The sequence below is a fragment of the Juglans microcarpa x Juglans regia genome, chromosome 6D, assembly GCF_004785595.1.
Source record: "Juglans microcarpa x Juglans regia isolate MS1-56 chromosome 6D, Jm3101_v1.0, whole genome shotgun sequence".
NCBI lineage: Eukaryota > Viridiplantae > Streptophyta > Magnoliopsida > Fagales > Juglandaceae > Juglans > Juglans microcarpa x Juglans regia.
In genome coordinates, this window is record NC_054604.1 from 31,063,868 (window position 1) to 31,127,939 (window position 64,072).

The following is a 64,072-nucleotide window of genomic DNA, read 5'->3' on the forward strand; positions in this document are numbered from 1 at the left end:
GTGTGATTGTTTGCTCACAATAAATCCGTTTATAATTATGTCTGATCTAATTGACGATTTGATTCAAACATGATAAGATTAGACTCTAATTTCTTGACAAGTTCGGCTCCTTTAAGTACAACTAATTTTCTCAAGATTATCTTCCATATTCATTAAATGGAGGGAAAATCGTGAAGAGAAGATCATAATAATAATAATAATAATAATAATAATAATAATAATAATAATGATAATAATTCAGGTGCAAATTGTGATTTTCCCTTGTCAATGTGAACGAGAACAAGATTAAAGAATAATTGAAGAACATGCTCATAGTTGACGTGAGTAATTATCAAGTAATCTAGAGCGCAGTTGAGTCGGTATGTGGGCGCGTAATATCATTAGAATTTTAATGATAGTCTAATAAATTAGGTTACAATCTTTATGTACTATGAGACTACTTACTAATCACTCCTACTAATAATTAATTACTCTCATTAATTGCTCTGATCAGCTTAATTAAACTCTCCTGATCATCTATTTACTGCTAGCTTTAATTTACAGTAGGACTATTCTTTTTCTTAACTCTCTATTGGTGAAATGTAAGTAATAAAGTAAAAATTATAATGAAATTAAAATTGGAGATTTAAGTCCTTTGCAGTAGATAAAGTTTTAAATGAACGAGTACAATAGGCCTCATTTTGACTTGTCTTTTTCAAGATACAACAATTTAATTGAATAATTCGAACCTTCGAACCAACTCCACAAGTGATTGAGCCCAAAGCTCCATCAAGAAATCTGAAAATTTACCACTCTTCTTTATTCAATTAAATATATAGTGGACGTTTAAAACAAAAGAAATGGAAATTAACATTAAATAGAATTAAAGCCGCCACTAATAATGTTGATTAAAAAAAAAATGTTAACATACTGCAAGTTTTACTTTAAAAAATCTTACTAATTCCATGTAATTGGTGAGTCGATCGGTAACACATCATCACCAATATGATATATAATATGGTTTGACATTGATTTGAACTTTTGATTGGTGAGTAAAACTTGCAGTACATATAGCATTAATGCACTTGAAAAAACTGAATCAACTTTAATATTCACTGCAATTACCAACAATTTATCCGACTTAATTAATACCCAATCTTAATGACTAAATGAATTTCAAATCCATTATTAGAGATTAAAGAAAAAACGTTACAATGTAATATTTATTAAAAAATAATAACACTCACTATTAGAGAAATAAAATCAAAAAAGTTCAAAGAAACAATTAATGCAATTATGATTTTCGTCGTCAATGAGAATTCCTTACATATACAGTTGTTAGGCAATTATAACTGTGCATTCTCAAAGCTTATAAATACATATGTAGTGTGCTATGGTGATGAAACCAAGGAATAGATTCCTAACCAAGAAAGAAGAGAAGGAATAGATCATCAGGTCGTGTTTTTTTGTTGTGATAGAGGTTTGAGAATGACCCCATTTTTAATTTTGTTGTCCCTGTCTTTCATTGTTATAAGTAGTACTGAAGGAGCAAAGAGTGTAGAAGATCTTGAAATAGATAGACAACTCAAGATTCTGAACAGACCCTACATCAAAAGCATCAAGGTATTATTAGCTTTATTTTCTGGAAACGTATTGTTTTTTGTTTTGTTTTGGTGGTCAGCTAAGTATAAGTCGTGATGTTTGTCTTTACAGACTGTAGAAGGTGATATCTTTGATTGCATTGACATCTATAAACAACCGGCCTTTGATCATCCTTTGCTTAAAAACCATAGCATTCAGGTAAAACTCTCATCGATAGCCATTATTGACAGCAAAGAACAAAACTTGCTTGGTAAAAATGTACTATATTTTGCAGCTGAAACCTAGTGCTTTCCCAGAGGAAATGAGAGAACCAGATGAAACTTCACCACCTCTAGCCAAACTTTCTGCTGTTGGATTGAGTGAGGCCTGCCCATTTGGTACTGTTCCCATCAAGAGGACTCGAAAGGAAGACTTGATATGGGCGAAAATGTTCGTGAAAAACTCTCTGTCGAACTCTGGCTCTCCTCATCATGTTAGTCTTTTTTTTTTTTTATGTCCTGTAGTAATTGGCAAGTTGTGATCCTTTTCTGTTTATGGTTTATATGTTTGTTTATTGTGACTCAAGATCTACAGATTCTCTCGACATTCTACATTCAACAGTGAAATACGTAAATGACACGTATTCGTTTTGAAAAAAAATATGGTCTACTATTAACAAATTAATTTTTTTCATGTGAGTCTCATATTTTACTCATTTTTTTCAAAATGATTACGCGGCGGTTACACAATTTACGGTTGTAAATATTTTTTCTCTTATTAATAATGGTTTCATTTTTCTCCCTTTTGAACACCTTGGTTCATGTAGCATGCAACGGCAATATTACCAGGCATTCCAGGAAAGCTCTATCTGGGAGCTGGCGCACGAATTAATACACAAAACCCACAAGTTACAAATACCCAATTCAGTCAAGCATTTGTACAGATTCAAAGTGGCGTTAAAGTGATTGGTGCCATTCAAGCTGGATGGATGGTATATAATTAGTTTCAAATCCCAATTTTAATGCACATGATCTTAGGAGACATCTCTTGGTTCTGAAATGGTTGTTATATATAATTTCATTGCAATTATTTCAATTTTTCTTTTTCTAACAAAGTTGATTTTCTTGGCCAAAAAAAAAAAAAAAACAACCTTTTAGGTGAATCCAACATTATATGGCGATAATGCTACTCGAACTTTTGGTGCATGGACGGTACGTAAGCCTGAAAATTTATTTCTATTTCACCATTAATACATAATAAATACCAAACTATATATATATATATATGAAAAAATCTATTCATCATTTTTTTTTTATCATTCTCTCATCATCTCATGATGTGGTATTAGATGATAGGTTCACAAGTGAAATATAATAAATAGTCTCTAATAATCTAATATCATATCATAAGATATAAGATGATGAGAGGATGATGAGAAATAAGATGATGAGTTTTGTTACTCTAATGCATGTCAGTGTAGTACTTGGTTGCATTACTGACCAGTGTAGTACTTGGTATTTACTTGTATTTTTCAGGCAGGCAAAGGTACTGGTTGTGTCAATATGCTCTGCTCAGGTTTTATTCAAGTTAACTCGGAATTTCCTCTTGGTCATGTCATTAGTAAGATTTCCGAGTACGATGGTGAACAATATTATATCAACTTTAAAATATTCAAGGTAGTCTTGCATCTTTATTTATTTATTTATTTTTTTAATTTCATTACTTTGTTAAATGTGGAATTTATTTTTAGTAATTCTGTTCTCAAACACCCCGTGTCAATAAAAAATATACCAAAAAAAAAATTATTGGCTATCTTTTTAACAAGCAATTTTTGGGATCCGTTTGGATACAGAGGTTAGATGAAACTATCTCACATCATTTCCTCTAATTTCAACTAATAATCTCACTACTGTTTACAAATCATTTCAACTCATCTCATCTCACTATCTAAACGGACCATTATAATCATTTGATGCAAATCAAGATATCGTTAATGACAATTATCCCTAACCTTTGGTTTGCATCTTCATGTGTTTTTACTCTTTTGCATGCACATGATAGGATATCAAATCAGGAAATTGGTGGCTTGCACATGATGACTTGTATAAACCTGTTGGGTATTGGCCAAACTCCTTATTTTCAAGTCTATCCAGCTATGCAACTCAGATAACATGGGGAGGAGGAGTTTTGACAGACAACAATGCAGCTAGTCCCCCAATGGGAAGCGGCCACTTTGCAGATGAAGGCTACTCCAGGGCTGCTTATCAACGAGAACTTCAAATTGTAGATCAATCCAACAAATTGATATATGTTGACGACGATTTACTGCAATATGACGCAGATATCCAAAAATGTTACACCGTAGATAAACTACCTGGAAGTGACCATGGCTTCCTCTATGGCGGCCCTGGTGGTAATTGTGAAGGGTAATTTAGAATTTTTAACTCTCTCTCTCTCTAATAGAATATAAATAATTAAATCTATTTTTTTCATATATCCGTTTAAGTTTTCGAAACTACTAAGAACCGGTTTTGGATAAATAAGGCTCGAACAATCTCATCTCAGTTGTAATATTTATTTTTTAAAAAAATTTAATTATAAATAATTTTAAGCATTAATACATGTATTCATTTAATATAATTGATCAAAAAATAAATTTTATTAAAAATAATACTAATTTAAATTTAAAATATAAAAATAACAATATTAATATATAAATTAGCACATACATAACAAAACGCTTTATTTTATATGTATCCAAATGCATATTTAACCATGATTTAACTCAACTCTCATTATGTATACTGTGCATTGATGTGACAATTACTTTCCAGCTCATCTGACACAAGACTGTTCTCCTGCACCTCACATCTTAATAGTCAGCACAACAATGCTTGAACCTAACAATTGAAGGTGATTGCAAGTTTGAGATTTTAATACAAAATTCGAAACTAAAAATTTGGGAACAAAAATAACACTCACATTTTTAATATGTATAATTATCTATTAGAATTTTTTATTTTATTGTACTATATAATTAGGAAAACATTTCATTTAATAAAGAAATACTTTCATATTTGGAAATATTGAAATAATTACAGCCAACTACAAAAAATATATTTTAAAAAAGTCAAAATATTTATGGATTCTTAAATTAATAATAGATATTACTTATTTTTAATATATTCATAATATTTTCTATCTAATAATTAAATACTTTTTAATAATTGATGTGACTCACCACTTTATCAAATCTCAAAAAGTTAAAATCATTTCATCTCATCTCATTATCTAAATACATATTTTTTTACAAATCATCACATCTCATTTTAACTAAAAAATCTCAATACTATTCAAAATATCTCATTTCATCTCATTTGAATTACGAAACGAAAAAAAAGCCTAAGTAATGATTAAGAACACTGAATATATATCTGCAAGTAGCTTGTATAAACTATAATTCACGTACAATATTTGTGAAATTTCGGCAAAGACTTCGATCATAAGATGGATGGATTGGAATCATCTAAAATTTTTTAAAATCACTATTTTTCATCCTACATTTTAATATCCTCAACCATAAATGTAGAGTATTTTAAGCAATTTTTCATTTCAATAGATAAGATTAGAAGCAACTTAAATTGGGCCGCATCAATTAATAAAATAATAAATTTAAATTAGACAGCTTACCATTTTTAGAATCGAAAGCCTAAGGTCTTCAACAAAAATCATGATATTTGTCATCCTACACCACACAACAATATATAATTTATTTTTTTTATTTTTTATTTAAACACACATATTTATATATTAATATATATTTAAATAGAATGATAAAAATAATAAATTATATATTAATATGTGGTGTATAAAAAAATAACTAGAATTTCAATGCTCAAAAGATTGGTCAACGAGGATGGGCTTAAGTAAATTCCAAAGTCCAAGTCAATAAGACTCTTGTTTATAACTTTATATGTATTTCTTTTCTTTTCTTTTTTTGAGCTCTATCTTTTTAATTTTACCTACGCGTATTGTTACAGTAGTATTGAATAATTTGCATTTTAAATGGTAGAAAATATGTCAGATTTTCATTATATCCTTGAAGGGTTAGTCTTGAGAATGGTATTTTTGGGTTTATGGGTTGGGTTATTATAAACTTATTATATTGGATTGGCTCGAATATGAACTCATTTTAATTAGCTGCTTAATATAGATGGATTATATTGATCGAAATGATTGATCATTCAATTTGATTAAAAATATTTCTTATCTTATAAGTATAAATTATATCAATCAATTCATCTAATCTATGAAAACAAACGAAGGTGGTTGAGTTGCTAATGGAAAGTTTGGCCGGAAGTGACGGTTTGGGACGATTAACGGCAGTTTTTAGGAAGCTTCCAATCAGAGCACACGGAGTTTAGAACAGGAAAAGCATTTCCCATGAAGTCCGAATTTCTACGACTATTATTTTCCCCTTTGCACTTCTGCTAGCGTCATGTGATTGTTGTAGCTTAGGGAAGTTTCAAGCACTAGGTGCTCTAGTAGATTGTCCTTGTTGGTTGAGGTGTTATGCATTTCCATTTGAGTTGCTTGTGGAACTGATTCAAAAAAAAAAAAAAAGAGTTGCTTGTGGAACATTTGGTGTTGGACTTTCTGCAAGCAGCCATGGGCCGAAACAGAGATTGACGAGTGGGAACGTGAGAGAGCCCCCACCCGATTATTCTATATTCTCTTATTCTGTTGGCTTTATAGAAAATGCAGAGAAAAGAAAATGAATGGTACAAATGAAAATGACTTAAGAGATTAATATTTATACGTAATGTCTTGTCTTTTTATTTAATAGTTTTTATATTAAAAAATTTGATAAATATATATGTCAATGCTAGGTACAGTCTTCAAATAAAGACGGCATGTGTAAGTCTAATCAATTTAATTTTTAAAATTACAATAATAACCTTATCAAAATGGAATTTTTTTCTATTTAATTAAGGTTTTCATACAGTCTCCCACAGAATTTCTCTATAATAAATTGATTATATTGGATTGACTCAAACATGATCTGTTTAAACTCATTTTAACCTACTTAATATAGATGGATTATATTGATCCAAATTTTTGATTCCATCCAATTAATAATATTTCATATCTTACAAGTATAAATTAGATAAATTATACGCAATTCCATTGAATAGGAAACAATAAAAGGATTTTTAGATTTTAAGGTCAAATTTACAAAAGCATAATTTTGTTTTAAACATGTTATGATAGTTAATCGTACGTGGGTTTCTCAATCTCACACAAATTGACTCATTTATTAATTATGTTCATTCGTGTCAACACGTTTTGACCAAAACACGATAGTTGCATATCAAAAGCATTTCCCAAATTGACTCATTTATTAATTGTTGACAAGCTCTCAAGCTTGATATCCTCTAATTACATCTAATTTTCTTTCAGTTCTTTTTCTCATTCATTAAATGTAGAAGAAATAGAAAAAAAAAAAAAAAAGAAAGATCCAAAAATAATAATAATAATTCATGTGCAATAATGATTCTACGTTATCATTGTGAATAAGAACAAGAATAGAGAATAAGTAAATTAAGAACATGCTAATCACGCTTAAGCTAAGGACTAATTAATTACTACTTCATGAGTTGGTATGGTTATATCATTCTGAATGATATAAGTTAGGATTACAAAATAAATACATTGTAGGAATTCTTAATAATTACTCCTATTAATTGCTTTTACGTTAATGTGTACTCATTAATTAAATAGGGATTAAAAGCAAATAAGATACAATTAATGCAATCATCATTATGAGATTTGGGTTATCAATTTGAATTCATGACATGAAGAGCTTATATATACATATGGGCAGAAAGATGATGAAACCAAGGTAAAAAGTACATAAAAGAGAAGGAATAGGTCACAAGATTTGGTCAATCCACAGCAAACATAACAGGTTTCTGTTGAGATAGAGGTTTGAGAATGATCCCATTTTTAGTTTTGTTGTTTTTGTCTTCCATTGTTATAAACAGTACAACTGAAGGATTAAAAAGTGTTGAAGATCTTGAAATAGAGAGACAACTCAAGATTCTGAACAAACCCTACATCAAAAGCATCAAGGTATTAGCTTTGGTTTTTTGGAAATAGAATGTTTTTTGTTTTGTTTTGTTTTGGTGAGCTAATTATGAGTTTGTTGTTGTCTTTACACAGACTGCAGAAGGTGATATCTTTGATTGCATTGATATATATAAACAACCAGCCTTTGATCATCCTTTGCTTAAAAACCATAGCATTCAGGTAAAACTCTAGTGATCGATAGCTATTTGATAAACAACGAAACTTGCCGCTACAAGAAAAATGCTTATTTGTGACTAACTATTTCGAATGTTTTCATCGTAAATAGTTATTCTCGTTATAAATAATTCTTCATAAATACTCGTTTTTCTTATAATGTACGTAATAAATGGATAATACTTTTGCAGATGAAACCTAGCTTTTTTCCAGAAAGAGTGAAAGATAAAACTCTACCAGATGCAGCCAAGACGTTTGCAGTTGGATTGAGTGAAGGCTGCCCATTTGGAACTGTTCCTATCAAGAGGACTCGGAAGGAAGACTTATTATGGGCCAAAATGTTTGTGAAAAATTCTGGGTCAAACGCTGTCTCTCCTCCTACTCATGTTAGTGTTTTTTCCCTTCCTATTATTCTAAATCATTTGTGTTTGTTTATAAATAGTTTTCATGGTCTGTATTAATTGGCAATTTGGGAATTTTTTATTCTTTTTATGATTTAACTGATAATAATACTTTCATTTTTCTCCCATATATATATATATATAGTATGCAACAAGAAAATTACCAAGCAGTCCAGGCAAAAACTATAAGGGAGCTGCCGCAATAATTAATATACAAAACCCCCAAGTTCTAGACAATCAATTCAGCCAAGCATTTATACAGATCCGAAGTGGCGATGATGTGATTCAAGTTGGTTGGATGGTAATTAGTTTCAAATCCTCGTGTCAATGCATATATAATCTTAATTAATGGGTGTTTCGTAGCAATTATTTCCATTTTTTTTTTTTTCTGTTTAGTAATCCTGATTTTCTTGGTAAATATTTTAGGTAAATCCAAAATTATATGGCGATAATACTACGCGAGCCTTTGGTGCATGGACTGTAAGGCTGGAAATTTATTTATCCCTCTCTGCATTTACATATAAATTTTTCCAGTATTCATTGTACTTCGATCTTATTTTCTTTTTATTTTTTAGGCAGGTGAAAATGGTTGTTTCAATATGCTCTGCTCGGGTTTTGTGCAATTTAGTTCTAAATATCCTCTAGGCTATGTCCTTGATGAGGTTTCCCGTTACGAAGGAAAACAATTTAATGTAAAGTTCCACATAGTCAAGGTATTGTTTCATTATTTTTCTTATGAGAAATAATATTTGTAATCATAAAATATGTAAATGTTGCATATTCTTTTAAAAAAATAAATAAATACGAGATTTATATAAAAAATTAATTTTTTAATTGTAAACTTCACTCTTTTTTAAATAAAATACACGATATTTATACAACCTATAATTTTATCTAGTATTACTAAAAAAAATATAAATACTAATCATTATTATGTTTTGAACATCTCTTAACATACTAAATAATTTTTCAGTGTGCTTTTTACTCTTTGCATGCAAAATAGGATGTGAAGGAAGGAAATTGGTGGCTTGTACACGAGAAATTCGATATGCCACTTGGGTATTGGCCGAAGTCTTTATTTAGTAGTTTATCCAGCTCAGCAACAGAGATAAGATGGGGAGGGGGAGTTTACACAGACAACAATGCAGCTAGTCCTCCAATGGGAAGCGGCCATTTTGCAACCGAAGGCTACTCCAGGGCTGCTTTTATAGATGATATTGAATTTGCAGATGAATCCAACAATTGGATATATCCCGAGTACGATTCACTACAATACGAGGAAGATGTTCGAAAATGTTACACCATATGTGCTCTATCTGAATCTGACCATGGCTTCCTATTTGGTGGCCCTGGTGGGAATTGTCAACCCTAATTTAACTTTCATTTGTAGTCTTTGAATCCCGGTTAATTAATAGTGTATAAATTAAGCGGTGATTTAAGATATTATAATAAAAGTCTTAAATTTAAATTCGGCGTAACTTAATTTGATTTGATATATAATAAAGTTATTTTTATTAGAAAATAAATTTAACATATTACTATTAATTTATAAATTTATTTTTACTATATCTATTTATAAATGTAGCTTTTGAGATCGTGGATATGTCACTCACTTGTACAATAAAGCCACAAATTGCAAGCCTTTAGCCCTTAAAGCACCAGTGGTTTTATCAAAATTTGATGATTTAGGAGTTAAAATGTTGGCATTGGATTCAGTATACCATCAAAGCTTAAGCTTTGAGCTACAGTATATTCATTCACATCTCTATATTTGAAGACTTACTATTCATTCTCTATTCCTATTATTTTATTATTAAATGTATTTCTACATTTTTTATAATTCATGCAATGACCTTATGGTTAGTATAAATAATTTAAGTATCAAATTAAATTATTAATGTATATATGGTTAGTGTAATTGTAAAATATAAAAAAAAAAATTAAAAATATTATTATTAAAAAATAATATTATATTATTATTTTGATGAATCTAATGACTAATCCAATGTGAAATTATGGATAAGGAAGTTTTGAATTCATTAAATTTTAAAGATAAATTTAATGAAACCAATGCTAATACTCTTAAGACTTGAATATTTAGAGGGTAGTCTATAGTAGCAGGTGGCGCAGGGCGTCCCACAAGTTCACAACAACATTCAAGTGGGAACGTGAGAGTGCCCAACCCGATGATTCTATAATATTCTATTATTCTGATTAGCTTTAAAGAAAATGAATGGAACAAATGAAAATGAGCACTTAAGATTAATATTTATTCGTAACTTAATTTTTATATATTTTGTCTTTTATTTAATAATTTTGATATTAAAAAGTTTGATATATATGGTTATATTGATTTGATCCGATTAATAATATTTCATATCTTATAAGTCTAAATTATATCAATCATACACAATTTACATTGAATAGGAAACAATAAAAGGGTTTTTAAATTTTAAGGTCAAATTTACAAAAAGCATAATTTTGGTTTGGACATGTTATGCTAGTTAATTGCGGGTTTCTCAAGTTCATCCAAATTGACCTATTTTTTATTAATTGTGTTCATTTGTGTCGACTCGTTTAGACCCAAAAACAATAGTATTAAACTCTAAGATTCCGTTTGGATTGAGAAGTGATCTCAACTCATCTTATCATTACAACTTTTACAAATTCTCACACAAAATATAATAAATAATTTAACTTTTTAAAATCTTAAAGTAATAATAATATTAAAAAATAATATTCTAACAATATTTTATTCAACTTTCAATTCTCATCTCATCTCATCTCTCAATCCAAACAGGGCTTAATTCTTGTCAAGCTTTCAAGCTTTCTATCCCCTAATTACATCTAATTTCTCTAAATTATTCTTTTCCTTGTTCATTAAATATAGAAGAAATAAAAAAAGAAAGATCCAAAATTAATAACAATAATAATTCATGTGCAATTATGATTCTGCGTTGTCATTATGAATAAGCACAAGAATAAAGAATAAGTAAAGAACATGCTCACGCTCAAGGTAAGTACTAATTAAGTACTAGTTGAGTTGGTATTGTTGTATCATTTGAATTTGAATGATATTCTACGTTAGGATTACAAAATTAATGCATTTCTGGAATTCTTAATAATTACTCCTATTAATTGCTTTTACATTAATGTTCTTTTCTGTACTCATTAAATAGAGAAAAACTCCAAAGATACATTAATTAATGCAATCATCATTATGAGTTTTGGGTTATCAATTTGAATTCATGACATTAAGACCTTATATATACATATGGGCATAGAGGTGATGGAACAGGATTCGATCAATCTACAGCAAGCAAAACAGGTTTCTATTGTGATAGAAGTTTCAGAATGACTCCATTTTTAGTTTTGTTGTGTCTGTCTTTCATTCTTATAAGCAGTACTGAAGGAGCAAAAAGTGTTGAAGATCTTGAAATAGACAGACAACTCAAGATTCTGAACAAACCCTACATCAAAAGCATCAAGGTATTTGCTTAATTTTTAAGAAACATAATGTTCTTTTTTTGTTTTTTTGTTTTCTTTTTTTTTTTGTTCCAAGTGTATTGTTGTCTTTACAGACTACAGAAGGTGACATCTTTGATTGCATTGATATCTATAAACAACCGGCCTTTGATCATCCTTTGCTTAAAAACCATAGCATTCAGGTAAAAACTCTCATAGTCGAATCATAGCCATTTGATAAATAAAAGAATCAAAGGCCTCTGGCCTGATTGACATAACTCCCAGTTCTAAAATGGAGGTCTGAAGTTCAAAACTTCTCTCTCCCAATAAAAAAAAATTAAAAAATAAAAAATAAAACAAAAGAACTTGCTTAATAAATGGACAACACTTTTGCAGATGAAACCTAGTTCTTTCCCAGAAAGAGCGGAAGATAGAACTCTACCACATGCAGCAGGCAAGACTTCTGCAGTTGGATTGAGTGAAGGCTGCCCATTTGGAACCGTTCCCATCAAGAGGACTCGGAAGGAAGACTTAATCTGGGCAAAAATAGTCGTGAAAAAATCTGGGGCAGATGCTGCCTCTCCTCCTACTCATGTTAGCATTTTTTTTTTTTTTTTCCTGTTCTAATAACTTGTGCTGGTTTATATAAATAGTTTTAATTGATTTGGGGATTTTTTTTTTCTTTTTATGATTTAATTGATAATAATACTTTCATTTTTCTCCCATAGTATGCAAGAAGAAAATTACCAAGCAGTCCAGGCAAAAATTATATGGGAGCTGGCGCAATTCTCAATATACAAAACCCACAAGTTATAAATAATCAATTCAGCCAGGCATTTGTACAGATCCGAAATGGCGTTGATGTGATTCAAGTCGGGTGGATGGTAATTAGTTTCAAATCCTCGTGTCAATGCATATATATATATATATATATATATATATATATATATATATATATATATATCTTGGTTCTAAAAATGGTTGTTTAATTCGTTGCAATTATTTCCATCTTTCTTTATAATATTGTTGATATTCTTGGTGAAACTTTTTAGGTAAATCCAAAACTACATGGCGATAATACTACGCGAACCTTTGGTGCATGGACTGTAAGGCTGGGAATTTATTTATCTTTATGTATTTATATGTAAATTTCAAACACTCACTCATTATACTTGGATCGTATTTTCTTTTTATTTTTCAGGCAGGTGAAGATGGTTGTTTCAATATGCTCTGTTTGGGTTTTGTGCAAACAAACTCAAAATTTCCTCTCGGTTATGTCCTTGATTCGATTTCCCAATACGAAGGAGAACAGTTTTATGTAAGATGCAACATATTCAAGGTATTGTTTCATCCTCGATCTTATCTTATTGTTAGGTGTGGGATTCAAGTATCGTTTGGATTTAAAACGTATTTCATCTCATCATATCTCATTATTATAATTTTTTTAAATTTTACACAAAATATAATAAACAATTCAACTTTTTTTAAATTTTAAAATAATAATAATATTAAAAAATTATATTCTAATAATATTTTTTTCAATTTTCATCTTTTATCTAAAACTATCTCATCTCATATCTTAATATAAACCAGCTATCATTCTTTAGCTACAATAAGTAATTATTTAATATTCGTAAAAAAAAAAAGATAAATATTATTCAACATATTTTCTTAATTATCTCTTAATGTAGTATTAAATTATAAATAAGTAAATAATAAATAAGTTTTCAATCAATTAATAACACATAAAAAAAAATATGATTAAAAGACAATGAATAATCATTTTTCCCATCATATTTTTGGTTTGTATCTTCACGTGTATTTACTAATTTTTGCATGCAAATAGGATAGGAAATCAGGAAATTGGTGGCTTGCACATGATAGTTTATTTTCAGAAGAACCTGTTGGGTATTGGCCAAACTCCTTATTTTCAAGTCTATCCAGCTCAGCAGCTGAGATAACTTGGGGAGGGGGAGTTTACACAGACAACAATGCAACTAGTCCTCCAATGGGAAGCGGCCATTTTGCATACGAAGGCTACTCTAGGGCTGCTTACGTGGATGAACTTGAGTTTGCAGATGAATCCAACAAATGGATATATCCTGATTACAATTCACTGCAATATGATGCAGATATCCGAAAATGTTACACCATAAATGCTCTATTTGAATCTGACCATGGCTACCTATATGGTGGCCCTGGTGGTAATTGTCAAGCCTAATTTAACTTTCATTTTGTAGTTTTTGAATCTCAGTTAATTCGGTCGCTCTCTATTAGAATATAAATTAAGATCCAATTTAAACTCTAATTCCACCCTTTATCTCATTTATTAAAACTTGACATGACTTGATATGATATTTAGATTATAAAATTATTTTTATTATAAAATAAATATGACGTATCATATAAAACTAAGTTAGTTTATAATTTGTTTTATGAAATCTATTTATAAACGTAACAGTCAACTGGTTGTGTTTGGTTATTGAACCAAAATCAACACATCTCAAATCAATTATTGATGGGACCTACTACTTTTTCAGCTTCACATAAAAATAAAAAAAGTTAAATTCATCTCAACCTACTTCATACATTTCAGGCCCCGTTTGGAACTTGGATAGTCTTGTTTTAAGATGAGTTTAACATCCAAACATTAAACTCATCTCAACTCAAATCCACAATTTTTTTCAACTCAACATCTCTTTACACGCAAAACCCACAACATTTTTTTAACTTTTCATAAATACATTTAAATTCATCTTAATATCCAAATACATTTAAATTCATCTTAAGTGGACTCTACAAAACTCACTTCATCATCTCAACTCATTATTATTCATAAAGAACCCAACTCATCTCAACTCAATTAAACATCCAAACGGAGTTAAAAGTTAAACTCATCTTAACTGAAAAAATTAAACTTATTTTAATGAGATTCATAAAATACTACTATTCACACTTAACACAACTCAAATTATCTCACGTTCAAACGTGAATGTTTCATAACTCTCTCTCTCTCTCTCTCTCTCTCTCTCTCTCTCTCTCTCTCTCTCTCTCTCTCTCTCTCTCTCTCTCTCTCTCTCTCTCTCTCTCTCTCTCTCTCTCTCTCTCTCTCTCTCTCTCTCTGTGTTTCTCCAAAATTGTTTTCTCTCATCATTGCATCATTGCCGCCCAGGGGGTGGAGCTTTGTCTCCTTCCCCCTTCCGCTCACCCAGTCTTCGTTATTAGGTTTATTTCTAGTATTCTCTGTAATTTTTTCGAAGATGGTAACAAGTTGTTCCAATCTACTACTTGCTAGCAATATTGGACCGCCACGTGCCCCTTCAACGGTCTCCCCAGCCGTTGATCTGTCGGATGAAGGAAGAAATTTGTCCAAGTGGCGCGTGTGGCTCACGCACAGCTTACAGTATGCGTGGGCCTCACGCGCCGCCACACTAGAGAGGGTTTCTTGCCGCCATGTGCAGTACCATCGGAGCAAGCAGCTTAGGATCTTTTAGATCTGGGTACCCCTTTTTCACTTAGTGTGGCACGTGTCCACCACCGTCGGTGGTGGTCTTTCGCTGGTTTATCGAGTCATCTTCTAGTTGCTATTATCTTATGTTTCTATTTTTCCTAACCAACGATCAAGATGATGTGGTCATGATAATATTTTATAGTTGGACTAGATCAATAAAATGCAGTGCACCTCTCTCGACTATGGCATTTAGCTGTAGAATTATAATATGTTTATCAGACTATGTTAAAACTGCTTTTGAGCTGACTTCCCCTGTAGGATTGGATTTGAGTCAAGTTTTTGACTTATCCTGCTTTTTTATTTTTATTTTTGGTACTACTTTTGTTTGTTTTGAAAAGATTATCGAAAACTCTTCTTCCATTGTATCTTATATTCTTATAATTGTTTAGTTTATCGAAAAAAAAAAAAAAAAAGGAGGAGGTTGAATGCTTCACAAAAATTACATTAGTCTATTAGTAGCAGGTGGCGCAGGGTGTCCCACAACATTCAAGTAGGAACGTGAGAAAGCCCAACCCGATTCTTCCTTGGCTTTAAAGAAAATGCAGGAAAAAAAAAAATAATAAAATGAATGGAACAGATGAAAATGACTTTAGAAGTAAAAAAGGAAAATGAGCTTGAAACTACATTAAATTGGCAAAAGAAATTATTTATGCAAGTTTTAAATAGACAAATATTTTACAAGTTTTTTTAAAAAAGTAAACTCCATCTAAAAATAATTATTTTTTATTAGTAAAATCTACTTTTTTATAAAAAAAAATTTATATAAAACTTATCTATTTGATACTTTTACTTACTCAATTGACAATCTAAAATATTTATTCCTGTTCACTTCAGTTTCTCGGCAATAGAGAACATATTAGTGTTTTGTTGGCTATTGATTTTTATACATTTTGTCTTTTATTTAATAATTTTGGTACTTAAAAAGTTTGAACAGTTAACAAATAATTTATTGTGACATCTATTATAATTATTTTTAAAAAAATTAAAATAATATTTCTTTTATTATTGTCCGACCCATTTTAATGGTGTGTTAAATATATAAAAAAAAATAAGCTCATAAATTAAAATTCTTTTCTTTATTTAATAGATATGGCTACAAATACATTTTCTTACCTAAAATAAACTCGATCCAAAAACGACCATTAACGACATAATCCAGTGTCGGATCACGATTTGCTGTCCCCTCTTGTGACCACAAATAACCAGTTAATTAATGGGGTGGGTACATGAACAAAACATTAAAAAACAATATCAAAACAAAATAAATATGGTTTAAATGATAAATAAACCGAGAATAAGAATCTCCAATAAAAACCATGAGTTAAGGGAACATTTAGGATGGTGTCTGGCCATCCTCGAAAGATCGTGCCATGTTCAGTTCTATTTGTAGATGCCAGAGCAATAAGAGAGGCCATTTCCTGTCCTCATGGCTCTCTCCATCAATAAAAAGTAAGTAAATTGTTACTTTGCCTTTTCTTTTCTCTTTTTAAGCAATTCTTGCTTAGGACAAAAAAGTAATTAACAGTAAGCGTTTTAAAATAATATTGCATACTCTACGACTGTATGTAATATTACTTTATTTAATAATATTATTTTTTATCATTAATATTATTATTTTTATACTGATTAAAGAAATTTTATAAGTTAATTATATAAACGAAAGTTTACTTGAGATAGGATAGATTTACCAATATAATTAAAAATGATAAAATTAAATATGAAAAATATTATTTCCTTTTTATTTTTTCAATTATTACTCATGCTTCCAATTTTAATAAAAAAAAGTTTTGTGTTTAATCAAATAATGGGTATATGATTATCTTGATTAACTTGAATAAATTTTCTCCTTCCAATGATTAAAAAAATTAATCAGATTTCTCCTTCCTATTCAATTAATTTAATCCGACCAACCGACCTAATATTTCTTAATTTCATGTCTTGTTTTTTTTGTTCTCTCTCCTATTTTATTGTAAAATATTTATTTGTTTTCATAAAACTTCTTAACTTATTTTATATAATTATTATAATTTTTTTAAATTTTTATATAAAATAAAATAAGTAATTTAATTTTTTAAATTTTAAAATAAAAATAATATTAAAAAATATATTTTAATAATATTTTATTCAATTTTCAGTTCCATTCAAAACAAACTAAACTTGTCCAAGGAAAAGATCAACAGCTGAATAATTGCGTAAACCATGATGATATTATAACATTAAAAACTTGTAAGTTGCCGTTAAAAAACAAAAGGAAGAGACAAAAGAGCCTGTGCTCTTTGTTCCACTTTACTACCATGTACTTCAATACGATCGTTGGCCAAATGAGGGCACCAACATCATAGTTTTCCAAAATAACGGTCAGGATGAGCCAGTCCAACGTTGTTATCATACATCACGCGTCTCGGGCGCGTCTTTCCTGTTGATGACAATAATTAAGCACTTTAAACGCTTCAGACAAACTCAAAAACTTTAAAATAAAAATAAATAACTCTCTCTCTCTCTTTGTGAAAAGTGTTTTCTATCTGTGAATCTCTTTCCTCTCTCTTTCTCCGTGCCTTTTCGGCTTCTCTGCTTTCTTCTTCTTCGGCGTCTCTGACATCTGAGCTAGCTGCTGGAGCAAGAGAGAGCTCTTTCTGCGGGCCGTGCATACAATTTACTGTAAGCATTTGTTAGGGTTTTAGGTTTGGTTTTGCTGCTTTGAGCTGGACTCGAGCTACAAAAAATTTAGTGATTCTAGTCTAGTTTCTTTGCTAATAGTAATAGATGGTTCTGTTGGGGTCTTCAACTTGAAAAGTGTTTCTCACTGTCTTTGAAGGAATCTTTATGTGCTTTTGTTGCTTTAATTGTGAGTAATTTTGTTGTTGCCAAGCCGGATATTTTCCATTCTAGGTGAATTGGAATATTTTTTTTTTTAAATTATTGTTCGAGTTTTTTTATTTTTTAAGTTGTGTAAATGAGTATGTTTGCCTATGGTTTCTACCTTGATAATTCGTGGGATTAATTTTTGTTGAAATGAATGGCTGAATCGTTAGATCTGTGTTTAAAGAGCGTGCTTTGGGTTCTCGAGCTTGAGTATAATATAGCAATACTTCAGAATGGATCTGTTTCGATAATGATGTATGCTTGTCAAGATATGATGTTCTACAGAAAGTCACATTGTTGTGTATCTATGTAATTTTAATGTGCTATAGCTATTAAGGCAGTGATTGAGTTTTCAGGGGTGAGTTGTTTACGAGGGTTTCATTGGTTTGTGCTACTGAACGTTATTCGGTCAGAAAACGTGAATTTGTCTATACCCAAGCTAAGATCAAAGTTGCTAGCTGTATTTGTTTCCCAATAATTGTGCTACGGGATAAATATCTATGGATAAAAAGTAAAGCCAAGCTAGCAAGCTTCATCCCAAGAATATGGGCAGATTCTAATTGTAGTATGATCCACCTTGGGTTGAAATCATTCACTGTCATGTTAGCTTGATGCTCACCCCTCTCAAAATGGTGCGTGGATCCTAGCTGAGCAGTTGGTAGCTGCAGATGGCTTTTCATGACACATGGATCTTAGTCGAGATGGGTTATCATGTAAAGAAACACTAGATAAGTTAAGCTGTTTAAAGTCATGCAATCAAGGAGAGATTTTGGCGGTTTGCTTTTCATTAGGGGGGAGCCCTTGAAGTGAAATCCACCAAACTGACACCTTTAGATGGTTTTTTTTCCCAGGATCTTCCAAGCACATAGACATATAGCAGGGGTGTAAACAGAATTATATTCGAGACATAGCTCCAATGCTGCTCATTTGTTGAGTTTCCAAAGTATTGTTTATCTATTCATATAAATTTCAGATTTGTTTATGTAGTATTTGCTTCGTCATTAAACTTACCAATAAAAAAATATTTTTTTCTTCGTTAATTGTTCTGGTGATAACTGACAATAAATCCTTCTATACAGGTCCTTATAGAGCATTATATCTTCACTCTACCCTGGTTGAAACTCCGTAACAGATCTGGCCATCTATCTGTCCTCTGTTTTTGTGGAGATTTGTAGACAAGGCTATTGAATTAGATCTAAAAATTACTGCCATAAAATCAGGTCCGAATTTGGTTTTTGAGTTGGTGTCCATGTTATGGCTTATCTTTAACGAAGGAGTGGATTTTAACTCAGAATTTGGCCTTTATTTCTGTAATTATATTATATTTTCCTGTGCATTTCTGTGAGTTTGTCACATAAGCATGCCTTCATGGTGGGGAAAGTCTTCTTCCAAAGATGTAAAGAAGAAAGCAAACAAGGAAAGTTTCATTGATTCGATATTTAACCGAAATAAGGGTTCATCTGAAGAAAAGTGCAAAAGTAGATCAGGAGTCTCTCGGAGACGTTCTAGTGACACTGTTTCAGAAAGGGGATCTCTATCCAGGGTGCCTTCAAGGTCACCATCACCATCCACTCAGGTGTCACGCTGTCAAAGTTTTGCAGAAAGGCCTCATGCCCATCCTCTTCCACTTCCAGGGGTACAACTTGCTAGTGTTGGGCGTACTAACTCAGGGATCAGTGCATCATCAAAACAAATATGTGATAGAGTCTCAAAGCCACTTTTTTTGCCCCTTCCAAAACCTGGATGTACCCCAAACAGGGCAGATCCCACAGATGCCGAGGTTGATATTGCCACTGGCTCTGTTTCTAGTGATAGTAGCACCGATAGTGACGATCCATCTGACTCTCGTCTTCTTAGTCCCCTGACTTCTGACTATGAAAATGGAAACAAAACCACCATAAACAGCCCTTCCAGGTGAGTCTGCTATTATGTGATTAAAAGGCTTTTTTTTTTTTGCCTATTTCAGTATTAATATAATATCTTCTTATAAAAAATAAAAAATAAAAAATAAAAAGCTTTTTCTTTTCTATGATGATGGATAAATTGGCTATGGTGATAGGAAAAATCATACTTATGCATCAGCTCTCGATCTATCTCTTTCTCACAATTCTCTCTCTACCTTTGCTGAAGTGGAATGCAGAAAGATCACTTTCCAGCTGTCAGTCAAAAGAACTCAAGCGAGATTTTGAAACCGGCTAATGTTCTATTCAATAATCGGAGTCTCTCTACATCACCTAAACAGAGACCTTTAAGTACGCATGTACAAAATTTACAGATTCCTCCCCACGGTGCTTTCTGTAGTGCTCCTGACAGCTCGATGTCAAGTCCTTCTAGAAGTCCGATGAGAGTGTTTGGGCCTGAGCAATTTATGAACTTTGGCTACTGGGCAGGAAAATCTTATCCAGATATAGCTTCTGGTCAGTGCTCTAGTCCAGGCTCGGGTCATAATTCTGGGCATAATTCAATTGGGGGTGATTTTTCTGGACAGCTTTTTTGGCCACACAGCAGGTGCAGTCCTGAGTGTTCTCCAATTCCTAGTCCCAGAATGACAAGCCCTGGTCCCAGCTCCAGAATACACAGTGGTGCTGTCACCCCTCTGCATCCACGAGCTGGATCTGCCACAGATTTGTCTGCAACTCGACCTGATGATGGGAAACAGCAGAGTCACCGGTTGCCCCTTCCTCCCTTGACAATATCAAATTCTTGCCCCTTTTCTCCCACATATTCAGCAGCTACAACTCCTTCAGTTCCGCGTAGTCCTGGTAGAGCAGAAAATCCAATAAGCCCAGGTTCACGCTGGAAGAAGGGACGCATGCTAGGGAGGGGTACATGTGGACATGTATATTTTGGTTTTGACAGGTTTGTACCAAAGAGGGTGTATTCCTAACTCTTATTTTAATTTATATTCATTGATGGTACTGTGCTTTATCTCCCACAAGGGCATTATAATTTAATTACATGAGATTGAAATCAGTGGTTGTTCTTAAGTATGGTGAAATTGAGAATTACACCAACCCTTATTTGATTTTGATCTTAGATTGACAACGTCTTCAGTCTCAAAATTGATGTTATATGATTGTTCACCTGCTATTAAATTAAAGCCACATCACTTCTAAAATAGGATAAATGAATTGAAGTCACATTATTTATCTCGCACAATTTCTTTTCAAGATTTCTTGTTGTGTCTCATTCGTTCTGATTCCTGGGCCGCAGTGAAAGTGGTGAGATGTGCGCTATGAAAGAGGTAACTCTCTTTGCAGATGATGCAAAGTCAAAGGAAAGTGCACAGCAGCTGGGGCAAGTAAGTTTCCTTTGGTAGATTTTTCAAATTTCTTGTAGTAGAGCGAATGGAATATATACTTCTCTTTGAGGAGCTTGAGGTAGATTTCGTACAATTTATTGACTTGTGACAGGAAATTGCATTGCTAAGTCGCCTGCGACATCCAAATATAGTGCAGTATATTGGGTCTGATACTGTAAGTTCTGCCTCCATTCAAACAAAAGTATTCTTATATGCTTGCTGTGATACATGTCAGGGACTTGTTATTAGGAAAACATTGATATCGATACTTGCTTAATGCATCAATTTCATGTTTTAGGTTTTATCCACATGAAGTAATGTTAGACCACTAGAAGCAATCGCTGCTTCCGAATTATTATTATATATTTAAAATTTTAGGTTCCTCTTCATTTATTGTGCAGGTAGATGACAGACTATATATATATCTAGAATATGTATCTGGTGGTTCCATCTATAAACTGCTTCAAGAATATGGTCAGTTTGGTGAAATAGCTATTCGCAGTTACACTAAACAAATTCTGTCCGGGCTTGCATATCTGCATTCTAAAAACACTGTCCATAGGTGAGTTTTAGTAATAGGTTTCCAACTTCGATTGTTTTGGGAATATTACGGTTGGTTAATTCATTGGCCCTTTTGTTTTCATCGTCTTGGAACATCACTTATTCTTATCAGTAAGGTGTAATTCTGTTTAGGGACATCAAAGGAGCAAATATTCTGGTAGACCCCCATGGCTGGGTGAAATTGGCGGATTTTGGGATGGCAAAGCATGTAAGAGCTTTCTTCTGCTTTTTTTCTATTTTCTTTTGTAAGGTACTGTTCCATGCCCTAAAAGTCTTCGATCCTTAGCATCGCGGGTGCCATATCATACAAAATAATAATAACATGTGTCATGTTGGTCGTAGTGATTTCTTCTGTCCACTGAGTTTGTTGCAAACTAGATGGTGACATTGATCAAACTAGTTTGTTTACCGATCAAAAAAAAAGTAATTGCTAAGTAGAAATGCTGTAAAAGCTTAGTTGGGACTTTTCAAAGAACCAAAAGACTGGTCAAAGCAGGAGTTGCCAATTAGGCACTAAATAGCCTGCTGCTTTATGTGTGTGTGTGTGTGTGTGTGAGTGTGTGTGTAAAGGCTAATAACCTGCTGGTTTATGTCAGATGTGAATACTTAAACCATGACACCCAGGTTCAATCTAGTTTCTGGAAATTATTTTGCAGATCTCTGGGCAATCTTGTCCATTATCATTCAAGGGAAGCCCTTATTGGATGGCGCCTGAGGTCAGCATGATTTGTTGTCACACTCTTGAGTCAACATTCTTTATGACGCTTTCTAGTAATAGCTTTTTGTTGAGTCAATTGCTTAGGTTATCAAGAATTCAAATGGTTGCAATCTTGCTGTTGATATTTGGAGCCTTGGATGCACTGTGTTAGAGATGGCTACAACAAAACCACCATGGAGCCAGTATGAAGGGGTTAGTAAAAACTGGATAAGAATTGTTGAAGATGATACATTTTCTTGCCAATTATATTCATAGCATTAAATAAATATACTAATGGATCCACTAGTCAGTGAAAGCTGCATTCTAGATATAGATTGTTTGACATGTTTTCTCTCGTGTTCTGTGCCTCTTCACAGATTGCTGCTATGTTTAAGATTGGAAATAGCAAGGAACTTCCTGCAATTCCTGATCATCTTTCAGAGGATGGAAAGAATTTTGTGAGGTGGTGTTTGCAGCGTGATCCATTACATCGTCCTACAGCTGCTCAGCTTTTGGATCATCCTTTTGTTAAGAATGCTGCACCATCAGAAAGATCCCTTTTGAGTGATGATCCTTCAGATGCAGTTCCCATGGTTACAAATGCAGTGAGATCTCTGGTACAGGCATTTTATTCACCCTCAAACGTCCATGATCAATGTTTTTATTGTTGATGCCTTGGGCTGCAAGTCTGCAATGTTTTTATCCCAAAGCAGTCAAATTATGAGAACTTAGCTGAGCGGAGTTTGCCAGGGGTTATCTAATAGCTGCATCGTTTTTTTCTGATTAGTTACATAAATTTTGCATTGATGTTGTCTATTTCTATGTTTGCTTCACACAATCAATTTATAAGTTAAACACTTACAGTGTCTCCAATCTCTCCTTATAGTAGATGGCGACTGTATCCTGTGCAAATAGTCATTCTCATACTGTTGTTGAACATGGTTAGCTTCTGAACTTCCATAAGTTTGATGTGGAAACCCAATTACATCTGTGTTGAAACATGGATTCTAGATGTTTAGTCGTTGAACTCTGTATATATATGTATCTATATGGAGCCATTAGCTAGTGAGAAACTAATATTTTGATGCCTTTCAATTGTAGTTAATGCATATTGTTCCTCAAGTAAAGAATTGTCTAGATAAATTAATGCTTATGAACTTGTTGGTATCTTTAATGAGAGGAGAAATCTGTTGTGGTTTTTGCTGGTCTGCCTTCAGTTGACTGTTGGTTTTCTCCTCTTTCAGGGCATTGGACATGTACAGAGTACTTCATGCTTAGACTCGGAAGGAGTTGGCATCCATCAGTCTAGAGGCTCAAAAACCGGTTCAGGATCCAGGTCCTCCCAATCTCTCTGATCACGCATTCATACACTTGCATGAATGGAGCATACTCATGTATCATCAATGCATTTGTGCACATATGGTTAATGTGGTAACAAGTTGTTAAGAACTAAGAAAGTGATTTGTACAGGCTTAGGGTGTGCAAGCCCCACACAGGCCCTTTGAGAAAAAGTGGGACCCATATGAAAAAAATCCAAATTGAGAGCCACGTTTTTTCTAAGGGTTTGCATGGGACTTGCACACTCTAAGCTTGTATCTAGCATTGCTCCATGTAGAGCTGTCATATGTCATGGGCATTATATTAATAACCACTTAACAGTCATTTTTTCCTCTAAATTTTTCACTTGTTTTTCCAGTGAAGCCCAGCGACGGAATATATCATGCCCAGTTTCTCCCATTGGGAGCCCTCTTCTACATTCAAGGTCACCACAACATGTGAGCAGAAGGATGTCCCCCTCTCCAATTTCTAGCCCTCGTACGACATCTGGTTCATCTACTCCCCTTAACGGTGGTAGTGGTGCTACCGCATTTCATCACCCAAAGCAGCCAACTATGTACTTTCACGAAGGCGTAGGAATGATCCAAAAGGGCCAAAATAGTTTCTATACTAATGGCAGCACCCCTTATCATGAGCCAAAGTCTGACCTATTTCGAGGGATGCCACAAGCTTCTCATGCTTTCCGTGAGATAATTTCATCTGATAGTGGTGCTTCTGGAAACCAGATGGGACGTCCTATCCTTGGGGACACCAGGGAATTGTATGAGAAACAGTTGGTTTTGGCCGATCATGCGGCTCAGCAGCCCTTAAGGGAGCATCTGAAGCAAAGTTCATCGGCAGAACTTAAACCCAGCTCACCAGTGCTCGGTCGTAACTGATTTACATTTGAATCCTAGCCAGAGGAGGATTCCAGGCATACATACCAGATTCTTTATGATGCTTCAATGGCATCATATTCATCGCTGATAACACCATTTTGTACTTAGAAATTGAACTTGGGGAAGCAACTGAATAAGGTTGGATTCTGTTGCGAGCCTAAATGACAAGAGAGATGATTTTGAAGTGCCCTCCGTACATGATTAGTCGGTTCAAATGGTAAGCAATATTCATAATTGGCAAATTTTTCCCTTCCAGCATTAATTAAAGCATTTCTCCAATTCCCTGTATCTCTCCTTACATTCCCTGTATTGTGAATTTCATATATTTTCCCGTGGAAAATGATACACATACAACTTTTTCGTAATCCTGTTTTAAATGAGAGGTATTTTTGTAAAATAATTTATAAAGGTAATATCCTTTTTTAGAAAGACTCAATTTAAAATATGGTTGTAAAAGGAGTTGCACGTGTATCGTTACTCATTTTCCCGTATCAGCTTCAACCACTTCATAGGTCCTGCCAAATCATTGATTTTGCAGAAAAGATGGCTGCTGAAGATCCAGCAATCGGCAGTTCCTTACAATGGAGAGCATTCCCGCATGTGTAAAGAAGTGCATTTATACCACACCTGGAAAACCTAAAAGGTACAAGAGTTACTACGATGAGGACTCTTGATATTTTTCCTTTTTCTCTTTTGAAAGGGGGAAATGATGGGGCCGTGGCAAAGAATCTTTGTACAGTAAGGATGGGAATTAAATTAGGCGTTTTTAACAATCTATTGTATCAGTTAATTGTAACTCAGCCCCTCTCTTATAATGGGTTGTCATGACGATATCGTTGTATTGACGTCATACTTGCATCAGATTAAGGAAATCTAGTTCATCTTGTAGCTCTTGCTCTCGTGAGATCCTCTGGATAGTGATTTAAGCTGTACCCTCGTGATGTTTCTACCTTGGCTTTCAACTGAGGCATCCTTTTCCTGAGGGGGTTCAAACAATTTCAAGGAATGCGCTAACACAGCAAATGGCGGTTGATTGATTCAAAGCAAATGCTGTTTATAATTTCTATATGATAAAGGCCCCTCAAGAATTAGAATCAACATGCCCATTAAAAAGTTGCTGTCAACAACTTCCCCATGCCTAATACCAGCAGGAACGGCAAAGAAGGTCTCCCACAAATGGTTTCACAAGTCAAGAACGAATAAGAAAAGGACTGCTGTATATATAGCTCATCCATGCATGGCAATGAACATGGTTGTCAGATGTGACCTTCTTCTAGTAAGGAACACAAAGCGTAATCCACAACTCAACATTGCCTTAATCACAGCTACTTTTGGTTTGTCAAATCCACACTGAAGTCCCACAATTTCTTCGCCAATTCTACATCTTTAGCGTGAGTGCTTGGTTTCGCTTTGTTACTGTCCATGAAATATTCACCACTTACTCCTTCAACTTGTGGATGCAATGCCACATAGCATTGCGTTGCTGCTCCCTGCAACAATGCAAAAGAACTGAATAAGCAACCATGCCTGCAAGGGCACAACTAAATCGGTGAAGCTGCTTTTGTTTTGTTAGGACTTGCAGATTAACCATTGAAAGTAGCAAATATTAATATTAATATGATGCATACCTGATGAACATTTTTAAGCACATATTTACCAAGCGTGGTAGCAATAGCTGCAACGAACCAAAACACACAAATATTAATACAACCGATACTTTTACATTCTATGAAAGAACTAAGAAACTCATGATCTGGTTAGATTAAATTCGACATGGTTCTGATATGGTGTTTATGTTGAAACCCATAATCTAAAAGAGAATCTTTTCCTAGATGCACCATGCAATAATTAAGATGCATTGATTATCGTCAAAGGAGTCCACAAAGTTCCATAACAAAGATGTTTTCATTGTTGTCAGATTTGTGCAGGTATGAATTTAGAATACCTGAAACCTGATCCTAAACAAAGGAAGCATTAGAATTGAACCCAGCCGTTCACTTACGGTAAATATGCACGTATGTCTTTAAACAAAATTGAATACAAGTGAAATGGCTCAGAGTTTTACCGTTAATGAAACCATGGTGACGCAGAAGGTTTGTAACAATTGCTCCCGGATGAAGGGAATTAGCAGTTATCTCCACCCCTTCTTCCTGTTTAAGATAGGGAAGAAAACAACAATTGCAGCTTAGATCCCACGTCACTTGACAATATGACTAGATGGAATTATGAACAGAAAGAACAACAAAACGAACGTCGAAAGACTTGTTATCATTCCTGTCCTGAAGATAAAAAAAGTAGACCTTTATATTGAATCAAATGGTGGCAATATTCGTTAGTGGTCAATGCAGCAACTATGTCTCACTTACAATCTTCCATAGTTACTGATTATATAGAACTTCTTAAGCTTGATCTATGTACATTTATTTAAACTTGGTAAAAAGACCCCAAACTAGCTCCTTCAAGCACAGGTGAATTGCAGTGACTTCAGAATTTATTTCTGGAGCTAGCCAAAATAAGGAAAGTTTATAGATGTTTCATTCAATCATGCACACACTCTATCAAGATACTACTTTATTTATCATCACCAATTTGTGCCTGAGGATATTATGCACACCAGGATACGGATTATATGCCAGGCCAGAGTCACAAAAGTAAAAACACTCTTTATCATTTGTAAGTTAAGCTAGCAATTGATAGTTTATTAGGATATAAATTTTTACCATATATAGGTTCAACTGAATTACTAATAAAAGTGGGCTATGCCTATTGCACTTTTAAAAAAACCTTTGATTGCCTTACAAAAAAAAATCCAATAAAAGTAAATGAAGTGACAAATCAAGTAATTTAAAAACAAGTAACAGAGACGACATAAGAAAGAAGTTTCATGCTTAGCTGCTGAGGATGAGACAAGGGAAGATAGCAGCAACGAAAAATTTAAAATATAAAGTCCAGTATATCTGGCACAGTATGATTACAAGCACTTAACTCACATTCTTGTACTTTCTCCAGGATATGAATATTAACTCTTTATTTTTTCATCTCTATTCTAATTCTAGACAATAAGGACCGTTTGGATTGCAAGATGGTCTCGTCTCGTCTCATCTCAACATCCAAACATTACAAATACAAACAGTTTTCAATTTCAAATCTTTAACTTTTTCATCTAATCATTACAACTTTCCCAAACTTCCAAACAAAACACAAAAACAATTTAACTTTTTCAAATCTCAAAACACAAATAATATTAAGAAATTATATTCTAACAATATTTTAATTTTATAATTTTTTTATTCAACTTTTTTTTTTTCTCCTTTCCCAAAACCTCATAAAACATCTTAACTCAAATCATTTTAAATTTTGATCACAATTCAAGCAAATGAAAACTTTGAACTTGAGTATCTATTTTCAGATGATTTCACGTGGACCACTTATGCATGAACTTAGCTGGAAGGATCTGGTGTCACCAGGGGAAGATATTGAAATAACAGAATCCAAACAGGCAAACACAACTTTTTTTTTTATCGGTAAACCAAAAAAATAGGCAAACACAACTATTGCAAATGTCTTAAAGAAAAAATATTTACTGGACTCCCAACCATGTTCAATAACACTTCTCATCTTTGGAAGCTATTTCTATATTAAATCAATGTCATACATGAACAATGTGCGGCTTGCATAAGCATTTTCCTTATCAGTAATTCAGGTATTGAACACAGTTTCTCAAAAATATAATTTCCAATAATATAGAAAGAAACTAAAAATTTCTTAACAAGAAGTATATCCACGATCAGATTTACAATTTTCTTCCTATTAGGATTAATAAATGATGGCTTATATGCAATAAGTACCTTCAAGCGCCTCGCAAGCTCATTAGCATGCAATATGTTGGCAAGCTTTGATTGTCCATAAGCAAAAAGAGTGTTATATCTGTTAATTATCAAATAAAAAAAAAAATTGGGGAAAAGGCATTTTTATTTATAAGAACCACAGGCCACAAAACATATTTTACTTAAAAGGCAAGGTCATCAAATTGTCCAGTCAAAGGTCTACCCCGATTCATCATTGATCTTATCAAAACGGATTCCTTCATGATATGTGAATCGGTGACCCTCTGATGCTAAATTAACAATCCTTCCCTCCTTCTTGCTTTCATGAGCTGTTTTTTTCATCGTCTCCAATAGAAGGTTTGTCAAAAGAAAATGACCTGCAAACGAACTAAGACCTCAGCACTCCATATTCCACTCACTTGAAAGGTAAGTAGCAACTGTATTAACAGAAAATCTTTAAAATATGTCATGGGAAGTGCATATGGGAACAACTGATAGGCAGCTTTTCAGATCCGGATACAATCTTTATCTCTGATTCCCCCGAAAAACAAAAGAAAAAAGGGAAGTGTAACTACGTTTCCCTGTTTTGATACTGTCAAGACTATTCGTGATAAAAGATTACTGCAGCCTCAACGCAGATCAAAGGAGCTCGAGAGGAACATACCTAAATGGTTAGTTGCAAACTGCAGCTCAATATTGTCTTGAGAAAGCATGAACGGAGATGCCATCACCCCTGCATTGTTGCTTTCAAACAAACAATACAGAATTTCAGTTCTACTTGTTAAGTTTCCAATCTTAAAACTGAAATTAAAAAGGGAGTTTTTCTTTGTGTGTTTGCTTCACTTGGTGGGTGTAGGGGTCTCCTTTTTTAAAAAGTTCCATGAAATAGAAAAATAAAAGTGATGTGTCCAAACTAGGAGTGTAATCGGTTCGGTCTGGTCCGGGGGGCGTCATGGACCGAAAATTTCGATCCTCCTTTTTTCGTACCGGACCAATTACCCCTAAGGACCGAACCGTTAGCTATCAGTCTGGTCGGTTCAATCGGTCCAAATGAGCGAGGATCATTTTTTTCCTCCTTTTTTTGGTAGATAAATTAATACAAAAAATAAATTAAATTAGTAAAATCAAAATAAGTGAGCTCTTTAATATGGATTATGTAACTAACTCATTAAAAAAATAATTAATTATAATTATATTTATGATGTTAATAGTTACTAACTTGGTACTTTAGCAGAGTATGTATCTACATATAATAACATATATTATTATATGATTTATCGTATGATATATTAGTTAATTGATAGCATATATTATTTTATATTTTATATGGCCAATGGTGATAGATTAGAGAAAATTACATAATTAACTTATACAACTACTATATAAAATAATATATAACCCCCAGGGGTTGGCTCAAGTGGTAAAGGCCTTGAGCTTGGGGGTATGCTCTCCCTAGCTCTAAGGTTAGCTCTAAGGTTCAAATCCCCTTAGGTGCAAACAATCTCTAGGGACTATCGAACTAGGGGATTTTCCCCTTGAATTACCTGAGATGCACTTAAGAGAAATTCCTTGGCGAGGGCTTGTGCACCTCCGGAATTAGTCGGGATGTTGTTCCTAGACACCCGATGCCACTAAAAAATGAAATAAAATAACATACTATATATATAATATTTAAAAAATTTATATGTAAGTGATTCGGTCGGTTTAGGTCCAGTCCGGACCGAAAACCGAATTTTGGAGACACCATCGACTGAGACCAAGTAGGGGTGATTTCAGTCCGATCTGGTCCCTTTTTTTGGTCCGGGCCGAAAAACTTTCACCCCTACAAATGGTGGCATACAAACTCATGCACCCACTTGTTTATAGATGATAGATTGTAACACCCAGGCCCAGTACTAAGCCCAAGCTAATCGCATGTTCTATAAAACTTTTCTTTTGGGTTAACATGTATGAAAAATACACTTGGTATTTAACTAGTAATTTTGGAGTAGGCTGCGGGCCTAAATATTTATTTTGGCACAGTATAGATTTTATTGGACTGGATAATTGGGTTAGAATCTTTTAATGAACCAAGTGAGAATTGGCCAAAAGATTTATGGGATAAGTTGTAATATTTTTAGAAGCTGAGTCAGGACCCATAACTCACGGAAAAAGCGAAAACCTTGTTCACCAAAAAACCCAAGCCCATGAGAACCCAGGGATCAGTTACCACGCCATGCACATTTTCACGCCATGCACGCCTTCCTCCCACTACATTCACGACAACAATTTTGATATATATATATATATATATATTCACGTATAAGCATGTTGTTCATTCGTTTTCCAAACTAGGGTTGACACACATAGTTTTCCAGCAACCAAACCCTAGGACACCACTACCTTCAACCGCTGCTTAGCCACCATGAACCCTAACTACCACGTTGCCAACTAGAGACTCCATAGTGCAGCCTGAGTTTGAGTTCCTTGAGTTCTTAGTAGCAAGCGAAGCAATCTTTAGAGGCAGGAGTGTAACCAAGAGTGTTTTCAACACAAGCTGCATGCACACAACAACAACCCAACCCTGGGGAAGAAACGATGCCGTATGGTATTCCTTCTCCCCTCCTACTTTTCCTACCCTCTCCCGACAGTTTCTCCTTCCCCCTAATTTCTCTTTGGACGTTCTCCCCGATCCCACGTTTCCTCCCACTATATTCATATACCTCACCCCAATTTTCTCTTAACACACCGACTCTCACTTCCTCTCCCTCTCATCAGTTTCTCACTTCACAACTGCTTCCCCCCGATGCCCTTCATCCTCCTCTGCGCCAAACTCCCCCTTTCCCACACCTCACTCTCTCTGTTTTTCCTCTCTCTTTGTTGCCCCCGCTTCCTCTGTCATTGCTGACGCTGGCCACCACCTCATCCCACGAAAAAGGAAAAAAAATCAGCACAGCCCCAAGCCACGTCTCGGCGTTATTAGCCGCTACACTTCTGCCACCACTCACCCATCCAACCGTAAACCACCAAGCCCAGCCATGGCCAACCACCGTAACCTCTATCATCAATCTGCCTCCCTCTACCTCTATAGCACGAAACACCAGCCTCCACGCACGTCTAGCAGGACACCCAACCACTACCTTGCACCACCACGACCCACCCTTTATAAAACCACTGAAAGCCTTGTTTTTATACAACAAAAACAGAGCAAGTTTCTTGCTCAGCCCTCCACCATGCACTACTGCAGCACCACCTTCCGATTCACATGTTGCCAAGCGTTTTAAGGAGACAAACGAACCTCCGTGGTTAGCCTCCATTGCCTAAGCTGCCAATGTGAGCACTACCATTGTTTACCTCAGTAAACCGGTCGCAACTTTCTCTCTTTCTACATGATTCTCTCTCTCCCTCACAATCCACTGCCGTTGTGCTCCACCGTCGACTACAGCCCAACCACCATTTCGCCGCTCGCTACCTCTCTCTCGGTAAAATTTTCCTTCCTCCCGGTGTCAAGCCTCTTTCTATTTCGGTTTCTTTTTTTATTATTTTTCTTTTGTTTTTCTCCTTTTCTCCATAAACGGATATGTCTTTGTAAAATAGCTTTTAGGCTTTAAGCCCTGATGGACATGATCTCCCTTACGAAGATTGCATCAAGCCCTTTTGTCATGTGATTTTCCGTAAAGCAACTGAAGAATTCTTTTAAATGATTTTACGTTATTGCCCTTAATAGCTAAGCCTTGACAGAATACTTATTTGACTTGGGCTGGCCTCAACTTTTAAAATTGGACATATATTTTAAGTGGGGCTTGATGTTAAATAAACTTGTGATTGAGTTGGAATTATGTTAAGTAAATATTAAGTGGAGATGCATTTTACATGGGCTTAGTTTTAATTGACTAAATATGTTAGTCATAAACTTTATTTTACAGAATTAATTTAGAGTTTAATGTATTAGTCGGAGAAGTTAAGTGGATATCGATGAATTTGTGAAGAGATGATATTTTAGTGTTACGAGAATTTTAAATTTTTAGGAAAAATAGGTCATTTTACTATTCAGGCTTAAATATCAGAATACGTGTTTAATTATAGATTTAAGTAAGTTACGTGTCCATTTTATAGGTGACGATTGATATTCACTTAGCACTATAGTGAAAAATTCAGAGAAGAGAAAAAGTTCAGGTAAGCGGTATTTCTATGTTAGACTTTGCATAAAAGAAATGGACTGACATTGATTGGATGAAAAATATGCATATTTTGTTATGAAAAAAAATTTGAAACAACCTTAGTTATTTGTTCTGCATTGTGCATAAAATCTATATAAAAGAGAGTATTTTCCGTCATAACTGGTGTAGACATGAGCAAAATTTCTTTGTGTCCTCTCTCAGAGTACTCCGGCAACCCCCACAACGGCTCCGTTGGTCTTGCCGTCGACACAGAACGAGTCAACGCTTTTCGGCGAGTCTTCTAGGAGTACTCCGGCATCAAGGAGTGGTCTTCAGCCGTGTTCCTGTGTCGCAGATTTCGATTCTCTGAGATGACGAATGGTTGTTGAAGGAGGGGAGTTGGTCGGTATCGGCTCTTCTATGGAGTTGGTCATAGAATCTAAATCTTTTACTTTGATGAAGGAGGGGAGCATGTTGGTCATCACTGAAAGGAGTCGAAGGGTGATATCTAAGCTGGTTCTGGGTTTAACAACAGTACAGTGGCTGGCCAAGGCCATGGAAGCGTGCACAAAAGATGAGAAACAAGATTTTTTCTCTACTATCCGGGAAGGTAGACGCAATTTCACGGCACATCGTTGCTCGAATGCTCGAGGACGTTATATGGCAGTGAAGGAGTATGGAGGTGGAGGGGGGAGGAATTTATTTTCATTCTTGAGGAGGGGAGCAGTGGTTGGAGAAGGATGGGGGAGGTGCTGCATGATTTTTCCTTCGGCAAGAGAGGGAGTGACGGGTTGGAAGAACAAGGTGCTGTAGGACATGGCTTTGTCAGGGAGCCGTGCAGCAGACATGCGGCGAGGCGATCCTATGCAGCAACTCTAAAGACGGGTCAGGCTTCGGGGGTTCAGAGTGAGGAGGGTTTGCAAATTATGCCTCAAGACCAGCTTGTCGAGATGCACAATTCTTTAAAAGAAATGGAAACCCAACTTGGCAAGTTGAAGGCAGCGATAACTATTTTGTCTACGAAAATAGACCGGCTTTCAGTTGGAGGCAACAGGGTTGTAAGTAACAAGATAGGCCCGAATCCTTTAAACTCAGAAAAAGGAAAATGGAATATTGGATTCGGCCTTGTCCCTAAAACCAGATCAAGGAGACTATGGTGGGTCAAAAGGAAATCTAGGTTATTTGAAGCAGGGTCTACATCGGGTATTGGCGTAGAGACATTAGTGGAATGTCACTCGCCTCACGTAAAGACATTAGTGGAATGTCATTCGCCTCATGTAACACAGGATAGACCGATAGTCGGTATTACACCCTTGGTCCCCGAAGAAACTATGGCTCCCTCGTCAAAATTGTTGAGTGTACTGTCGAGGTCTGAAGGAGATGTAGGATCCGCTATCACCCCAGAGGTGAAAGGACTTGCTGCCACCCCAGAATCTCCAATGGAGAGAACCAATGAAGTTGCTGGAGAACCTATGGGTTTGGCATTGGTGCCTTGTTTAGAGTTGGGAGTGCAGTTGGATACTGTGTTTGGGGATAACGTTGCTCCCCTGGTCTTTCTTCCTCCAATAGTAGACTGGATTCTGCCTAAAGTTAACAAAATTCAGAAATTTGTGGGAATCTCACATGGAGGATGTGAAGATCAATTTAAAGAACTAATCACTACGATTGAGGCAAGCCACGCACTTGAAACCAAATCAAATTTCAAGAAAAGCAGGGAGTTACAGCGTCTTTCCTGGGCAATCAACTACGACGCTAAAGGTGGTAGCTCATCTAGAGGGAAGTCTAAAGGGAGGGCATTGTGAAGACAGGAGGAATCAAGGGGTTGGGGTTGGGTGTTTAGGTAGAGTTTTAGTTCTATGGAAAATAAGGGGTTGGGATCGGGTCTAGTGTATTTTGGGTTGTTTTTCCAAGGGCTTTTTGGGTCATTTTGGGTAAGGTATTTTCTTGTATACATTCAGTGTATTTGGTTTCTCCTTTTGATATATATAATTTTTTACTTATAAAAAAAAAAAAAGGGGGCAAATATGAAATCTGAAATTTTTTTGTATGATTACGAAAAGATACTCTAGATCTATTTTGATTATGTAAAGATGCTCTAAATCTGTTATGTTCTATTTAGGCCCTGCCACGGGTAAAATAGTGGTATACAACCCCGTCATGGGAAATAATAGCGATATACGACCCTGCCACGGGTATAATAGTGGTATACGACCCCTGCCATGATAGTAGTGGCCTCTATTTGAGTGCACACCATTTAGTGACAAAATGATTTATATTCTGCTTGGCTATCAACAGATGCACAACTCTGCTAAGGGAATTAAACATAGCTTCTGTTCTAATATGATGCTCTGAAATGATGATGATGTTCAGTCATGCTATGCCAAATGATACTTTTGAATAAGAATATTTCTGAACTTTTGTTCTGATATTTTTTATAACATGTTTTGATTCTGCATTCTGAAAGTAAATGTTTTGTTCTATTTTCTGAACTCTGTAAATGTTCATGTTTACATACTAGTATATGTTCTCCGCTTACTGAGTTGTTGATAACTAACCTCTTATCTCCATAATATTTTTCAGATAATTTGAACATTTCAACTGAGGATCAAATTAGGGAGCATGGGTGAGATGGTTTAAGCATGTTGGATTAAGCATACAAGGTTTCTATGATTATTGGAGAATATTATTCAATAACTTTTTTTTTTTTTTTACTTATCAAAAAAAAAAAAAAATTGTCGTTTTGTTTGGATGACATGGTATTTTAAGAGGTTGACATTTATATTAAGAGTTTGTGGTGTTCCTAGTTAATTATTTAGATTAATTAAGGACTCGTTTGTTTTCGGAGATGAGATGAGATTAAAGTTAAAAAGTTGAATAAAATATTGTTAGAATATATTTTTTAATATTATTTTTATTTTGAGATTTGAAAAAGTTGAATTGTTTATTTTATTTTGTATTGGAAGTTGAGAAAGTTGTAATGATTAGATGAGATGAGATGAGATGTTTTCTGAAAGCAAACGAGGCCTAAGTTAAAATAGTGAGATCTATGTGTAATTGAGAAATTGGAATCTATATCTGCACTGTGAGATGTGAGTTTAAGTGATTTGAAGTAACTCTCCAACCCATCCGAGACCGTGGCATTACATAGAGAGATAGATAGAGACAGACAGACAGACAGAGACAAAGACAAAGACAGAGGAATGACTTTGAGGGAATGGAATTGAACTAATTACAAAAGCTCCTGCAAAGAATGCTTACATGAGGATATTCAGTGGAAGACCCAATTCAGTATAATCTGATGCAAATTTCCTTACCGATCCCATTGAGCTAAGATCTAACTCCATGACATCAATTTTAGCATTGGGGATTTCCTTAAGTATTTCTTCTTTGGCATTCCTACCAGCATCCATATTCCTTACAGCCATAATTACATGGACAGCACGCAAAGCCAAAATGCGGGTTGTCTCTGCACCAAGGCCACTTGATGCTCCTGAAATTCAAATCAATGTGAGAATTGAAATATTCCAAAACATGCAGAATTAATCAATTACTGCAGCCAATAACAGGGTATGCCAAGAATTTTCTTATTTTTTTCTGAAACTCATGAATATAAGTGACGAAGTGATGGTGCCATAGGATCACCCAAAAGAGTGAACGATTTCCATTAGTCATTTTGTCTAATCAACCTTATGGGAGAACCAACACAATGCATAACCATCTGCTTGCATCATTTTTTTGTCAAGAGTTGAAAGATTTTTTTTTTCCTTTTGTAGGGGTGATTGGTTATAGTATCCACAACATAGCTTCTTTTTATCCCAAAAAACTGATGTACCATGGCACGCGCTCATTTTGTATATGAGATATTTTTCTCCGAATTTCTCGTATTGCTTTTCATGGGAGTTCACCTTGATATAGGAAAGAGCTATTGAACAGGTGTATGCTCATTTCCAGGTAACACTTTCAATCAACAAATGTAAATTGCTACATTCACTTTTCCAAAGAAACCAACCTCTAAAATAAGCATATATTTGGAAAAATTAAAAAGAGCTCAGTAATAAAGTCCCACCATATCACTCGACTGATACTTTGAAATTTGATACTAATATACACCAAGTTTCCAATTTTGGTATCTTAGGCAACAGTTTCAAACATGTGAACAGAAACTAAATTTATTTCAATAGACCAGGACCGTGATCAATCAATCGTTCAAATAAAGCAGAATAGAATGAAAGATAACCGTCAAAGTGAACCTATATACACTAACTCGTGCATCATGTATGTGCAAGGTTTCCATCAACTCCGACTACTCTATAAAAACTCACAAATCCATGAATTCGTCAGAATGCTCAATTTGTTTGAGCTCTCGTTTGTTGTGCTCTTACCAATTCTATCCCCTGTAACATCTTTTATTAAGAACTGATACCATTAGATAATAAGCTGTAATCCATGAAAGAACAATAGCAGTTATTTAGAAATAAACAAACCCCATCGATTTATTCTCCAAAAAATATAAAATCGAACACATAGTCCTGAAAAAAAATTTCCCACGAAAACACAAAAACCCAATAACAGAAAAATATATACGAATCTGACGAATTAGAATAAATCGAAATCAAAATACCCCCAGACCAAAAGAAACGACCTGTAACGATGGCAGTGAGACCGGTTCCATCAATTCCTTGGGTAACTTGCTCTGCTGTGGAACAGGCTGAGAACCCGGATGGCCCTTTCCAACCAAAAATCCACATTTTCTTGCCGGGTAATACCAACCAAGAACAAACTCACGAACTCTTGTGTCACTCCTCACTTCGATACAGCCGGCGTTTTCATTGGCAGCGTGTAGTCCTACCACTTACATATAGTCCAAGTTAGAAACGTCCAACTATTACACTGTTTTTTTAATTATTAATTATTTAAAAAACCGGCCTATTTCATTTCTCCATCAAGTTTTAATTTTTTAATTTGTAGGGATCGTAAAAAAAAAATTACTTTTTTAATAATAAAGTTCATCCTTTTTTTAAAATAATGCATGGCACTTACATAATTTAAAGTCTCACGTATTTTTTTTTTTTTTAAGTAAGTATGAAATTTCTAAGAAAAAAATAATGCTTTCATATTAGATCTTATTCTTTTTCAAATAGAGTATATGAAATTTATACATCTTAAGATTGTATCCAACGTTATTCTATATATATTTTTTGTTTTTGTAAAAGAGTGGCATATTTTTAATATGAAAAATATTAAATGTATTTGAGAAAAAATTATAAAAAATTTATTTTTTTATATATCAGTTATTGATATGTTAAAAATTATAAAATTTTAAATTAATTTTAAATTTCAAAAGAAAATTAATAAAATAAATTTTGTAAATAAAATTATAAGTAAAAATATAGGTATACGTAACACTATTCTTTTAATATATACATATACATATATATATATATATATTAATTCTGTGAATTCAGTAGGATATTAATTCTCTTTACGTTTCTTTTTTGGTCTTTGGATGTGTCCTAATCAAAGGTGGCCACCACATTTCTTTGAGGTGATTTTTTTTAAGGAAAAAAAAAAGATCTTATGGCTAAGAATGTAGCTGCGATATTTTCAATTAATAAGGTATTAAGAAAATGATAGAGTTACTATTTATTTACTATTCATTTATTATTTATTTTATATATTTTTTTTAATTTTTTATTTTATTTAATAGTTAAAGAAGTGATTATTAATAAAATTATATATTTTTTATTTTTTTAATAATTAAAAATAATAATAAAATATTTAAAAGAAAATAATAAAAAAATAAAAATATTAAAATGAATTATTGATAATAAATAGATAGTAATAAGATGTTACTATCCAAGGCATTAACTCTCGCATTAACTCTCGTCATAATTACTTGACTTGTCGTGAAAGTAGTCTGTTGGGTCGGATTTTAGGGTCTAGTTGAGCTGTGCGACAGGTGCCTTTGGAAAGATGCAAAGCAAAAGTAACCTAAAAGGCAGATAATGCGCTTGTTACGTCGATGTGTTGTATGTGTTGACTTGTGTTTGCCGATCAAAAAACGAAAAACAAGATAGCTATTTTGAACTAACCTAGAAGTGTTTTGGCATAATGAAGATATCTGCATAAACATATATTCTCTAATGAAAATATAAATTTAATTTCAATGATAATAAAGTTATTTGCTTCTTATATCTCTTAATGGAAAGTTTGTGAGCAAGGGTGGAACTACTAAGAAGCTTGGGAGACTTTAGCCCTCTCATAATTTTTAAAATTTGATGAAAATTAAATTTTGAAATGTGTTTTTATAAAATAAACTATATAAAAATTAATATTTAACTCTCCAAAATTATTTTTTTTAACTTGACCCCCCCCCTCCCGAAAACTAGATTTTTTGGTTACGTCCCTGTTTGTGAACTTGGTGGTGTTGCCATATATATTTTTAGTTATACTAATAACCTAGTATTTTTATAGCCTAAAGTATTTTTCTTCTAGATATGACTAGTCATTTTCATATTCGCAAAAGGTTTATGAGCCACCTTTTAAGGGAATGCATGAGCCACCATTTGCCACCCATATTCGACCTGTTCTAGCACCTCTTCATCCTCTGGCCATCTCTGTCTTCTTTGTTCTTAAATTTGTCATTTTTACTATAGTTTCTATCTTTTTCTTTTTTTCTTTGCTTAGAATTTTAAAAATCATATCTATCGTTATACATTGTCGTCCACCATAGACACATTGCCAAAAGCTTCTTGGAGTCCAAGTTGGAATGCGAGATCCCATTTTGACAAGTGAAGGTCTATTATATACAGTTATTTCACAATTCATTTTTAATTGACCAATAGAATCATGTCACTTCATTAAAAAAATTTACAAATTTACAAAACTACCATGAATTTCAAGTAGAGTTGTAAAATATATGTACAAGGTATATATCATTTTCCCTCCATGCCTACTAGCCTTGTTGCTCTCTTGTTTTTTGAGTCCTCGTTTTTCGTAAGGAAAAGTGTTATAACAATAAAGAAATTTTATAAAAGAAAAATTATAAAAAATAATACTACGTATAAATTATTTAAATTAAAATTGCAAAAATATAAAAGCTGGATAATTATCATCAATTTTGTAAAATTTTAAAATACAAAAATCTAAATATTAAATTTGCAATGAATCCTATTATTACCTGGATAGGGTTATTATTATAGCAAAGAAGACAGCGATGGACCAAAATGCGGAGTTTAAGGCGGTTGTAACACGCCACCCATTTTAGTGGGCAAAAGGTCTGTGGGGGCAGCAGATACACCTTTTCATCCCCCAGCAGATACACCTTTTCATTTCAACGTCTCACCCACTTGGCCAACCCCACCCCCCCCCCCCCCCCCCCCCCCCCCCCCCCCCCCCCCCCCCCCCCCCCCCCCCCCCCCCAAACTTTAGAGCCAGCCTTTTGGTCATTCATACAGCCTGTGGCCCTGTGTTTTCCATTGATTCCAAAACATGGTGAGAACAAGCTGCCTTTGGACACACCTAACATATAATCGTTTCAGTACTGTGAATTTAAAAGGCTTTGCTAATTATTATGCCCACTTTGCACCAGGCATGGAGAGAGGGGATGTTAATTCCGAGGAAGAACAGCAGTGAATTTTAATATGTTGGAAGGAAACTGGGGAATATAAAAAAACATAATGAATTTCTCCATTAAAAGCTGTCACAAACTTAAAATGGCATAATTTACACGCATAATTAACACCTTAACGCCACATGCACATGGTGGCTCTGAAATGAAATACACAACAAAAAAGAGAGGAGAAAAAGTAGAAAAAGAGAGATAAGTAACAGAGACGGGTTGAGATCCAAAGTGAGGGGAAGAATCAATCTTAAGCCCTGGTCTTGAAAGGAATAGCTCTGATGACTATCTGGTGGTACATAGCAGCAAGACCAGCTCCAATGAAGGGTCCCACCCAGAAGATCCACTGGTTATCCAGAAGAGCAAAGAGAAGAAGAATATTATTATCCATTTCATCCACTGAAAAGCATGAAAAAGTAGGAAGGAATAAATGTCATCATGATATATATATATATATATATATATATATATATATATATATACTTACTTGGTCATCCCAGGCCCGGTCTTTGTTGAAGATAATGGCAGCTCCAAGACTCCTAGCTGGGTTAATACCAGTTCCTGTGATGGGGATGGTGGCCAAGTGAACCAAGAACACCGCGAACCCAATGGGAAGTGGAGCCAAAATCTGTAGATCATTTCACCAAACATTGCATTAGACACAAGAAACAAGTAATAAGAGTATTCAAGCTTGAATATTGAGTTAATGCATGTGCATCCAGTCATTAATATTATATGTATTGCTAGGTTCAGAAACAAATTTTATTAGATGAATGCTTAATTTATAAAAATAATCACTCGTAAAAATAATGTTAAATTAACATGATTTAATGTAATATATATATATATATATATATTGATTGTAAAACCCATCTCAAGATACTTTTTTAAGTGCAATGTATATAAATGATCCTATAAAGTTTTGAGCGGTACTACTATACCGCTCATATCTGCCCACGGTATGTTACCGCTAAACCAAAATCAGATTTTTATTTTTTTTTATTTTTTTATTCATATTTTTTTTTATCATTTTTAAACATTTTTAAAAAATATAAAAAAAGATATCAATATATTAATAATAAACAATTTAAAAAATTAAAATACATAAAATGTAAAAATAAAGTGTCAAAATAGCATTATTTTAAAGTTTTTAATGGGTGAAATTAATTAAATAAAAGTTAACAACTTGGCCCCGCCACTGATTACTTTGTGTCACATCAATGAAGAGTTGGGACTTCCAATCTTTTAATCTACTGCATGCCATGAATATCTGATACTAAGATTCCTTTATTTGCACTGCACCCTAATCTTTAACAGTAGTCTATCGAAATTAATGGTGGATAATGGATTGGATGGTCAAGTGTATGCTACACTGATTACTTATTAATACTTTTCTAATCCAAAGTGGATGAGAACCAGAGTACCAAGGGTATATCAAGAAGACATGGTCGTAGTGTCTTCTAGTGCTTTTTATGTGTGGTGGGCCGCACACCCACGAGGTCTCACCTAAAAGGAACCCCACATATCTCACACACAGACAAAGCCATCACAGCGCAGAGCACATGACATGCAAGAAACAGGATCTAACAAAATCCAGAAAAAAAAATTAATGCAAATTTAATGGAACCCAGCAGCTTATTTAATTTTTTGAGAGTACAAGTTTACTTGTCGCTTTTGGAGAACTACATATTCAGCAACGTTTGTTCGATAGAAAACAGCTTATTTGAAAAGCAAGAACCACTGGAAGGCAAAGGCATGGAAATCTACTGATTAATTTTCAGCAGCAGTCCTAAATAAAATGGAAAACGCTAATTATGATCTAATTTTTTTTCTTAATTTTTAAGTATGTTCAAAAAATATTTAAAACAAAATAATAAAAAAAAAACTACAAATTTATACCAGCAGTATATATATCAACTTAGATAAACTCACCAGAACAGAAGAACTCAGATTAGCATACAACAAAACAAGGGGAAAACAAGGGCTAGTAAACACAAGAAGAGACCATGGAACATCAAGAGTCATGTAGCATCAAAAGCCCTTGCAAAACACTCAAGAGAAAAGAACATGGCAGAAGACACGATAAAGTTAACAAAGAAAGAACAAAAAATACATACAGGGACGTGAGAGTCTCGGGCGCTTCTCTTGGCATCAGTGGCAGAGAAGACAGTGTAAACAAGGACAAAGGTGCCAATGATCTCAGCACCAAGGCCATCGCCCTTGGTGTAGCCATGGTTCACAAAGTTGGCTCCACCATTCAAGCGCTCGAACTCATGGGACTTCTCGAATCCCTTCACAACACCAGCCCCACAGATGGCTCCAAGGCACTGCATGATGATGTAGAATAGGGCTCTTGTGAGGGAGAGTTTCCTTGCCAAGAGAAGTCCAAAGGTCACGGCAGGATTGATGTGTCCACCTGTTGCAAAACAAGCACAAATTAATACTTGGTTACTAAACATCTTCCTTTAAAACATTTAGCTCCATGGCCTTTCTCCAAAGAACAAGTCCATGGCAGCTTGAAGAAAGTCAGACGCACATTACACATAGCAGGAAAAAAAAAACCATTAAAAGGAGATCAGTTGGGAAAGCTAACCAGAGATACCGGCCGTGCAGTAGACAAGGGCAAAGATCATACCACCAAAAGCCCAAGCAATTCCTTGGATACCCACACTTTTACACTTTTCAGACTTGCCCACACCCATAACAGTCAAGATGGTGATGTAGAGGAACAAGAAGGTAGCCACGAACTCTGCAATTCCAGCCCTATAGAAGGACCATGAGGAAAGCTCCCCTGGCTCAAACAAAGGAGCTGGGGGTGGCTCCTTGTAGTCTTTGTCTGTCTGAGCAGCTGTGCCCAAGGGCTGCCTCTCTCCATACTTGTTTGCTCCAAGCTTAACATCTTCTTCCTTTCCCTCCATCTCTCTCACACACTACTAAACTGAGTTCTCGTCTCCCTCTCTCAAGAAAACAAACAAAAAAATGGCTCTTTTCCTCCGCACTCTCGAACAAAGGCTGTGAAGTAGAAAAGGAAAGAAGGTTAAGGTGGTTTTATAGACCGGGGGGAGTCTATTATTTGGCTGAAAGCAAAAATGGGCTGTTTTTTGTCTTTTTTTTTTTTCTTTTTTCTTTTTTCTTTTATATAAAAGAAATTAACAGTGTTTAGTGATAAATGACAATGATTTGCTTAAACTCATGTAGGTTCTAAATTATTCGGGGATTGTTCTGGAAAGTGCAGAGGATGTTGACAGGTACTGTTTGCCGGTTGGTTGGTTGGTTTTGTTCTTATCCTCGAGCAAAGCCTTAACCTTTATTATTATTATTATTTTATTAGTACTATTCTTCTTTTCCGATGGATTTTAAAATTCTATGATGCACTCATTAGCTGTTTTTTGGTTTTTGAACAAATCGATTAGCTGTTCTGGGCCATCTGACCATGCACCTAATCCAAATTAAATAAATAATATCCATGTAAAAAAAGTTGGAAAGTAAAAGCGTTTTGGCCACATTTTGAAAATAAATAAATCTCATGAAATTTGTATACTTAATATTTTTAAGCTATGTTTAGATATTAAGTTTATATTTCGATATTGAATTGAGATAATGAAATATTATTTTTTAATATTATTATTATTTTAAAATTTAAAAAATTAAATTATTTATTATATTTTATGTTAAAATTAAAACAAATTATAAAAATGAGTTGATGAATTGATAATCTAAAAAATATTTTTTACCATCTCTGGCGTAAGTAACGGGACACTTTGAAGCTTCGACACGGTAAGACTTGGGGCAATCACAGCCACAAGCTGGAACTGCATCGAACGGCTTGAAGAAAGTGGCCGTTTTGTGACCGTTAGGAAAGTGACAGCCTTGTGCGAGCACGTGGCAACGGGCCAACGGCTAGATATGAAATAATGAAAGGAGACTCTCCTGGCGACTTTATTTTCAATTTTCACGCATGGTGGTTAGGGGTTTCTAGTTACAAGTAGTTTAGCATATTAAATTGTATATTATTATTGATATAATTACTTTTATTAAAAAATTAAAAAAAAATTTGAGAAAAAAATAAAATCATTTATCTTATGAAAATTATTTTTATTTTAATTTATACTATTTTATTAAATGAATATCTTACATGTCAATATCAATACATAATTTTATTCATAAACTTACTTGTTAAAAGATTTTTCCTCTTATTAATTAGTACTTATTAAAAAGGTCCATTTTCCGGAGCAAGTTGGTCACCATGACATTCGAACCTTTTTTTTTTTTTTTTAAAGACTTGTATAATTTTTTTTTATTATTTTTTTTGGTTATCATGCAGCAATGATGCCATGACGGCATTCAAACGGGCTTGATTTTAAGAAATATAACTTGATGATGATGGTGTATGTTGAGTTAATCAGATATGACACAAGAAATATGGTTTTTCTCTCTGATCGAGTAAACTTTGATTTTAAAAAGTCGGGAGGACTTGGGATAATAATATCATCTTTAATTAACAACATATATGATTATGATCATAGTTTTTTAATTATTTCCATGACCTAACATGATTGAAAAAGAGTAGAAGTGCAACAACATGCCCATTTCTTTTTTTTCTTTTTTTTAATTTCCATGTTTTCCAAATTCATTCTCGAATCTCTATTGCAATCATCTTTACCTAAAAATTAAAATATAAAAATAAAAATAAAAAAAGAGTAGCCAGATGTGATGGACAACTCACACACACTCATTGGATACCTTATGGGGTCCTTCCTGCGTTTACCTCTAACTCACACATGCAGCCCTCAATATCTGGGGCCTACCTGCAGCCTAATCAGCCAGTTATAGAGAACCAGGCCAACCCTTTGGGTACTTTGGTTTTGAAAGCAACAGATTTTTATTTTATTTTTCCTTCTTTTGGTTTATTCAAAAAGAATGAATAGGCTGCGATTATACGTTGAATTGAATTTAATTGAGATGATAAAATATTATTATAATATTATTTTTTAATATTATTATTATTTTAAAATTTTAAAAAATTAAATTATTTATTATATTTTATATTAAAATTAAAAAATTTTGTAATAATAAGTTAAAATAAATTTAAAAAGCAAACCAACTTAAAAATACCAACCAGCAGCTTCTCTGCTTAATGCAGGCTGACAGACACAACACCCGAAATCTCTATGATGTGGCCACGTGCTACCTATTTCATTTCAGTGTCTTGTTTTTTTCTACTTTGCCAGGTCAGCTTGGCCCCACTCAGCCATTAATAAGTTCCCCTCTACCCAAAGCAAGAGGTTTGCTTGCTTTTGATACAATGGCCTAAGCGGCTAAGCCCAACAACCTTTCAATGGCAATTTATTTTCGACTTTTTGTTGATATACTCGACCGTTTCACTTTTATTATTATGGAAAATATTTGATAATTAAACAATATTATCTAATCATGTCTGACTTCGAGTTCTAAAGGGATAATGTTATCGTCTCTTTAATTTAGAACTAGTCAAATATAATTTTTAAAGGAGATAAAAGGATTATTCATAACTTACTACTTAAACTTTTCATTTAAGACTAAGGTTTCATTTAGATGTCGAGATTAAATGAGACAAAAGATAAATTTGTTAATAGTAATAAAATGATAAATTAGTTAAAGAAATTTATGGATCTAACTCATCTCATAAAACAGATCTAACAAGAGAGGATTGCTCATTCTTTATAAACATGCTCAAGACCTTGTCTACAAGTAATGTGAGATTTATTCCTCAACACTCTCTCTCATGTGCAGGCCAGTATTTTTTCTAATCCTTATCATAGAGTAAGTAGTGTGAGCCCTCATTCGTCCTATAGCAGGCTCTGATACTATGAAAAAATTAATGGGTCTAACTCATCTCATTAAACTGGTTCTATAATAGATGATTGTTCATTCTTTATAAACAAGTCCAAGAGCTTGTCCACAGGTAATGTGAGATTTATTCCTTAACAATAGTTTGAGTTAAAATGTTTTATGAGATTTTAGAAAATGAAAAAGAAAAAATTAAATAAAAATTTATAAAATTAAAATTTTGTTATAATATAAATCATGTTTTAAGATTTGAAAAAGTTAAATTATTTTTTATGTTTTATTCATAAGTTTGAAAAAAATTGTAATGATTGAATCATAACTAGATGAGAAAATTAAAAATTTAAATTGAAAAATATTTATGTTTGAGTGATATTTGGATATTAAGATGAGATGAGATGATATAAGATGGATTGACACTATCTCAACATCTAAACAGGGCCTAATTATCTTAATGTTACTTACAATATCCAAATAAAACTTACTGGTTGGATTTATTATTATTATTATTATTATTATTATTGAATAATGCTACATGCACATAATTGTGTAATGTGCATGCAAGATTTCGTATTCTTCATGCTACATTATCATGAACCGTAAAGTTTTTACTGGTAATAATAATAGAAAATGATCTATGCACGATTGTCACAAATATATTCTATAAAAATAAATTTATAAATTAAAGTAATTTAATGTAGTATGTTAAATCTATTTACAATAAAAATAGTTTTACAATCTATGTACCACATTAAATTATATCAATTTGTGAGTTTATTTTTGTAGAATCTTTTTACAGCTATACTTCTCTTTAATGATTTACTTTTTTGGAATAGTGGTGACAGAGAGAGTGTTAACAATTCGTGTATTGATGTTTATTATTCTTTGATTTAATGTTATTAGGAAAAAAGATATGTAAGGAGTATTTCATTTATATTATAATATAATATGAGAAATTACAATGTTAAGCTTATAAAAGAAATATGTACGAAAAAAATTATTTTATAAACTTACATGACTTTATGTTGGAAACTCCTTTTATTATAAATAGATTTAACTTATCATATCAAGTCATATTAAATTATAAATTTTATTTTTTAATTTTCTTTTATAAGTCTCAAATTTATCATATAACATAGTAGAGCACCATTAATCCATGGTATGAAATTAATTCGACCGTTATTTAATATGGAACATGAGGATGGTTATACTTATATTAAGTTAAGGAGGAAAACCTTTTATATCGTGGTTTGTAATTTTAGGAGTAAGTAGGATACATTTGTCAGAAGTTTCTATTTGTTCATTTATTTATGTATCAGGATAGAATGCCCTATTCTATTAAAAAAGAAGAAGATAAATTGCCCTAGTGGGAATTAAGAAATACAGTAGTTTTGATATATTTATTTACATATTGACTAAGAATTTCTTATGACTAATATCCCTTTCATGTGGTCCATATACATGACAAGCTATACCCAAGAAAGAGATAAACCCCATTTTAATTAGTGGGGAGAAAATGGTCACAATTACCTACTTTATTTTTAAATACAGTAGGTAATCGTGAGTTGAGTTGAGATGAGATTTGAAAGTTGAATAAAATATTGTTAGAATATAATTTGCTAATATTATTTTTATTTTGAAATTTGAAAATGTTGAATTTTTTATTATATTTTACTTGAAAGTTTGAAAAAATTGAACTGATTAGATAAGATGAGTTGAAATAATCTAAACAACCCTGTGTTTGAGTTTGACAGCTCACTAATTAATGTCAAGTGATGAACTTACAATCTGGTTTTTGTTTTTTTATTTTGCTCCCAAAAAAAAAAAAAACTATATTATTCTCTTCTCTTACAAGCAATAATATATTAATGATATATTTTGCTCAACAATGAAACATTCATATCATGTACCTTTATATTTTATTCCTTTAATGTGTCTTGTTGTAGTTACATCAATTTCTATATAATCCTAATCTTTGTGGACTTTTTCTAGTGTAATGATTTTTTGTTGGACCTTCACAATCAGGCTGTCCCAAAACTTTGCACTTGTTTTGGAATACTATGGTAAAATTAATGAGATCATTGAGTGTCATTTCACCAAACATGGTCAATTCCTTCTCCTCAACGAAGCACTCCTTCTGTTTCAAAAAGAAAAAAGAAAAACAAGGCACTCCTTCACAGTGGAGAGAGCCATGGCTCACTATGGTAAAATTAATGAGATCATTGAGTGTCATTTCACCAAACATGGTCAATTCCTTCTCCTCAACGAAGCACTCCTTCTGTTTCAAAAAGAAAAAAGAAAAACAAGGCACTCCTTCACAGTGGAGAGAGCCATGGCTCACTATGGTAAAATTAATGAGATCATTGAGTGTCATTTCACCAAACATGGTCAATTCCTTCTCCTCAACGAAGCACTCCTTCTGTTTCAAAAAGAAAAAAGAAAAACAAGGCACTCCTTCACAGTGGAGAGAGCCATGGCTCCTCACTCCCTGTTTCGCTATTTACAAGTTCATATGAAACATACTACCACTTACCATGAGATCCATTACAATGATAATAAGGTCAAAACTACGTACTTTGTCATCCTAACTGATGTAACAAACTTCTGCATTAAGCAAACTCATTAATAAAAGAGAGAAGATATTTACAACAGTGAATTGTGCAACCGCCATATAATCGCTTTAAAAAAAATGAATAAAACATGAAACTCATATGAAAAAAATTAATTTTTTAATAGTAAACTTCATTTTTTTTAAAAACGATTACGCGACGTTTATGTACTTTACAGTTATAGGTAAAATTATTCTTAATAAAATCTTCCTCCCGCACAAGGCCATTGTCCACAAGTTTTTCTTTTCCTTTCACAAATTTAATGTTGAGTATAATCTGTATAAATCCAGCGTACTCCCTTTGAAAAAAAATATGATTCACTATTAAAAAATATTATTTTTTCATGTGAGTCATAGATTTACAAACTTTTTTCAAATGCAATATGCAGAGCTTGCTGACCCTAGGACTGCAAATATTATTTCCCTTAATTTAATGCATCAATGGGTTAAAAAAAAAAACCTCAAAAAGGTCAAATGCATACATTATTGACAAGAAGCTCCTAGTTTATATAAAGGAGATTAAGGTAATACAAATTACCATGTTATGCTAAGCTGGTGGACTATATAACAGAACCCCAATATCAGCAATACGCTAGAAAACACGACGACATAATAATACATGAAGTTGATCTTATTTTTATTCATTGGATTCTTCAGAGTGTTGGAGTTGGACATGTGGGCAGGGTCTTTCAGGTTCTCCTCTACTCCACAGGACTCTCAGATCACCTCTCTTTTTCCCCAAAGCTAGGAATGTTCCTGCATATGTTAAAAAAAAAAAAAAGACCAGATAACAGTAAGACATTTTGCAATTCAATATGGCTTTCAGAACTTGCTGTGCGAAAATTACCAAGGGTGAATGGGACGATGTAAAGCAATGCCGGTTGGCCATGCCCATCCATCAAGTTCAATGCCACATATGTAATGAGAAGACCTGCCAAAAAAAAAATCCCTGCTTGATGAAAGATGTGATGATAGACACTGGAAAATGATGTGTTTAGTTTATTCAACCTAGTATCTTTTCATGATAAGTATGAAGTCTTATTGTCGGATAAGGATGGTGGAGGTTGGCTTGCAAAACAATAATAATAATAATTATAATTATAACAAACAGCAAGAGAAAGTAGACTTTTTGACAAGCAACAAGAGAAAGGAGACTTGTTTATTATTTCTTACCTAATCCATATGCAAGCATTGCCCACAAGAAGTATCCAGCTCGAAGAGTCTTATTTGCCAGCCAATCATACCTGCAAGGATATTCCAAGATATTGATACACATACACACGCCAAACACAAGAATCATCAAAGTACAGATTAGATTAAGAACCCAAGGATTGGAAAAGAGTCTCAACCAGAAGAGGCAGCAATAAGGTTTCCTCATTGGTGGCACTACTTTAAAGCATGCTATGATTGCAATTATGATCGGAACAGGGAAAACGATGAAATTCTGGAATCTAACAACTATCTAGATTCAGAATTGTTGTTTTTTTCCTTTTGGCAATGGGGAGGAGGATTTGATATACTGGGGTCAGTGCCACATGGAATTTCTGTTGTAAGAACTAAAATTTCTCTTTGTCCTGCATCTTCTAGGTCAAACAAGGGGCGTTTTGAGCATTCAAAAACAAATCAACACTCCAAGGAAGCACAAGAACAATCCCTTACAATGAACAAATTAATTGAAGTTTCTTATCCTATTATTCTGGTTCTCATACTCTTAAAATCAACCAACTTTATTACTCAAATCTATAGCTCTTTGAATAAATCATGGCTAAAACTCCATGTAAGCTACCCAATCCAAACAAGTAGATTACAGCTGCCCAATCAGGCAAAAAAAAAGGGAAAACGATTCGAGATTGGACAGCACCAGAAAGAACAACACTCTTTCATGGCTCAAGCTAACAAGTATAAAGCAATTAAGAACAAAATCTTGCGTAGGAGAAAAGGAGATTTGACCTAAGAGAGAACGCTATTAGCAGTCCAGGTAAAAGGATGTCACCAAATCCTATGATGCTGTATCCACCCCAAGGATCAAACATGCGCGGAATCTTCAGTAGCATTGGGATACCATCCTCACCACTTTTATCACCACGAGCTACCTGTGGAAAATATATAAATGATTGGATGTTCTTTTCAGCATTTGAAGGTCCTAGTAATCTAAACTATTTGCCTTGATCAGTCATTGAGTACGCTTATATTGATTACTTACCACAATCATCACACTTTCATGGAACAACTTCTTAGAAACAAACACCCAAAAGATGTCATATAGGAAGGCACAACTGAGAAGAACTGTACCCACCTGATTACCAAATTATTAAGAATCAAGTCAGAAGAACGGTTATTCAATTCTTAGGCATATCAATGCTTTTCGAGTCCATTCCATCTACACTTCTTGACATGAAGTAAAACTGATCAATAACAAAATAGTTACAAAATAATTGTAAAGGATTAGTCAATAAACACCCTCCATCTCAAAATAGAAAGTGTGCACAAAAATAAAATAAAAATGTCAAAAAAAACATTTATCCATATAAATTTCCATTTTACCCTGAATTTTGGAACTACCATTCTTTACCTATGGAAGAACATTTTAAGAAGATTGATTCATTAAATACATACCATTTCTAAACTTTTATCTATTGTGAGATGGAACAAGGATAATAAAGACAAAAACATCAAGCATAAAGACATAAAAACATAAAATAATAATAACAAAGATTTCAGCCACAAGCTATTCTCAGCCTTAGTGGACTCAGAGTCAAACACATTAAACAATGCCAAAATGCTCTCCAATGTGCAAACGTAAGTCCCAACCTGCCGAAAGTTCTTTCGAAATTTCAAATTAACAGATATGGATATGCACATACAGAGTCTCATGCTATTTACTAATGTGATATTGTTTTTATGCACACCATCATAATGTTTGATATGGACCATCAGAAAAAAGACAGCCTCATCCAGATCATTAATCAGCAATAAATGATGGAGTTTGAATCATTACCTTGAGATTGGGAACATGTACAATTTGAAGAACAGTGATTATCAGTGCAATTCCCTGATTGACAAGTAAAAGAAAAATAAGTGTTAGTCATCATCACCTTATCCTAAAAGTCAATAAGATAACTTAGAACAGGCTTCAGGCCACAAGTTTAACCTATGTTAAATTTGCAGTCAATAGCAATCGACTGTCTAGGGAATGATGAGTTGGCTAAGGGTGTAGGAGTGAAGACAAGGCTAAAGAAAGGAATCAAAGGCTGCAATCAAGAACTCAAGATAGATGTGTGAACTCTTTTGTCATCTAAAGGAGCTCATGCGTACCATTGATAAACATTGATAACTTAGAGACCTATTGTGTACTACCGTTTGGTCTCTTATGTAATACTTCTAATCGTTGAAAAAAGTAAAAGCAACACACTGAAGTTTATCCTTACAAGTATATCTTGACCGATCCAGGCAAAGGATACATTTCGGTAAACTGCCCAAACAACAGCAAATGCTATGCATAATGGAGAAACAGCCAAAGTAAGATAAGTGATGGCTCCAAAGAAAGGTACTTTGATATATGAACCTCCAGGACGTTTGAAGCACCTACACAAGGATGTGGGGATTTAGTTCTAGACCTTGAAAAAAATTAAGAAACAAAATATCTCATCTAACAGCGTACTAAATCCTTTAAATCAGTAATCAAATAAGAAAGATATAGAAGCACGTGAAGAGAAACAGGGGCCAACACAGTAATCTTTGCCAAAGCTAAAAAAATTTACAGTTTTTTAAGTTGAGATTTTAAAACCTTGTACATTTGACTTTGCACGTATATAAAGAAGATTGGTAAATGGACAAAACATTCATATTCAAATAGGGAGTTTGTCATTATTTGTTGGCCTAGTTAAGCTTCTACCGATCATCTAATGTAACAGAGTTCAGGTAAGGGAACATAAAAGTGCAAGCACTAAGCCTCCTAAGGCAAAGATGCAACATTTATAATTTATACCAACAGCCACTAAGTGCCCATGTGTCTGGATAGTTACTCCAATGCTTATTTGTGTAACATGCTGAAAGCCATTTGACTCATTTCTCAGGAAGAGATATTATGTACCTTGATAATAAAGCAACCAAGCAAGTTTGCAAGCCCTGCATATGCGAGGAACTACAGAGTTAGGCTTAACTCAGAAAGAATAGAAAAAACAAATGCAGACTAAAAAGAGTATAATGTAACAAAGACAAACTGAATCAAATATGTTCAGATTTGAGTCAAGGTTCATATTACTTTTGTGTAATGCTTTTCCGTGTCCATATACAAATACAAGCATGAAGGCAAATTCATAATTATGAAGCAGGGAATACCTCTATACCGCCTATGCAGAAAAGAACAACCAAAAGCTCAATGAACCATAATGACATAAGCTTGTACAGAATAACCAAGAAGCATGAAGCAATAACAACAAACAGGACAGCAGATGTTATGTTGATGTCTACAACACCACTAGTGCCCATGGCCTTGGTACTCGGGATTTCATCTACAGCATCCTGCAAGAATAAGATATATAGTAACTCAGCCAGTATTTTCAGCTGTAAAGAGAAGGAGAAGAACACTAGTTTAGGAAAGGCTAAACCTATTTAGCTAGGAATAGCAAAAGGTGACCTTAATTAGCTTGTCTTGTTCAATAGCTGCTTCTCTAGCACTCCATGCGGACCAATAAGATGCACATAAGATGGTACCAACTGCCATCAACCATAAAAATACCTCCGCTATGTCGACTACTGGTCTCCGTGGAGAGTATAGCTGCACAGACACTGCAGAGAAAGCCTGAAAATTCAAGTAAGCTGTATAAAAGCAGCAGTGGGAAAATCTATGCACCTAAAAAAGATGCCACAGGATTTGTCTCCTGAGTGAGATCCAAATAGATAATTACATGTTCAAAGCAACAAAAAATCTATGACAAACACAAATCCTTTTGGACATCTGGTTCCTTGTTGCTTTGTGATTATGAAGAACAAGGAAATGCTTACCTCTTGAACTATTCATTAGCATTTTTTCCAAACTTGCACCAGCATCTTGCGGGAGCATGACAGCAGGAATGTGTATATCTAGGTCAGTTTCATCTGGCTCACAAACCATCTTGTAAAGTTCTGCAGGAAAAAGAAACAACTTCAAAATAACGTGAATAAAGGTGGATATCTAGACCTTTAGCTTTCAGAAATTTTATTCTGGACCACTATCTAAATATTTTAACTTATCATAGATAATCAATACAACACCCTTATATTACTTACCAAAAAATATATATATAACACCCTTATACATGTTAAAAAAAATGGGATAATGTTATCCATTATACAAAATTCTTTTCACAGGTATTATAACAAGTTTATTTACTTACCTTTAAATACTCTACTGTCAACACGTGCATCAAAAAGCAAGATCAGATATGCTGATTACCTTTCTGGTTATTTACAATGAGTAAAGCTGAAGCACCAGCAGCTTCTGCAACATTTGCCTTCGTTGTGAATTTGCAGTTTCCTCGATGCACAATTACAACATCTCCAGCAAGCTAACAACACCCAATCACGGTATCATGCACACATTGGCATCAGTAAGTACATTTTCCCAAAAAGCACGATCATATATAAACATCTAGAATGTATGGGATAGAAGGAAAAAAAAAAAAAAACCTTCTTCTTTGGTTTACTGCAACAATCGCGTGGGTCTGAGAGAGTAAGACTGCTTTGGTTTGCATTTTTCTCCTTTGACACAATGGTAGTGCCAAATCGAGCACCCACACCAACAAATTCAGCATCCTCTATGCCATCAACCCAAGTCTGAATTTTTACCTAAACATAAGCAACGTTCGATTTACAGATAAGAAAATCTGCAAGACTAAATTAAAGGAGGTATAAGGCATCAAATCATTAGTACATGTCCCTCCAGTTTTGGCTCACCAAAAACACGTACATTCAATGCCAATCCACACAGCGTGAGAAAGTTGCCAATTATGACTCAAGAAAGTAGACAAGTTTTTACATAATTCTAACTTCTGCCTTGTAAGATTCTCAAAGCTAGATTACCTGAGTCAGCGGTATCATTAACACTTACAAATCCAAGCGTCTAGTACCCTCTATATGATACATACAAACCGGCAACCACCGGAGAAATTGCTGAATGTAAAATGCATAGAAAAAAAATAGTTAAAAAAGAAAAAACCAAGCCCAGCCCCAACCTCAAGTGAAACAGAAGTATTTAGAAGAAAACAAAAGCAAAGATAAAAACAAGCACAAATTCTGGAGGAGGAAAAAATGTACAAATCTACCTTTCCAAAATGAAGTAACATTAAACTAAGCTCCAGACCAATTGAAGTCTTTAAAGCCTAACAACTAAATCGGGAAAAAACAACAGAAGGGTTTTGAAAAAGAAAAAAAACAACGATGAGCTCACCATCTCCGTTTGCAAGTGGGTGCAATATTAACTCCAAATAAAAAAAATGAAATTTGATATATTTTATAATTAGCGAAATAGTATTTTTTGATACAGCTAAACCATTAACAAAAGCCAATAATTAATGAAAAAAAAAGAAGACAAATTAAGCAAGACCGAGATGACAAATCACGGAAATAAGAAATGGGTATCGGAGAGAAAGCTTTTACTAGAACGAAGTCGTTCTCACAGCCGGGCTTTTTGGGAGCTAAATCGTCGTCGTGAACTATGTCCCCGGCTCTCGCATTCCAAGGATGACAAACAATTGAAATCAGAGCTAACACGAAGACGACCCAGCAAGGCCTCTGCAAATCCATGGATTCTTGAGCTGCCTCCACGAGATTCACCAACCCTTTTGGGTCTTCTTCCTCTGCATCACAGCCTCGGAGCACACAGGAATGGGTGAGCGAGTGAGAGAGAGAGAGAGAGAAGCTTTTATTTTGTTCGTGAAAACAAAAACAACGCTGTCCTTGTTCAAGGGGATCAAAACTTAAATAGGAATTTGTGTGGTCTTTAAGTCAATAATTGAGCACTCTTTTGAAAAATAGTTGAAAAATTTAGAAATTATAACTAACAAGAAAATATTCATTTTTTATACAGTAAATTTCATTTTTTTTAATAAAAATTTACGAAATTTAGATAATCCATCTAATATTACTAATTAAATAAGAATAAAATAAATCAATCAACATTAAAAAAAAACAGAATTATAAATCTATTCGCAAACTTATTGATTAGCACATTAATCATATATCATACTAATGATATAGAATCATGTTGCATCAACTTTTATTTTAATAATTAAAGCGGTGCATTGCTTGAGTTGTGAACATACATTTTAAAATCCTTTATATTATTACTACGAAGTATCCATGATCTACCTCAAAATTCATCAATTTCTAATTTTTTTATAATTTATAGTCTTTTATAATTTAATTAATATTCTGTATAATTCATAATTTATTTAAAAAATTATTTATACAAATTAGTGTAGAAAATGTACTTTCCACAATATTAATACAGTAAGATTTAATTTATATATAAAAAAATTGATTATAAACTTCTTATATAAATAAATATTATCGTGTTCTTTTTTTTTATATATATATAAACATTATCTTGTTCTATTTTTTTTTTTTTTTTTTTTTTCTGATAAGGGTCATGTTCTATGTTAGTGATACGGATGGTACATCAATTTGGAAGTAAAATGACTTATTTTAAATACTAAATTATTGGTAGAGATTTTGTAGTTGATGGTTATGGCGGTGTCATTAATGAAAATGCGGGCTTTTACTTTTTACTTTTGGCAGCTAAATTTTTAATTATTTTAAATTCTAATTATGATTTTAATAAGTAAATAACCAAAAAAAAAAAATTGTATGGATAAATAGATGTTTGTGCACGCACGCTCAGTTGGAGATTTGCGGGAAAATACATCAACCATAATAACCACTAAATGGTTACCGTCCTTTTACAAGAAAAAATATATTTATCATCTTATGATGTGATATTAAATAATTAGAAATTATTTATTATATTTTATTTATAAACTTATCATCTAATATTATATTATAAGATGATGAATAGATTTTTTTTTTTTTTTTTTTTTATCATCAAGTAAGAACTTTATTAAAAATAGACATTTCCAAGTATAAAAGACATATACAAGAATAACATCTGCGCATAAGTGTTTAAAGATACAAAAAATTTACGAAAGTTCTTATCACTAAAATATATTACAATCGACCAATAAAATAAAATATTAATAAAAAAACGTTCCATGGTCGTCTTTTGTCCTTTCATGATCCTCAAAACTCTTACCATTCATCTTCATTCATATGCACAGCATAAACAGATTGAGACCATCTTCTACATATCTATTATTTTAGAGTTACTTTGAATGCCTCTCTAATTCTAATCATGTTTTCACCCAATGGAATCTCATCCTAGCAAAGATGTCATTCCATAAACTCATTCTACATCACAATGCAATAATAGGTGGTCCATGGACTTCCTGATTTTCTTGCAGATATAAAATTATAAAAATGTTTTGTGTCCCAATAAATTCTCCTTATAGTGGATCTTAACTCACTTTTTTATTTTTTCTACTTAATCATTAAAGAAGTATTTTTTTAATAATATTGTGATTTTTTTAAATGTTTAAGTGTATAAAAAAAATGTGTCAAAAAGAAGGCACTTAGCCTTCTCGGGAGAATATGTTGGGCTACACTCCAATGGGTGTAGCACGACTCATAAAACTAATCCAACATAATGATTCAATGCTTCATTAGGCTATCTAGGGTGGGGATTTTCCCTAACGAAGTTGTTTATACAAATAAAGAAGTTGTTGGGGGCCTTAGTCTTCAATATGTTCTTCTATGGGAACAAATTTATATTTTGTGTCATAAGGGACTTGTAGAACGAATGAACAACGAAGCTCCCTCTCTTGGATGGATACCAAAACGTCTGGTCAGCTCTCCCATTCACTCTACAAGTATATACAAGATTAAAAAAATAATAAATGTGTCAATTTTCCAATCTTATGCAGCCCAATGGAATATGACATTCCATTGAGGGAAACCACTAGATAAACCCATAAGGTCTGCAATTGAAGCCTCCTATCTCCGTGCAATACTGTAGATCGTTGGGTAAGCTTTCTTTAGAGTTTGATCATCACACCATAAATCATGCCAAAATTTTATTCTGGAACCATCCCCAGCTACAAAACATGTGTATCGAGAGAAGATTGTTCATCCTCTTCTTATGTGTTTCGAAAGCCCCAACCCATGTGATCCGCTCACCTCATTTGAGCATCATTCGACCCAATATCCACTATATTCTAGATCTATTATAACCTAAGAAATGCTAAGTGAACCGATGGTTTGACCGATTATTTTTTTTCTTAATGGTTAAGGAAGTGATTATTGGTGAATTTATGTATTTTAAAAAAATGTTTAAAGATGTTTTAAAAATATGTAAAAAAAAAAAAATGCAATTATCAGTCAAATTATCTGTAGCAGGGCTCTTATAACCCTCCACAAAGCTCCCATTTATTTTTGGTATCTTCGCAACCACTTACCCAATAAGGCCTTATTGAAAGCCAACAAGTTTTGAATTCCCAACCCTCATTCGCACGTCGGAGTAAAACCGTAGTCCAATTAACTAAATGGAACTTGACTTCTTCATCCATTCCCCCATAAGAAATCTTCTTGTAATTTTTCTAACCAGTGAGCCACCTTGCAAAGTAGTGAGAGTAATAGAAAAAAAATACATGAAAAATTTAGAAAGAGTACTTTTTATCAAAGTAACTCTAGTACCTTCGGACAAGTATATCTTCTTCCAGCTAGCCAATTTACGCTCCATTTTTCCGACACCTCATCCCATAAATATTTCGACTTGAATGAACATCTAAGGGAAGACTGAGATACTTCATTGGCAAGGTTGAAACTTTACACCCCAAAATATTAGCCCAACTCAATAAACTTGAAATATTTCCAACTGGAACTAGTTATAACTTGACTAAATTCACTTTCAAACCTAATGTTGCTTCAAAGCAAATAAGAGAACCATCAAAACTTGAATGTGATTTTAGTTAGCTCCACATAAGACAAGAGTATCATCCGCAAATAGGAGGTGAGTCCTCTCAAGAATGGCAGTTCTTGCTTCCCCCACTGCAAATCTAGATAGAAATCCGCATTCCATGAGATAAGCGATCATTTTACTATAAGTTTCGTTATAAAAATAAAAAAATAATAGAGATAGGGGATCACTTTTTCTCAAACCCCTCAAGCTCCCAAAAAAATCTATTGGAATACTATTCACCAAATGGAGAAATATACTATAGATATATAAAATTTAAATCCAAGAGCATCATTTCTCACCAAGGCCATACCTCGCGAGTATGTGTAACAAAAAATTCCAATTAGCACAATTATATGCTTTCTCCAATTTGCATAATAACCCATGTTCACCCAACTTGATTCTACTATCCACTCAATAGTTACCATCTAAACAGTATTCTCATTATGTTGTAGAGACTAGAGAACGATCAAACCAAGTTTTAAAGCCTTCATCCAATATTGCGCTTTATATCAACTGAAGTTGACATTTTACTGCCAGCACCAATGCATCTTTATCGCCAAACAGAACGATTCACTATGAAACTAAAGGATTTTCTTGTGTAAACTCAGATATTTTCATTGTATCAAATGATCATCCTTCTGAATTATGTAATTTTTTCAAATCCTCAACATCCAAAACTCTTGGTTTTTTAACCTATATTCATAACTACAAACACAAATTATCAGATAAAGGGAAGACTGTCCAGAACTAAATATGCATTTGATTTTGATCATTGATGATGGTGTCAAATTGACTCTTAAGTCACAATCAATAGAATTGAAATTGCTAAAAAAGACTACATATAAACCATATGGTTAGTATATGTTCATCGGTTTGATATAATGAATCATAGCCATCTTAAATGGAAAATCAACAGCATAGAAAGGCCAGTCTACAAATTGCAAGAATGCATATTTCAATCAATATAATAGTTCAACACCCACAACATGAAACTAAAACAGAAGTCCACTTTACCACTCAAATCTCTATCACTATTACTTAATTTTATCAAAATATGATCTGAAAACGCAAACGAGAACCCAGAAATAAAACTTCCAGCTTTTATGATTAAACACACAAAACAGAAAAGGAAAAACAAACAATGAAGAAGTATGCACTGGAGGATCAAGAAAGCCCAGTAAAATGCACTGTGAATATATAAGACAACCATAGGCATCATTGCCACTATATTCCTCACATAACTGTAAAAGAAGCGCAAATCCATTCAAGAAACTCACTCATCCTTCAACTTTTGAATCCTCTTTGGAACTGTGTTGTGCATGTGTCTTTTGAATTGCTGCCTCACCAGATCAACGGGGAGCTCTGTATTATGTTGCTATGTGATAAATGATACAATAGCCCAAGGAAAGTTTATTGTATGTTCACACTATTGGAAAAAATTTTATCAATAAAAAAGGAACATTAATATAGTGAACACTCACCCCCCCAATAACTTATTAGACAGGCCAGAAGCATGTATATTGTACTTAATATTCCAACCGACCCAGTGGTTGCAAAAATTCTAGCATTAGGCCACATAACTGATAGAGAACTGAATCGACAGATGTACGTGGTATTTAATCTGAAAAAGAAACATATCTAATATTTGGACACCCTTTTGGAGAGATATAGACTGCATCAGGGGGACAATCAAATTATATTGTAACATGTAGAGCACATGTAAACCCAAAACAATCAAAACGAGTCAACGTGGGGCATAACCACTCGCACATTTATAATCTGACAATGAGAGATAAGAACTTTGCATACCTGATGACCAATATATTTAGCTCTTTGAAGGCATTTGCAGTAAAGCTACAACAAGAAACATCAATTAGGAAACAGGTGTTCACATCAAAACAAAAAAGGAGACATGCATAACAGATTCTATAACGTGTACATTGCAATTGTTTAACAGGCGCAACAGATTCTGATCAAAATTGTGAAAGTATACAGAGAGAAATGACGGAACAAATAGATACAAAGAAGAATTTGATACTGACTCTAATCACATTGTTGGCAAGTTCAAGAGGCAGCGCAGTTTGAAGAGATGGCATGCTTCCTCCAATTTATTTTGAATTGAAATAATTGAGATAAAGGTAATCACAGGCATTACCATTGGCTTAAAAAATTGGGAATAATGCTTTCAAAAATCTTTTACGATATGCTTTCTATTTTATTGTTATCAATCAATAATATACATCAAATCAAGGGATACACGAATGGATAAGTTTTGTTACAAGACACCCAAATTTCATAGAGACTAATTATCGAACAGTTTGTAGGAGAAACATAAATTTGAATCGAAAATAGTAGATTTGCTACATGGAATGAAAGGGAACCAAGTGGCCAAGCACTATTGTGCAGGGTCAAGCCTTGGAAGTGGAAACTTCATTCGAAATGCATGAGGATAAAACTATAATCAAATGACTTTAATCGCCACTCCCAAGGCTCTACATAAATGGGATCACTAGGTAATGACCGCCTGAAATCTCAACAAATGCAAGAAACACAAGGTGCCATCCATTACGTTATAAAGCAACTAGTTGAATGACTGCCTTGATTTTATAAACTGATTTTCATAAGACACGAGTTTATCCATTTGACTTCCAAGAGGCATTCAAATGCACCCTAAAAGGAATAAAGTACAAGCAACCATTCTAACCAAATCTAAAAGTCAACACATCCATTAGAACATACATTACATATTCCAAAAACCTCAAAAATATTGGAATCAAAGTTGCCCATTTGATTCCCATATGCACAAAACATAAACAAACTGCATAACCCGCATGCGCGCGGGGCGGGTGGGGTGGGGTGGGGGGGGGGGGGGTTTAAAACCTTGTGGAGCGTGGTGGGTGTTCTTAGCAATAACTGAACACCATTATGCCTATTACAAAGCACAACAACAATTACGTAAGGCAGCTATGCATAAGTTTGATAGACGATCAATTTCAATTGGTTATACCTCATATTGTTTTTTTTTTTTTTTTTTTGTAAGGGAGGACGACACCTTCATACTTTATTAATCAACCCCACTTATGGCGGAGAAAAATCGTTATACAAAAGACGAGACTAAACAAATTACACCCAACAAAAAGAAACTCCACTCCAAAGAAAAAAAAACAATCTCGCTCATACTAAACAAGTCTGATACTAGGAAAACCAAGTTTTTCCATACGTAAAATCCCTCTAAGGTTGGTAGGAATATCCTGAGAAAACCATTGTTGAGTGCAGCCACTCGCTCCCAATCGCACCAAATAATCTACTGAGGCATTTCCTTCTCGATATATTTGCGTAACTTGCATATCTAATTCTTTCAATAACTCCATTAATTCATCCCAGTAGTCTTCTAGATATCATACTTCACAAACTGATGCCTTCAACTATCTGACCACCAGCATGGAATCTAATTCCAGATCAATGTGCACCACTCCCATCCTTTTAATCAAACGCAAGCCATGAACTAAACTCATAAGTTCTGCAAAATTATTGGTACCTGTATCAAGGCCATGTGCAAGTCTCCATTCGCATCTCTAAGCACTCCACCCGCCCCTACAAGACCCGAATTCCCGTTTAAGCTTCCATCAACATTCAACTTTAGACGTCCAATTGCCGGCTTTGTCCATCAAACCAACTTTGGAACTAATTTTTTCAAAGGTTTAATTGGGATATGAAGCTCTGATCGAATTGTCTAGTCTTGTCTCAACAACAATTTTCATGCTTTGAGTTTTTCTCCCACTTTTGCAATCCATGTCTTAATATTATACCCATGGTAACAGCTGAGTCATTAACTCCTTCCATATGTGCCTTACGTCGTCTCAGCCAAAGGGACCAAGTCACAATTGAGGGAATGATACCCAGTAGCTGCCCTATTTGGGATGATTTAGATGCTTTAGTAAACCAGACCTCTACTACTTGGTTCCATGATTTTCCTGTAATTCTGCCCAAGCACATCTACGCAGAGACTGGAGTCCACACTTCCTTTGCAATATCACCATTTGCAAGCACATGGTTTATGTCTTCATAACCACCATTCGAACAACAATCACATTTTGAGACTATATGAATGCCAACATTTCTTACTTTATCATCCACACTTAAGACTTTATTGAAGACTTTCCACATAGTAAAATAAATATTCTTTGGAATGCAAGGATGCCGTACCCAATCAGCCCATCTAACCTTGGGAGCACTTACTTGAACACAGCTCCATGCACTCTTAGTAAAGAATTTTCCATCATTATTAGTTGTCCATACCGGCAAGTCTGACCTTGCTCTACTTTTGCTTAGAACATCCAACACTTTTTCTGCTATTTCTCCCCCCCAGCAGTCAGTGTAACATAGCAACATCCCAACCATCCTCAATTTTGCAGTCTTTAACCTACAAACTTGGGGAATCACCCACAGCAACCGAGTTACACAAATGACCCCTCATCCAGCCACTTATCAAACCAGAATGAGTCCATAGAGAATTCTTCACCATAATCTTCCACACAAATTTCATAAAAAGAGACCTTTGAACATCTTTAAAATTTCTAAACCCCATTCCATCTTCTGCTGTTGGGAAGCATAAATTATCCCATAACTTCCAATGCTTTTTTGGCTTTCCTTCATGCATACCCTAGAAAAAATTGCTCAGGCATCTATTTATACTTGTCAACACTGAAGCAGGCACATACACAATAGATAGTAAATATATAGGAAGACTCATTAGAACATGCTTTAAGAGAAGCACACGAGGCCCATTAGCTAATAATTTATTTTTCCACCCCTCTAGCCGTACCTTTATTTTTCCAACAAGTTCCTCTAAGTATATTGCTTTCATTCGCCCATAAATTATTGGCACTCCCAAGTATTTGAAAGACATCTTACCTTCCACAAACCTGGTGAGTTAAGTAGAGATCGTCATCGAGCACTAGTTACATATTTTGAAAAGGTAATAGAAGATTTGTCTTTACTAACCTTTTGGCCCGACCATTGCTCATAAGTAGACAGAGTATCTTACCTCGGATTGATTATTAATAGTATATAAGCTAAAACTCTGTGTGTGTGTTTGTGTGTGTGTGTGTGAGAGAGAGAGA

General features: G+C 33.8%; 6 protein-coding genes across 7 annotated transcripts; 3 read left to right on the forward strand and 3 right to left on the reverse strand.

Annotated features, from left to right (window-relative positions):
- Positions 1-1,383: 1,383 nt before the first annotated feature.
- LOC121235532 lies at positions 1,384-9,734 on the forward strand. The gene is made up of 14 exons (XM_041131877.1): positions 1,384-1,602; positions 1,693-1,779; positions 1,856-2,053; positions 2,387-2,551; positions 2,718-2,771; positions 3,096-3,236; positions 3,622-3,988; positions 7,541-7,692; positions 7,783-7,869; positions 8,055-8,249; positions 8,410-8,565; positions 8,691-8,744; positions 8,840-8,977; positions 9,268-9,734. The coding sequence occupies exons 1-14, from the start codon at positions 1,468-1,470 to the stop codon at positions 9,634-9,636; spliced, it is 2,298 nt and encodes a 765-aa protein (XP_040987811.1). The 5' UTR covers positions 1,384-1,467; the 3' UTR covers positions 9,637-9,734.
- A 1,859-nt stretch (positions 9,735-11,593) lies between these two features.
- On the forward strand, positions 11,594-13,982 carry LOC121234330. The gene is made up of 7 exons (XM_041130236.1): positions 11,594-11,753; positions 11,846-11,932; positions 12,126-12,323; positions 12,458-12,613; positions 12,782-12,835; positions 12,931-13,068; positions 13,576-13,982. Exons 1-7 carry the CDS (start codon positions 11,619-11,621, stop codon positions 13,948-13,950), a joined length of 1,143 nt encoding a protein of 380 aa, XP_040986170.1. The 5' UTR covers positions 11,594-11,618; the 3' UTR covers positions 13,951-13,982.
- A 3,734-nt stretch (positions 13,983-17,716) lies between these two features.
- Positions 17,717-25,765, forward strand: LOC121234324 (mitogen-activated protein kinase kinase kinase YODA). Of its 2 annotated transcripts, XM_041130228.1 has the most exons (14): positions 17,717-17,898; positions 18,954-19,045; positions 19,182-20,016; positions 20,233-20,961; positions 21,316-21,403; positions 21,516-21,578; positions 21,805-21,965; positions 22,097-22,172; positions 22,621-22,680; positions 22,767-22,874; positions 23,039-23,278; positions 23,906-23,997; positions 24,358-25,094; positions 25,416-25,765. In XM_041130228.1, the coding sequence occupies exons 3-13, from the start codon at positions 19,463-19,465 to the stop codon at positions 24,875-24,877; spliced, it is 2,691 nt and encodes an 896-aa protein (XP_040986162.1). In that variant the 5' UTR covers positions 17,717-17,898; positions 18,954-19,045; positions 19,182-19,462; the 3' UTR covers positions 24,878-25,094; positions 25,416-25,765. The 2 variants fall into 2 exon arrangements, with proteins under 2 accessions (XP_040986162.1, XP_040986161.1); XM_041130227.1 differs by lacking the exon at positions 18,954-19,045.
- Positions 25,766-25,963: 198 nt separating this feature from the next.
- Positions 25,964-37,690, reverse strand: LOC121234331 (short-chain dehydrogenase TIC 32, chloroplastic-like). The gene is made up of 8 exons (XM_041130237.1): positions 37,486-37,690; positions 36,102-36,333; positions 29,369-29,448; positions 28,928-29,081; positions 28,726-28,804; positions 26,943-27,027; positions 26,506-26,552; positions 25,964-26,367 (listed from the first exon to the last, which is right to left on the reverse strand). Exons 1-8 carry the CDS (start codon positions 37,589-37,591, stop codon positions 26,203-26,205), a joined length of 948 nt encoding a protein of 315 aa, XP_040986171.1. The 5' UTR covers positions 37,592-37,690; the 3' UTR covers positions 25,964-26,202.
- Positions 37,691-40,511: 2,821 nt separating this feature from the next.
- On the reverse strand, positions 40,512-43,492 carry LOC121234332 (aquaporin PIP1-3-like). The gene is made up of 4 exons (XM_041130238.1): positions 43,058-43,492; positions 42,582-42,880; positions 40,952-41,092; positions 40,512-40,810 (listed from the first exon to the last, which is right to left on the reverse strand). Exons 1-4 carry the CDS (start codon positions 43,380-43,382, stop codon positions 40,715-40,717), a joined length of 861 nt encoding a protein of 286 aa, XP_040986172.1. The 5' UTR covers positions 43,383-43,492; the 3' UTR covers positions 40,512-40,714.
- A 5,866-nt stretch (positions 43,493-49,358) lies between these two features.
- Positions 49,359-55,897, reverse strand: LOC121234328 (signal peptide peptidase-like 2). The gene is made up of 14 exons (XM_041130233.1): positions 55,538-55,897; positions 54,569-54,727; positions 54,336-54,447; positions 53,906-54,025; positions 53,538-53,689; positions 53,240-53,422; positions 52,992-53,026; positions 52,327-52,483; positions 51,897-51,950; positions 51,102-51,194; positions 50,849-50,991; positions 50,072-50,142; positions 49,746-49,829; positions 49,359-49,654 (listed from the first exon to the last, which is right to left on the reverse strand). The coding sequence occupies exons 1-14, from the start codon at positions 55,682-55,684 to the stop codon at positions 49,536-49,538; spliced, it is 1,629 nt and encodes a 542-aa protein (XP_040986167.1). The 5' UTR covers positions 55,685-55,897; the 3' UTR covers positions 49,359-49,535.
- Positions 55,898-64,072: the final 8,175 nt, after the last annotated feature.

Bases quoted from the DNA above. Each gene is read 5' to 3' on its own strand.
- LOC121234330 (XM_041130236.1), top strand. From the start codon at position 11,619: ATGACTCCATTTTTAGTTTTGTTGTGTCTGTCTTTCATTCTTATAAGC. The intron at 12,836-12,930 runs GTAAGGCTGGGA...TTTATTTTTCAG, and splicing joins GAACCTTTGGTGCATGGACT to GCAGGTGAAGATGGTTGTTT. The intron at 13,069-13,575 runs GTATTGTTTCAT...GCATGCAAATAG, and splicing joins TAAGATGCAACATATTCAAG to GATAGGAAATCAGGAAATTG.
- LOC121234328 (XM_041130233.1), bottom strand. From the start codon at position 55,684: ATGGATTTGCAGAGGCCTTGCTGGGTCGTCTTCGTGTTAGCTCTGATT. The intron at 52,484-52,991 runs GTACATAATATC...ATCCTTGTGTAG, and splicing joins TTGGTTGCTTTATTATCAAG to GTGCTTCAAACGTCCTGGAG. The intron at 49,655-49,745 runs GTAATTTTCGCA...TAACATATGCAG, and splicing joins CATCGTCCCATTCACCCTTG to GAACATTCCTAGCTTTGGGG.
- LOC121234324 (XM_041130228.1), top strand. From the start codon at position 19,463: ATGCCTTCATGGTGGGGAAAGTCTTCTTCCAAAGATGTAAAGAAGAAA. The intron at 20,017-20,232 runs GTGAGTCTGCTA...CCTTTGCTGAAG, and splicing joins ACCATAAACAGCCCTTCCAG to TGGAATGCAGAAAGATCACT. The intron at 21,966-22,096 runs GTGAGTTTTAGT...AATTCTGTTTAG, and splicing joins TCTAAAAACACTGTCCATAG to GGACATCAAAGGAGCAAATA.
- LOC121234331 (XM_041130237.1), bottom strand. From the start codon at position 37,591: ATGTGGATTTTTGGTTGGAAAGGGCCATCCGGGTTCTCAGCCTGTTCC. The intron at 36,334-37,485 runs GTCGTTTCTTTT...TTTGAATTTCAG, and splicing joins TCTCACTGCCATCGTTACAG to GAGCATCAAGTGGCCTTGGT. The intron at 28,805-28,927 runs GTAGACCTTTGA...GATAATTAACAG, and splicing joins AAGATCAATGATGAATCGGG to ATATAACACTCTTTTTGCTT.
- LOC121234332 (XM_041130238.1), bottom strand. From the start codon at position 43,382: ATGGAGGGAAAGGAAGAAGATGTTAAGCTTGGAGCAAACAAGTATGGA. The intron at 41,093-42,581 runs GTATGTATTTTT...AATGATCTACAG, and splicing joins CCCGAGACTCTCACGTCCCT to ATTTTGGCTCCACTTCCCAT. The intron at 40,811-40,951 runs GTAAGTATATAT...CTGGATAACCAG, and splicing joins ACCGGGCCTGGGATGACCAA to TGGATCTTCTGGGTGGGACC.
- LOC121235532 (XM_041131877.1), top strand. From the start codon at position 1,468: ATGACCCCATTTTTAATTTTGTTGTCCCTGTCTTTCATTGTTATAAGT. The intron at 3,989-7,540 runs AATTTAGAATTT...GTTTCTGTTGAG, and splicing joins TGGTGGTAATTGTGAAGGGT to ATAGAGGTTTGAGAATGATC. The intron at 7,693-7,782 runs GTATTAGCTTTG...GTCTTTACACAG, and splicing joins CCTACATCAAAAGCATCAAG to ACTGCAGAAGGTGATATCTT.